This window comes from Lycium barbarum, chromosome 11 (genome assembly GCF_019175385.1).
Source record: "Lycium barbarum isolate Lr01 chromosome 11, ASM1917538v2, whole genome shotgun sequence".
In the NCBI taxonomy this organism is placed as follows: domain Eukaryota; kingdom Viridiplantae; phylum Streptophyta; class Magnoliopsida; order Solanales; family Solanaceae; genus Lycium; species Lycium barbarum.
The window spans coordinates 101,073,275-101,145,363 of record NC_083347.1 but is presented as its reverse complement, the minus strand read 5'-3'; the positions used below and the strand labels follow the sequence as shown (position 1 = coordinate 101,145,363).

The following is a 72,089-nucleotide window of genomic DNA, read 5'->3' as shown; positions in this document are numbered from 1 at the left end:
GCATGATCATATTGATACCAAACTTACACAAATGACATCCATAATGTCCCCATTCCTAGAATTACTAGAATCTTATAGTTCTTGATGTTCTTATGACATTATTGATATTTGTCTCATGATTATTGATCTTGATTTATGGGTATTGATCTTATTTATCGATGTTGATCTCATCTTATGGTTATTGTTCCTTCAAGGAGAGATATGTTCATGATGATAGTTCCATAACGATAATCAGAGGTTTACCGACTTACGTCACTCCGATAGAGTCATAGCTTTTCTTTGGGCTCTCATGCGTGTTTTATATATATATGTATGTATTTTCTCACATCGAGCCACGCTATAGTCAGCCGGGCAGACACGTAAATGTGCACACCACTGCAGTGGGTAGGTTATGATATTACCCTGGACGCGGGATGCCCTGGACGCGGGATGATGATGATAACACCGAGCCTATACGGATGGATACGGTACTATATATGTATATATGAAAATGATTTTTTTTTAAAAGCTAGGCATGCATGATATCCACTGTCACGACCCAACTCCGTAGGCCGCGACTAGTGTCCGTGCTGGACACCCAGACGTACCCGATAACCCAAATTAGCAAAATGACAGAATATTTCAAATATAAAAGTCACTTGACGTTAGTAATTAGCATAAAAGAACCGACACAGTACATGGAGGCCGATGAGGCTGTCACAGATCGTATCATACCCGAACATATACAGAATCCACACAAGTATGTCTACAGACCTCTACAGATCATAACATAATCATAAGACGGGACAGGGCCCCGTCATACCCCTGAATAGCATACATATATATAATAGCGGCAAACTGTACCAATATACAGGCTCTGAACAAAAGAGCGCTCCCAATATAGCAGAATAGATGTCCTAGGCAGGCGGTCAGCAAATCTGTCTTCTGTACCTGCGCGGCATGAAAACGCAGCCCCCGAAGAAAGGGGGTCAGTACGAAATATGTACTGAGTATGTAAAGTACAGAACGTAGTAAACAAAGTCATAATCAGAACAGAAGGTACAGAAAATGGACAGAATATCCAGATTAGCAAAATATTGATCATAAAGCATAAATAGTATTTGTTGAAAACATATGTCGTACCTGGTCCCAATACGGAACAAGATCATAACCGAAACAGGACTTACAGAGAAGTGAGTGTGACATCTGAAGTATCAAATGCATATTTTCAAAACATGAGGAGTGTGTTCAGAAACATACAGCATATCATATCCGGCCCCTGTCAAGGGCTCGACAAACAGAACGTGGCCACCCCCCGACGCTGGTGCCACCATACATACGGAACAGAGTAGGGGATAACCCCGTAACATAACATATCATATCAGATGGCCATATCAGATCATAGCATATCAGAATGTGTGTACATGGCACAGCATACTCCAAAACCCATGTACATATATACCTGCCCCCTCACATCGAGGCACGGCGAACAATGCAGTGGAATACGCTTGACAACATATCCTGGCCCGGGCTCAGTGTGGGAAACATTGAGGCATCCACGAATGGAGTAGTGAGAAACTAAATGCAATAAAAATATCATAGATTTCCAGAGACTCAATGAGGCATATCGAATAACAAATCAAATCGATGAAGTCGGACGGAATCATAGCAAGTGTATGTCATATGTCATAATGAGTTACGGAAGAATAATCCTCCTGAAATCTTTTTCATATTCCAAAATAGCTTACCAAACTCGAGGGAGTCAGCAAACGATTTTCCTTAGTAGTTGAAAGGATAGTTAAAACATTTTATTTTATATTATTCGAAAATAAGGCAATAGTACAATAAGAGGGCAAAGCGGGAATAGTGGAGCTAAACGTAATACAAAATATTGTACCTTTACAGAGACTCGATATAGTATCCAGAATAAGTATCATTAGTAGTCGGAAAAGTAGTTAAGACGTTTCCTTAAAAATTGCTTGAAATCAAGTTACAAAGGACCATAAGGGTAAAATCGGAAATAGTGGGCCCGCCTCGGGACAAACAAGGCGGCGGGCTCAAATTACGTATATTAAGCTTATGGGGTCACCTACAGAGGTCTTAGGGGTATTCCATAACTTTCTAGGCAGTTTGGAGAAGTTTGCATAATTTTTCAGTAAGCCTGCTTAGAGGGTTCAATTCTATTGAACGAAAAAGGAGCATTTTCAATTGCGGATTCCAATGGGCAGAATGTCTTCCGAAGTTCAAATCCAATCCTAGTACACCTAGGACATGCCAAGAGAAGAATCGGGATAGCTTTACATACCTTTTACGCACTTTACGCCTTTCCAAGTTCACTTCCCGTTTCGTCCAAAATCTGCAAATGGTCACATTTACCAAATGTTAACCATAAGGCTTTAGGCTTAAATCTCAAGTCAACACTTTTCTACAAAAAATTGGGCAGCATCTCCCCTATACACATAGCATCCCCGAGAATTTAACTCGGCCAAAACAATTAACAACAACCCAACAACAACATCAACAACAACAACAATCACTATAACCACAATATAACTTAACTAGCTATCTTTTCAACATAATGTCATAACCTTCATTTCAACTTCAATTTCCAAACTAATCTCAATGGTTTCACATTCATCATTAATCTAGTCATCACAATATAATTTGGAAATATTTCATATCATTTCTACGAAATATTCACAAGATATACAAAATATACAAACTTTCCACCAAAACATAATTCACCCAAAACTTCAAATCTTCAACCTACATATTCATAACATATTTCCATCTTCCAATTTCATCAACCATAATCATAATTTACATCTTAAAAACTTCATTTCCATAATATCACAAAATTATTCTAAGGTGACATAATCTTCTACATTCCAACTTCAACCAAAATTCATTCAACTTTCATTCCCAATATAATTTCCATCATAACCACAACTAGAATACAACATAAAATTCAACTCATATCATATATACAACAATATACACACACGGCTACATACACTATATTTCATACCCACTTTGAAATCTTCCATTTTTCCATACAATCAACTCATTCCCACATACTACAACACAAACAAGACTTCATAACACAAATAAAAGGGATGAATTCTTACCGTTTTTCCTAATCTTCTTCACTTGAATATATGATCAAATTGAGGAACCAAGTGCTCCTTCTTCCAAAACAACTACACCAAGTTGTAGAGGGACCTTGAATTAGTAGGAATTCAACAAGAAAATAATTTTAGAGGCAAGATTTTGGGGGTTGATTTTTCTATGGCCAAACCCGAAATTGGCTTGAGTTGTTGTTCTTGTCTTCTCCTTATGTTGTTTTCTTGAACCCTCTATAGGATAATGACTACTATATATTATTAGCACATGGAAAATTTAATTAGGACCATGGGTTTGGGCCATTGTTGGCCGGCCACCCCTTTGAGTTGGGCCCAAATTTTTCTTTTCATTTTTTTGGGCCAACTCGGTTGGTCCCGAGTTGGGCCTAGCCCACTGACCTTTCGACCTTAAAACGTTCATATCTCCTTGTATCGACGTTACCTTGGAACCCACGACCTATGGACGGAAATCTAATTCAATTATCTACAACTTCTATTTCTTGGTATTTTCCAAATTCGAAACTTATAATACCGTTGTTTCCCCCCAAAGTTAGGTCACCCGAAAACGTTTTCTTAAAAATATTCGTTTGGAGGACTTCCACTTTGATTTGGCCCAAGGGTCCTTCATGAGTTGTGTTTAACTTCACATATGTGATTCATATAATTTGTCACATGTCCCAAAAAAAAATCTTGACGTGTGGGCCCCACCTCAACTTACAATTAATCCGACGTTCAAAAATACGGGATGTAACATCCACCTTAAGAGGCAATCAGATGTACATGTTAATTCTCTTATATGATATTACCTTTATACCTTTATATGTTGTTTTCCATGCCTTACATACTCGGTACATTATTCGTACTGACGTCCTTTTATTTGTGGACGTTGTGTTCATGCCCGCAGGTAGACAGGGAGACCGTACGGATCCTTAGGCAGTCATCTCAGCGTTGGTACAGAAGCACTCCATTTGTTCCAGAGTTGCAAATCATTTTGGTATGATTCTTTTGTATACATATAAGTATGGCGGGGTCCTGTCCCGTCCTTATTATGTTATGCAATCTATGTAAAGGCTCGTAGACAGATGTGTACAGTTAGTTGTCCTATGACCTTCGTTACGGTTCGCATTTCGCGGGCGGGGTTAGCACTTGGAAAGCTACTTCGAACTTGTTGAAGCTCTTTAGGACTTTGTTTTAAAAGAGTCGTCATCTAATTTTTAGGAAATTAGGAAAACCAGTTTCGAAGGATTTATTCATATACAGTGAAAAAGCCTTCGTAATCTAAAGTTCTAGGTAAGGGTTCTGGTGATCTCCTAGGGAAGGTGTTAAGCACCCTAGTATTAAGGATTCGTACTATACAGTTGACCTTCGAATTCCAATGTATGAGTATGTGCATGAACTGTTTATTCCCGCATTATAAAGTCTGTCATTTTTGCATATCATTTTTTGAAATAAATTGAATATATCCCCTTCACATATAGGGTATTTAGGTTCAAATTTATTATATCCGGGTAAGAATAGGCTCCTTTTATGTACAAGGATAATATATCTTGTTTATGAAATGATAAAAATGCTTTTGGTTATATATATATATATATATATATATGTATATATAAGTATATAAGTCCCCTTTTTCAATTCATGCTTAATCCCATACCTTGTCTCGGGTCAACTTATATAATGAGTTCAAACGCCTTAGCTCAAACTTTGTTTTCACAAATGTTTCATCTATTTAAAATAGTCCGGTTTATAGAAAAATTAGTTTAGACTTGTGGGCTTATATTGATGAAACTGATTTTTTTTTTGTTTAAAATTGGACCCAAAACATGTTTTTACCTGAAGTGGTATTTTTATGGGCTTGGCCCAAATTCTTTGTTACGTTTCCTAAAAAAAAAAGGTGGACGGGATCAGGCCCACAAATCTTCTTTGTTGGGCTTGGCCCAAAATTTACTCGTTTATTCCAATCTGTCTCTTAAGCCTCGGGAAAACATCTTTCAGTCTAAAATCATTGTGATTTATGAAAAGAGTTTTTATTCCTTATTTACAGAAAACGAGTTTGCGTATTTTGAGAAATTTGTTAACACTTAGAAAAATACGGAATCATTTGACCTTTATTAAACTTGTATTATGAAAAAGATCTCTTATTGTCATCATAGTTTTAAATCGTTATATTTGATCTGGGTTTTGAAAATCATTTGGGGACATAAAGTCTACTAAACGACGTAAGCACCGTTGTCCTGAGGCAGCTAATTCCAAACACAAGAATTCCAATATAACATGTGAGTTTTGTACAAGTTTGTAAATAAAATTGCAACAAAATTAAAATAGAGAAGAGCATAAATACTTAAGTAAAGGAAGAGGGACACTAGGGGCGTACCAAGCCCCTAGTTAGCCATTTTCATCCATGGTTGGGCCTTCTACGCATATAATATATATATTAGCTTCCCTTTCTTAACTGGACTCGATCAAAAATGCAAAGAATTGCCTATTGGGCCTCGTCCCAAGAGGTTGGCTTTGTACTCAGCCCAAATGGCCACGCGGTGAAGAAGAGGGAAAAGACAAGGGACTCGGTAAGTTTATATTTACTGAACTCATCACATATATAACTATACAAATGTATATATATCAAACTCATTCACAAATCATGCAGTTAACATATGTATGTCTGTGCTACTGGCTCCACTGATGGGGATTTAGACAGTAAAAAAGGGAAAGTCGTCACCATCCGTACTCCCGATGCCGCACAAGATCCAAGGGGTTTTATGAACCCCAGGCATGGCAGGACATCGGGGGAAGGCTAAGACCAGGCCCCAAATTACCTCAGCTTCCCAAACCAGTATAGCCATAAGAGAAGGATGATAAAACAGGATCCTATAATCCTTTTTTTTTTTTTTTGGCAAAGCCACCAGAAAGGTGGAAATTTATTGATAAAGAAAATATGTACATATCAATCCAAAAGTGATTGATCAAATAACTAAAAACAGCAAAAGAAAGAAAATGACCAAGTGGAAATGGAAATACAGATTTTGGTTTTAAACCAGACTAAACAGCTATTAATCCAAGGGCCTTGACTTGATAACATCTATCACACCTTCAAAGTCTCACAGGTGGCATGTTTCAAATCAGTTGAATCATTCTTCAGACCACTTAAATGTAGCTGTGATCTTCTTGTTCAAACCAGAATCTGCATGGAGCCAGCACCACTCTCACCTTTGTACCATTGTCCAAGTGCATGAATCCTATCTTGGATATGTGTAGCAAATATATCTGGACATCTTAATATGTTTTCTGTATCTGAACATGCTAGTTCATACAGCATTTGAATCTTCTTTCAACTACTGTACTTTTCCTTTCAATGTTGCAGTTGTCCATAGCATAAACTTTTGCATGAAATCAGGTCTGTATGGTACATAAACCATAATTAATACATTCTGCTACTTATGTGTTGAGTATCACACCATTTATACCAAGGAATGAGCATGCCAAGCATACTAATACCACCCTAATACAACTGCTGCAAGTACTCACAAACAGTTGGCAGAATGTACTCAGTAATAGTTGCAGCATTGATGTCAATCTGGTGCTTTGTCTTGAAGGGTTCTTATTCTCAAGTTTAGAATTCCTCTCTTCTCCATATTCAGAATCCTCTTAGCTTGACTGGGTAATTCCTGAAAACTATGAAACTGAACTGAACCTGCAAAAACAAAAACCAAGTTAGCTAAAACATCTGCAAGCCCATTTCCTTCTCTATGTATATGCTCCACAGATACTATTTGATCCTCCATCATCCTCCTTATATCCTACACCAACATTGAAATGCTCCAAGGGACCTTCCATTCAGCATTTAAGATCATCTTCATGGTCATGAAATCAGTCTCTATGATCAATGCAAAAAGCTGTTTTTCTACACAGTGGCTCAGTCCCATTCTAATAGCTTCAGCCTCAGCCACAATATTTTTTCCATCTGTTAACATTTTAGAAGCTGCATACACCAAATCTCCCTCTTCATTTCTTACACAAAAGGCAGCAGAACTTGGACCTGGATTTCCTTTAGCAGCCCCATCAGTATTACACTTATAAACTCCATATGCAGGTCTCCTCCATGTAATAATTTTGCATATAATAGTAGGCTTATATCCTTCAAAGAACTGAACAATATGATGCCATATAGTTGGAATATTCAGCCCAGGAAACCGAAATTTACATAACATATGAATGTTCATATTTATGTCATATAGCACTCTATTCAGATTCATAATACCACCATGAAGCCTATTGTTTCTCCACTTCCATATTTTCCATACAATAAAAGCAGGCACTGCTTTGTATATTGTCTTCATTTTAAAATGGCATTTTGCTTCCCACCAACTTCTTATAGCATGTTTAACCTGAACACAATTTAAGCTCAATCCAGCCCCCATATTGAAGTATCTCCATACCTTTGCAGCCAAATCTCCACACAGAAATAGATGGTTTATTGTCTCTATCTGAGCATTATGACAGCAACAACACTTTGAAACTAATGGAATGCCAATACTTTCCACCACTTCATCAATTGGGACTTTAAACTTCCACAATCTCCACATGAAGAATGATATTTTAAAAGGTGCACCTTTGATCCACATATTCTGAAATGGCACTGTTATATTAGCTTTTTGTCTCAGCAAGTGCCATGCACTACTTACTGTAAACTTACCTGTGTTTGTCTTCATCTACCAAGGTCTATCCCATTCATTTGATGCACATTTAATGTCAATTTCCTGTAATATATGTTGCACAATATCTTCAGGAAACATCTGCATAAGTTTGTTGACATTCCATCTTCCATCTGTCATAAGTTCAGAAACATCTTCAGCATGCTCATTGATGTGCCAGGACTGGGGAACCACATAACTAAGAGCACCTAGCTTAGTCCAATTGTCAAACCAAATGTTTGAACTTCCAATCTTTGGCTCCCACCAGATTTCCTGTTCTATACTTTCCCTTGCTTCCAACATCATCTTCCAGACTTGTGACCCTCCCTTCCATTGAACCAGCTGAGGAATTTGTTTTTTGCAGTACTTATTCCACATGAAATTGGCCCATAGTGAACTAGTGGTTCTAAACTTCCACCATAGTTTCACATAAAGCTTTGGATGTGTCATGAATAGATCTGAATCCCAACCCACCTTCATGTTTAGGAATACACATGTTAAGCCAAGATGCCCAGTGTCTGCATCTATCTTCCTCCTTATTATTCCAAAAGAACCTGGCAAAGATCCTGTGTAGTTCCTTTATAACACATTTAGGAGGCCTTATAGCAGATAAAACATGAATTGGAATACTTTGAAGGACACTTGTAATCAACACAACTTTTCCTCCATAAGACAATAACTTGCCTTTCCAAGTTTGTAACCTGTCTTTGACTTTCTTCAATAATTCAGTATAATCCACTTTCCTTTTTCTGGCATGAGTAATTGGTACTCCAAGATATGTAAAAGGAAATTGTCCTCTCACAAATCCTGTAACAATTGCAACCTGCTAACTAACCTCATGTGATACTTTGCTGAACATATAAAAGGAACTTTTGCTCTTGTTTATCAGCTGTCCAGATACCTTCTCATATTCCTGTAGAGTATTCATGATCATCTGTAATGACTGGTTATCTGCTGAAGAAAAGATGATTGTATCATCTGCATATGCCAGGTGATTCAAATCAGCACTCCACTTTGGCATCCCATACCTAACAAAACCAGGCTGATCAAACAAAGAATTTAGTGCCCTTGAAAGACCCTCTGCAGCAATAATGAAAAGAGCAGGAGAAAGTGGATCCCCTTGCTTGACTCCCCTTGTAGAATGGAAGAAACCATGTGCCTGGCCATTTAGGAGAACAGAATACCAATTATTTGCCAACAGTCTCCATATAAGATCAATGAAAAAGGGAGAAAATCCCATCTTTCCCATCACTTTACAAAGGTACAACCATGAGACCCTATCATATGCTTTTTCCATATCTAACTTGATCACAACATTTGCTGGTTTTCCTCTCTTCCTTATATCAGTTACAATTTCTTGTGTCAACAACACATTTTCAATTATATTCCTTCCTTTCACAAAGCCAGACTGATTTGGAAAGATTACCTTTGTAAGTAGCTTGTCTAGCCTATCATGAACTACTCTTGATATGACCTTATTGATAAAGTTGCTAAGACTTATAGGTCTCTTATCAGAAAATGCCTCAACAATATTTTTCTTTGGTAACAAAACCAGATTAGTGTGAGTGATGGATTTGGGAAGAGTTTGTCCTTCAAAGAAAGCTTTAACAACACTATATACATCAGCCTTTATCACCTCCCAACACTTCTGATAAAATATACCAGAAAATCCATCAGGGCTACAAGCACTGTCCCCATTTAATTCAAATACATCCCTCTTTACTTCCTCCATAGTAGGTTGAGCAGCAAGTAGTATATTATCCTCCTCTTTGATCAGCTCTTGAATATGATGAAAAATTGGAGAATCTTCACTAACCCCCTCATGAGTAAATTGCTTATGGAAAAAGTTGATAGCTTGAGTAGCAACACTATCAACATCCTCAATCCAATTTCTAGCATCATCTTTAATCCTCTTAATCTGGATTCTTTTTCTTCTTTCTTTTACCAGACTATGGAAATATCTGGTATTCCTATCACCTTCTGAAAAACAATCCATCCTGGCTTTTTGCCTCCAGAATTCCTCCTCATAGTGAAGATACAATTTAAGTTCAGCTTGTGCCCTTTGCATGACCATTCTATTTTCTGCTGATGGAGTTTCTTCAAACAATTGCTCTTTAATCTTAACTATTTCCTCTCTAATAACAAGTTGTTTAAAAATGTCCCCAAAAGTATTCTTACTCCATGTGCTTAAAGCTATTTTCAGTTTCTTCATTTTGAGCTTAAATGACAGAAATACATCATCTGTTAAGGCTGTTTCCCATTGCTGTTTAACAAAATCAAGAAAAGTATCATGTTCCACCCAGAATTTGAGAAATCTGAATGGTTTGATAAACATTTCCCCTTGATCTCCACATGATACAAGTAATGGTGCATGGTCAGAACCAGTCCTTGACAGATGTTCCACTTCTAATTGTCCAAACCAATTCTGAAATGCATCATTATATACAATCCTGTCCAATCTCTTAAATATACAGTCATTAGCAGCCCTACCATTCCACCATGTGAAAGGAATCCCTTTGAAAGGCATCTCATGCAACTCACAGGAATTCAGACAAAAGGCAAAGTCTTCATATTCTTGTGGCAAAACTGGTAGACCTCCTATTTTCTCTTCTTCATTCAGTATAACATTGAAATCACCTCCAACCAGCCAAAGAGCTGTCATATTATTAGCCAAGAGGTATAAATTGTCCCACAACTGCATTCTCTCCACATCTGAACATTTAGCATACACCATTGTAACCACCATTTCTTTATTGAAATCTTGAAACTGCAGCTTTACAGTAATAGCCTGCTAAGTATCCAATAGAACCTCAACATCAACATTATCTTGCACAAAGAACCAGATTTTTCCATTACAGTTGGAATTAGCATAAGGCATTCCAAGTTTCCTTCTATATTTCTGAATTTGGTTTTGATGTTGAAAAGGCTCCATCAGAGCTACCAAAAAGAACTTATGATGCTTGTTTAACATTTGAACTCTATGAAATGCTTGTTGAGACTTTACTGATCTTATGTTCCAGAATAAAGTTTTAACAATCATTTAACATATTTCTTAAGGTTACTCCTTGTTGAATACCTCACAGTTTGAGGAACCTCTGAGCTTTGCTTTCTTATTTTCTTTGGACCTTTGCCTTGTGATTTTGGAGATACTCCTGCCTCTACACATATCTGCTGTAGTTTCATATCAATAGCATCACCCTTAGCATCTTCCTTCTTATTGGTGATCAAATTCACCTTATCATGTTCATCCTGTACCTTGTGAGAGATTACATCATGTAACACCTTGTTAGGTGATACCCTTACAGCAACATTCAGAGGCTGCATATCTCTAATATCAGGAATAATGTCCAAGGCTAAATTCCTTTGCTCAGCATCAATAACTTTCTCAGGATAATAACCAATCAGCTGCAAGTTACAGTTAGAGCTATGTACCTCCTCATCAGTAATATCCTTCAGAATTACTGCTTGAGCAGACTCCTTCTGATCCATGGAAACATCCATGTCTTGCATCTTTTCAACACAACCTTCATTCAAATATAGATCACCTGCTTGAGTACTTTCAGACATCTGATTTTCCAAAGAACTTTCATAGGCCACATATCCATCTTGATTCCTGTTACTATTAATTCTTTGTTGAGCATCTGCATCTGCATCCCTACTTCCAGTATTTTCAACTCCTTGTTGGTGATTATCTTCCTCATTTCTTTTCTGCCCCATTTCAGCCTTTTGATCATCTGCAGATAATTCAGTATTCTCATTGTCCTGACAGCTATTAGACTTCTTTGAACCACAAACCTCTTCAACCTCCATAGAATCTGCATTACCATCCAGCTGTGGACTATCAATAGCTATTACACTGTAATTAACAGCTTCACTTTTGTGCACCTTAGCAGTATCATTCTCATAGACTTCACCCTCTTCTATAGATTTGGTTCCATTTGTAGCCTGATGTTCATCCATACCCAATTTGCAACATCTACACCAGCACACTCCTTGCTACGATTCTCCTTGTCATCTATACAGTCAACTGCAACCCCTTGTTCTATATAATGCTCATCTTGACTGTTACTGATCCTACTAATATCAACATCCTCTACTCCTTGATTAAGTAACTCAAATTTGTTTGATACCATAACTTCTTTGTTTCCATCATTCCTCCCATTTGTATTCACTTTGTTCTTGACATGCCCTTTGTTTCCAGGATAAATTACCACAGTACCACTAGATAATACCTTTGGTAAGTATTGTTGCACTGGTTTTTTCCACCCCCTATTCCTTCTATATCCTCCTTATTGGATTTTCCCTTGCTTACTTGTTCCAGGCTCATTTACTACAACTGCAGCCTTTCCTTTGTTCTGAGTCCCTTCCCCAATATCTATCACCTCCTTTTCCAACAGTTCTGGATGTAGCACCCAACATTCCTCATTAGAGTGACTTTGTAAACAGCACTTTGTGCAATAATTTGGTAAGTAGTCATATTGAATATTAACTTTAATCGACCTGATATCCTTTGTAATATCATCTTCAATTTCCATCCACACAAACTTAGGCAAATCTGCAAGCAAATCAACCTGCACTTTCACTCTTGCACAGTTTGGTCTGGTCTTGTTGATTGTAGCAGCATCAAGCTGGATTGGCTTGCCCACAGCAGAAGACAATGTAAACAAGGATTCCTTGACAAAAAAAGTAGGGAGAAGGTTTGGAAACGAAATCCAAGCCATATCAATTGAAGTCTCCTTTTCCACACTGAATTTAGAATCATATATTAATGGCCTCATTTGATAAGAATGTCCATCTTTTGCCTTCAACCAAAAGAAGCTCTTTGAAGATATATTAACAAAATCTTCCTTCAGATCACATCTTATCAATACATGCCTATCTCTCAAAAAGCCTACACGAACGTTACCCTTTACGCCACACTGAAGAGGTATAATAGATCACAACTCTTCTAGTTCAGGCCATCCATACGAAAACTTACCAACAATGGCATATTGTAGATTTTCAATCCTTTCCATTCGTAGTACTTCAGACGATGACCATCTTACAACGTGTTTACCATCTATAATCTCAACCATCTTCATAGGAATGGATTCACACGTGTGCATGGGATCTTTACCAGTTTCATGCATTAAAGTTTGATGATAATTCTGTGTTGTGGACGTAGGGACTATTTGTAACTGCTGAGCAGTGCTGGACGAAGGAGGAAGAAGGGAGAGGGGAGGGAAATCTTGAGGAGAGAAAGCCTAACCAACCACCAGATGCGGCGGCTAGCCAGTGGTCGGAGTGGCCATAGTATTGTTAGGGTTTCAAGCTAGGGTTTGCATGGGAGGAGAGAGAAGAGAGCGTTGTTTTGTTTCTGGCCCCTATAGGCTTACAGGATCCTATAATCCTAGCATGGTGTAGGTGGATATATATGTACATGGTATAACTAGAAGCAATACTGGAATCAATAGGCATAGTGGGAATAGGAAAAAAACAAACCCAAGCATATGGACATGAAGTGATAAAAAAAAAAAAAAAGCAAACTGCAGTGTTTGGACATGAAGTAAATCAAGAGCAAAGCTAGACATATAGACATGAGATAATCAGAAGTAAACTGCATCACATGGGCATGGGAAAACAAGAGTAAAACCAAACATATAGACATGAGGTGATCAGATGCACACTACAACACAAGGGCATGGAAACCAAGAGCAAAACCAAACATGTAGACATGAGGTGATCAGATGCACACTGCAGTACATCGATATGAGGGGGAAAACAAGAGCAAAACCAAACATATAAACATGAGGTGATCAGGAGTAAACTGTAAATCTGAGGCTCATAAGAAGGATACAAAGTCACTCACACAAAGGCCACAACATAAAGGAAGAGTGTGCACAACTTGTGCACAGCCAAAGTAGGCACACACGCAGATTGAATCATGGCATAAAATGGGGCTATGCAGATACAATGACTGAGCTCTGGCTTCTACCCTATTAGCAGAAGTAGAGTACAATATGCAAGGGATGTGAAAGAAGAATGATTTATGCTTCTTAACAGTGCCTTTAGAGAAAAACATTTATATGATCTCACAGGGATGCAGCAGTTTAGTGTTCAGTCTTTATATTCCTTTAGACCTTCTCCCATGCTTCTGTGTCCAATTCAAACACATACCTACACCTAAACCTATCATTTTAACTAAACAAATCATTCACAAGGACATCTATGATTCCAGTTCTTATATTCTTGGATTCTCATGTTCACATAGGACTAAATGAACATGCCCCATAAACCATGGAAAATGCCATGGTGCCCTTTATGTGGAGGGAAGGTGTTATGAACCAAGCAATGCTTGGTTCTCCCTTAACCCTCTCTCCAGGGCACCTTTTAAAAGGCTCATTCCTAGTCATGTGACTTTGACTCACTCTAGGCCCTTTATGATCATGAGGATCCTGTTGCTTAACTTATTTTGTGTCTAGGTGCCCAAATAAATGCAAGTACAAGTATATATAGCCAAACAGGATCATTTAAACATAAATGGAGACCATTTTTTCATGTTTAAGGTCTGGTTAGATTCACACAGAAGCAGCAGAATGGACCAAAGTATCAGTACATGGTCTTTATGATCAGTTTTATCTCCATAAGATATTATAAACATGTATAAACATTCAATCAAGTCAAGTTATATCTAGACCCCCCCCCCCCCCCCCCCATCCCCCAACAAATGCACATACAGCTTAAATGGCCTAGCCATAGCTATCAGAAAGGTGAATAGGACAATAGGTCACTTTCAGAGACATGGGGTGCCTAACAATCAAGTCACTACATTAGGTCATATAGGTCAAACCTCAAAACTTAGCTGTAAAATCAAAACAATTTACGAATGACCAACTGCAGGTAGATTTTTACTAAAAACAATTTAAGAATGACCAACTGCAGGTAGATTTTTACTAATTCCATTTACTTTGGATGAGAACATAGTGCTTCACAATAAGTATTCAGATTATGGCTCCTTGTCTTAAGTTTTAAAACATGGAAACAACCCAACATTCTGAAAGAAACCAATGTAATTCAAGGAGGGGGAGAGACACACACAAAAAATGCAATCAAACATATCCAATTCTGGGTTCACTTTGCAATACTGACCCTTTAAATCTCACCATAGCATGATCAAATTCTCAGAGGCAGAGTACCAATATTAGACAAACCCACACAATGCAGTACATAGGCAGACACATAAAAGGAAAGCTGGATGTTCATGCTCATATTATAAGTCCAAGTCAAACATTCAGGTTTTGATCCAAATTTTAAAGGGGACTCAACTTTTTCAATCAACTAGTGCATACAAGATTCATACTTACCTAAATGGTTACCTTTTCTTCACTTTTCCCCTTTTCTAATCCCACTTCATTATCCAAACAGATTAACCCCACAAGAACATGCGCCTATCTGACTCATCTTTTATACTCAGTAACCTGCTCCTAATGTAAAGTAACCTGCTCCTAATGTACATTCTTTATTTCAATAGTTTTCATAATCAGCCTAGAACATTTCCAAACTCATTTCTTGTTACTATCAGGTCCTTAACTGATGCCTAATGTTATCCTTAAAGGTCAGTAAATCATTCAGATAAAGCCAAGTTCACTCATTATCCATTGGTTAGGTTTAGACTAATAAGTTTGAAACCACATCTTCAAGATTCAAAGCAAGGTACACCACTTAGGATACAGTAAAAACAACTAAATGCATCTCCATGTCATTACACTACTAAATTAAACTCATATTAAGCTATTCCAAGTATTTTCACACAATTATGACACTCATATCAACAGTCGGCAACCCAACAAAACAAGTTAATACTAAAATGAACATAAACCAAACAGAAACTAAATGAAGAGTTAAAAAATGATAAAGGATTACCTTTTGTTTGCACAACCGTGAACAAGAATGGATTTGGAGCCTTTGTGCTTCCAATTCTCGCACACAACCACACAACAAAACAAAGTAAATGAATATTTGGACTGGAAGACTCTACTTAGTAGTTAAGTCTTTAAATATTTTGACTAAAAAAAAAATTTCGAGTTATGTTTACTCAAATCTCAATCCATGGATCTTCAAAAACTTTTTTTCTTCTTTTTTTTTTGGTGAGGGTTGGGGTTCTATAAATAGAACCCCAAAGTCCATTCCAAGACTTCAATTTTTGATATGGTACAAATAGATTTTCATATGCATGTTGACACCTAATTTTCACCTCATAAGATGCGTATTTTAAATTTTAAATTTCTCAAGTCAAAGACGGAGTAAGGATACTTCCTTTCAATTTTAAAATTTCAAAAATCCTGAGAGAATTGCAAAAATTGACATTTTATTATTATTATTTCATAAAGATTGATAATTATAAGAAAATTATGAGCTATTTACTTTCACAAATATGATTTGAAAAGAAGATATGTATCCCGCTCCTTCTAATTCGGGAAAATTGTTGATTAAAACGACGCATGAATTACAACTCATTTTGACCGCATTTTTCACATTTTAAAATAATGCCCGGAACTATGTCAATATTAGGCTTGTTTTAAAGATAATATTTTAAATCTGCGAGTTTTAAATTTTAATTAGCCTAAATAATAATTTTATTTAGTGATATGCATATTTATAATATATAGTCTTTAATTGATTTAAATTGGGGGGGGGGGGGGTAACTTAAATGTTTTAAAAACTTAAGGGGTGGGGATTTTTCTTAAAAAAAAAAGGGGATGGAAGTATTAAAATAAAACTTCCACCCCCCACTTCATTTCCCTTCCCCCCGACTCCCTTCTCTCACTTTCAGGCGACTTTTAGGGCTAGGGTTTGACCGCCTCTGGTGGCGTCTCGCGGCGAGTTTTTCATCATTTTGACCCAAATTAAGAAGGCTTTTATGTCCTCTCATGTGTTCTTGTGATTACCGAGTTTTATTTCATTTAATTTTAGTTATTTACATCGTTTGAGCCGTGTTTTGTGGATGTTGCTAGGGTTTAGCCACGCATGATGGTTGCCATGGGCGGGACCTTGAGTCCCTATCCACCTTGTGCACCACATGAACTGATGTGGGAAACCCTAGGATAATTTTCACGAATTACCAACGGGTGGGTTCGAATTTGGGGATTTTATCGCATTGGTACAATTCTGGTACAATTGCACCATTGGAATTGTACCATGAAATGTTTTGTCACGACCCTAATTACTGATCGTGCGGGCACCTACCTTATTATCACTAGTAAGTGAACCCTTACCCGTTAACCCATTAATCATTAGACAATTTCAACTTCTTTGACCATTTATTAACAGTCAATAGATAAGTGAATGAATGAATAAATAAAACAAGTCATAATTAAAGGATAATCTAAGTGTGGAAGTCTAACTATTACACCCCTAAAATCTGAAAGTCATCGTACAAGGACTCTAACCAACGATGTCTAAAGAATGAAGTATATCTCAACTACAATAACAAATAATGTCTGGAATAAAAATAAACATTTGGAAAGAGAGATCTTCAGGTGGCATGGCATGGATAGAAACTCACCCTCGGATCTGATCGAGCAAACTAGCTTCAAGCTAGAGATGTAATCTGGATGAAATCTCTGGAACACAATCTGCACTCAAAAAGGGTGCAGCAAGGTAGTATCAGTACAAACACTATGTACTGGTAAGCATCTTAGGCCGACTAAGATTAGTTCACGCATATAAGTATAAAATCAACAAGATAAACAGATAGACACTTAATACTCAAATCCAAGTCACAGAATATCCCATAACAGAGTCACAACCTAAGATGAAGCTTCTAACCCACAAGTTTTTCAAGTTTCAATAATCTCACCTGATAATCACAAGCCCAAGTTCCTTCCCTAGGTACTAATCTACAATTTAACTCAGTCAATGATTATATCAATACCACAACAACCGTTTCAGCAAACACACCAAATCAGAACTAAACGAGCCATATAATAATGCAGAATAAAATGTAATGATGTGCAATGCAAAATGTGATGATGAGCAATGCAATGTAATGCAATGCCCCGGCCAAATACACATTGTACACACATACTACTGATGTCATAGCTCAGTAGTCATGACCTGCAGGGGACCCGTGGTGTCCATGTACCACTCGTTCCGGATCCACTCCTCGGACCCGAGCATAAACCTCCGCCGCGAATGCCCCGGCCAAATACACACTGTACACACATGCTACTGATGTCATAGCTCAGTAGTCATGACCTGCAGGGGACCCGTGGTGTCCATGTACCACTCGTTCCGGATCCACTCCTCGGACCCAAGCATAAACCTCCGCCGCGGGACATATCAATATATCCCTCATTTTCGAAACGAACCTCGGACCACGAGGCATAATCTAGGTCACATATGTGTCTTTCCATATATCTGTACGTAACAGTATTTCCTGCCTTCTAATTATCTATGCTCAAATCATCAAGTACCATGTATCAACTAGTATCACAAGTTCAACAAGAAGATTATATTAACTTCTTCAAAAATTTCACATCACAATGTATGTCTCAACGTATTCCAGTTCATCAGTATGTATGGACTATGAACAATTAGCAATATCAATGTCAAAACACAAGGCATCATGCCACAAGTCTTCCAAACCATTTCCATCATGCATGAGTGTATGAATGCATAAATGAATGCAAACATGGTAAATCAATGCAAACCAATAAAGGAACAGTGAAGCTCAACCATGAAATAAATCATACAAACCGTCTCAACCAACATAAGAGTCAATGCCCCTCTTTACTTCCTCATATAGCAAGTACGCCTCACAACTAAGTCATGTATCACCAAGAAGCTTCACTTTTCTATATATTATCATCAACAGTAAATCATACATCAAGTTTTCATCTACGTACTGTTATAAGTTTATATCACAATTCAAGCCTAAACTCATTATCCTTCCTTTCTCCGATAATATAGGTCACAATAAGAGAGAACTGAGTACAACACGATAATTTAAGCAATAAGTCTAATCACAATAACAGGGCAACAAGCCACCATCAACAACAATCAACCTAATAGAAATCCATCCCGAATCGCCACAGTATGAATACAACTACACCTCATATTTCAGTACATAAGGTAATGGTGACGAGCCCAAAAAATCAGAAGCCACACTAACCTAGCAAGTATCCAACCAAAACACCATGTCCGAAGACTTAATCATGCTTTCTCCAATCAATTGTACACAATACATACGTTTCGCTAGTCAAAGTCTAACTAAAGTAAGTCATAACCTACCTCGAATGCAGAACAGGAGCCACGAACTACTCCACACGAGTCTTCTATTTCTGAAGCGCCTCATAACGGTCAAAGTCTAACAATATGATGCTAAGTAAGCAACAAACCATGTATTTAAACAAGAACAACAATTTGGGGAAGAAGACCCACTTACTTCTACCCCTTTTTAATGGATGAAACCATCATTTAATGGTGAATTTATCATAAATTCTATCTCTACAATCATTAGCCTTCAATTCGCCAGTTTCTAATCAATTTTACCCTTTCCAATAGATTTTAGAACAAAGCTTCCATTTTTAATAGAACCTTAGTCTCAACATGTAATTTCAACCATAAGAAATCAAATTCCTTTCCTAGAAAGTGATAATCTATACTCCTAGATGATTAATCAACAACAAAATCAACAACCCACCAATTATTTAAGGGTTTACTAATTCTAGGGTTCTAGGGTTTTCACCCACTATTGATGGACCTTAAAATAATCATGGAACTTGAAGAAGAAAGGAAAAGGAACAAATAAAGATGGGAACTTACCCTCCAAGATGCTTCCACCAAAGAATGAAGTGAATTTTGCCTCTTTCTCTCCTGAAAACTGACTTTGGGGTCTTGGGGTTAATGGTTAGGAGTTGGGATATTAAAATAGGGATTTTATGCCCCGTCGGTCGCTGCGGCGGCCTCTAGACCGCTGCAGCGGTACCGCTACAGCGGCCCTTTGGTCGCTGCCAGCAGCTAGCTGGAACAGTCCGTACTAAAATGGTCATATCTCCCTCATACGGAGGCGAAACGCGATGATTCTTTTTCCTATAGCTTTGTGATTTCGATACGTATCTAATGGTTTAAACCTCACCCAAAAAAAGGTTGGATGATCAATCTGGAACCATTTCTATACATAGACCTCCGGCGAAAACACCGAATACGAGGGCGACAAAACCCAAACCCATCTAAAACTCTTTGGAACCTCACCAAAACTTGTGGACACGATCAAAATCATCATAATAACATGTTGGAACTTCCAAAATATTGACACGGGGTCATCCTGACCCGACGTTGACCGTGGTCAACTCTAACTCGCTAATTTAACTAGCTTCTCCCTCAATGACTCAATTTACACTCAAACCTTGCGGAAACCAACCCAATGACTTCATTAAGTCATAGATCATACTAACGGGACTTGGGGAAGGGTCAATGGGTCAAAAAACTATAACGACCAAACGGGTCGTTACATGTTTTGTGCTGGCAAGTGTACTATTCCTCGTATTTATCTGATTTTTGTGAATTTTATTGGATTTTAGGGTACAAGTTTGTTAGTTTTTCATTTTATCCTATCTGATTTTATTTTGACATCGGGATAGGGTACGAATCTTGGGGAATTTGGAGGGAAAAATTGGGGCCAGGTGTCCTTCTATTTCGTCCTAGGATTCCTATAGATTTGGTGCTATAAATAGCAAGTTTGTGAACAAAGTAGAGGGCCAGATTTTTACTCCCTAAAAAAAAACTATGTTTCATCTACTATACAGTTTATAGATATATACAAAAATACAATATATAGAGATATAGAAGAAAAATATAAAAGAAAGGTAATTTAAGGATTAGTGAAGGGTTTCATTGCTTGAAGTGTGATTCAATCTTCCTTTGATCTTTAGGTTGCCCCAACAAAAGGTACTATCATATTTCAATCCTAGTTTTTCATCTTCTATAATAGTTATCTATGTTTACTTATCCTATTTGTTAGTTAAAATGATCCTATTCTAAATCTGATACAATTTGCTTGCTTAAAATGGATGGATATGTATTTTACTTTTGATTCAAGGATGAAGATAAGTTAAGATTGAACAATGTTAAATGATGTTCAAAGTTAGTTGTTTTTAGTAAAAAATGAGAAAAGAAGGCAGTTTAGGATGGAAATTTGGGGTTTTAATTTAGTAATGCTGATGATTTTGGTTCAAGTTAGTTATTTATAATGGTTTTGATAAGAACATTTGACTTGTTTTCAAATATGCCTTAGTCTATAACTTCAGGCCTTCTTAGCTTTGATTTGATATTCTTAGAACTAGAATTTCTTTCTAAGTCTAGACATGCACTTCTAGAATCAGCTTTAATTCTGAATATTGAAAAGATGATTTCTTTCTTCCTTGATTGATTGAATATGGACCTGTTTTAGTAGTTAGAGTCATTATGGAATGATTTGTTTTTCTTAATATTTTTAAACTAGATTAAATAAACAAGATAAATCAGAAAAATAGACTATGGAATCCTGTGTTAAATTCAAATGAAGTTTGTGGAAAATAGAATGTTCTGTGTGGTTCTGAGTATAAAAAACAGAGCTTGCAATTCTTTTTAACTACTAAAACTGTAAAAATTTGATACTTGGTGAAGTTATAAGACCTTAAGCTTGATTGTAATTTGTAAAGTTTCTAGTTTTGTCAAAAAATGATTTTTAAAGAGGTACAAGTTTTTAGAATGTAGTTTAGAGATTTTGAGATTTCAAAACTGTATAGGTGTAAGTTAGAGTCTAAAATGAAAGTTAGATGCTTTGATGATTCTTAACTTTGCCTAGTAATTTAATAGGAGTATAAGTTTATCTTATGTGTGGGTTGTGGAATTTTTGAGATCCTGAAATTGACTAAGTCTAAAAATTGAAACCTGTTTTGCTAAACTATATTCCTATAAGTCTATGCAGTCTTATGTGTGTTCTAGTTTGGAAATTTTGAAAGCTTTAGTAACAAACTAGGCCAGAAATGCCCTCTGTTCAAAATATTTGTTTTGTTTGAAGTCATTTAAGTTATAAAAAGTGGAAAATATGAGTTGTTGTCTTCAAAAGATAAAAGTTGAGGTTCAAATTAGTGTCTAGGTTGAATGTAGTGCTTGATAGCTACATAAGTTGTTTTTCTTTCCTTTTGTGTTCCACAATTTGTGAAAAAACAGTTTGTTCTATAGCTTAACTTCTTCTAAAGTTATCTAGTTGATTACAGATTTTTCAAATACCCAAGTTTATTCTGGGAAATGGAATATATAGGTGCTTTCAAGTAGAAAAGGAAAGATTTGAACTGTGTGCTACTCCTACTGAATTTCAGTTTGCCTTTCTTGGTTTAAAAAATAGTTTCAAAGTGTGCATTGTCTATCTTGTCTTATGTAGTCTTGACTGTGCCCATCTCTGTGTACCTTCATGACCCTAGGCTAGTTACCCTGTACCCTTTTATAATTTCCTTCTTAGATTTCTGTGAACTAGTGCATTTCCTGGTAGAAATTATCCTAGCTGTGTGACCTTAATGAAAATCTTGCCTTAAAAATTGTTCCTAGATTAGACTATGCTTCATGTTAACTAATTAAGGTACTGTTTGGGATCATTTGTAATCCATCTGGTTTGGAACACCCCTGTGTATTGTAACTTACCCATGCTTGTAACCTGACACTGTCTTGAATTCATTTGGCAATTTAGGAAGAAATTGAAATTGTTGTTTGATAAATAAGGCTTTCAAGACTAAAATTTTAAGAAAAAGTGAACTTGTTTGACTTGAGAGTAGTGAATTATGATTGAAGGTTGTCTTATAGCTTGCATTTGTTCACTTTTTTTCTTCCAAAAATTGAAGAGTTAAGATCAAGAAAACTAACTTTCCAAAAATTGAAGAGTTAAGATCAAGAAAACTAACTCCTATGTCAAAAATGTTTATTTATGATTCTTGCTAAGTGTTGAAGTATAACGTGAACCTAGAATTAGTTATTTGAAGTTAAAACTGTGAATCTTTTTTTTTGTCTATCATTGATCATTAAGTTTACTTGGCTAATAGGCTATCAAAACCGTGAAAACTAGAATTTCAAAGCTCTTATGTGAGACTATGTGTTCTTGGGCACTTGATTGCTTGTTTTGACCCTACACCAAGATGGAATCCTTTTAAGAGTATTAAAGCTTAGTCTGTAAAACTGGTTCTTGACAGGAAGAGTTTTTGGCATAACATGTAGTGTTAAGGGGATTGTAGGATAGAAAGTGGAATTCTATGAAGGTTCAGCCTTTCCTATTTACTTGGATTCTCTTTACATAAAACCATGAGGCATTTTTGTTAGCTCAAGAATGTATTGCCTCCGGATTTGAAGACTTAAAACTGATTTGAAAGGAAGAAGAGGCTATGTGTGTGAACTGTATGGACCATTTGTGTGTTTATTTGCCTTGATTCTTCCTTATTGACTGTTTTGTGACATTTGGAGTCTGGAAACTTGTCTAAAAATGATTGAAAAAGTGCTAAGTATAAGACTAGAAACCTTTTCTTCTCCTGGAAAAGATTATAAGAGTTTGAAAAGGAAAGCTGTGAATATTTTAGAAAAAATGAAACTGCATTTGTTTGTTCGTTTAACTTGGCAGCTTCTCAGTTCTATTTAGTATGTGATCCCACCTTAAAACCTCTAGAGTACTGCCTAGAACCTTCCTTGAATCTTGTTTGGATTGATATACTAGACTCATTAGGAAAACTAATTGGAAACTGTATAATTCCGTCTTTTTCTCCTTGATGGAAATTGTTATGTTTTGAATATAACTCCTCCATGGTTATTTAGATATAGTCTACCATTTGGAATTACTGTCTTTCTTTTACTAGATCTACACTTGAAACTATTTGAAATCTGTGTGAATGCTTTTTACCTAAAACTAACTTCCAAGACTATGTGTAATTATCAATTGCTTTCACTAGTTTAATGAGATATTGAAAACAATTTGAGACTTGAAGCTTCATTTCAAAATCTGTGAAAACCTTACAAAACTGAACATTCTTGGTTTGTGTTAACTTACCTTAACCTGGCCTGGTTTCTGTTTCCTTTACCTCAATCTTGTACTGCTTCACTACCTTGCCTTTCCACTATCAACACTACTTGTTTTATTATCTAAAAGGCGTGCCATTCCCTCTTTGATTATGCTGTGTTTGGTTCTGAACTTTGACACTCAATGGTATGCTAAAATGGGAATCAAAACTACTTTTACAAGAACAAATGTAGTACTTGCTTACTTGTACCTACCTCTGTAGCTGACTTGTGAATTTCTATGGCCTATCTACATGATTTCCCATCTCTGCCAGCTTGCTTGTGACCATGACATGTTTAGTATGGTATTTTGAGCCTAGGACAGTATCATAAACCCATTATGGCCACAGTTGAGGACTCTTTGGATCTGTAATTGCTCTCATATGAGTCTCCTATCATTTGTGATTTGCTATGACTGCAATTTGAACTATGTTTGCATTTGTGTTAGCTTCACCCTCTTAAGGACTTGTTGGTCTTGTCTTGACTAATCCATTACACCCTAGTTAGATTCAGTTTGATCCTACATTCATGTTAAACCTGTCATGCTCTTCCTAACTGTTTGAGTCTCAAACACTTGTTGTGCCTTGCCTTGGTTATCCTTGCATTACCTAAAGCTGCATGTTTTCTTCACCTTGTATTTGATGCATTACTCTGTGGCATTTTTGTTTATATGATAATTAACCTTGCGTCTGTGCTTGATTGTTTAAACTTTGATCAGTAGCCAAAAACTCAAATTTATGGCCTATACATGACTTGAGTATGGTGTTTGGAGTTAAGGTTAATTGAATGTGTAGTTGTATATCAAGTGTATATGAAGGGTATACCCTTTAAAGGGTTTTGCTCTTCATATTTTAGTAGTATACTGGTAGTATATCATGTATACTAGAGTCTTGACACTTAGAAAGTTAAGAAGAAAACCAAGTAGTATATCAGTAGTATATCGCGTATATCATAATCAGATATTTAGAAAATTTTAAGGAGAATATAAGTTTGGGCCACAATTCTGGGCCTGTACTTAGTTTTGGCGATCTGATAATTGTTATATTTGGCCACTGATGGGCTTTTGCATAAATTACTCGCTATTTTTTAGTATAATAATTGTGGGCTTGGCTCAAAAGCATTGTATTTCATTTTTTGGGCTATGTAATAATTGTAGGTTTTAATTTGGTTATTCGAGTTTAATTTGCAGATGTATTCTAATGTTATGTGTACCCGTTTGTATCCTTGTCCACCCAAACCCGTTGGTGGGTCCCAATGAGGCCCACTAATGTATCTAGATCGAGTCAACCTTTCTCTTGGAGCATAGCATGGAGCATACGCAATTTTGGGCCTTAAGGATACCCTGCTGCATATTTATTTCTATTTGGGCTTGGTCGGCCCAATAGCCTTATCTCTTTATTTATACATTTAAATTCTATACTTGTATATTTATTTATAAATTGGAATCCTTAAGGTTATCCCACATTTAAAGTTTCCTAAACTTGATTTTAAAACTACACAAAACTGATTTTGGAAACTTTAATATAACTTGTGACTTCAAACGGATTGATTTAGTATAATTTGGACTAAAAATGATCAATTTCATAAATTATGGGGTTGATTTGAATATTTTTGAAACCTGTGGACTGATATGAACCTATGGACTATGCGGACTGCTTTAAAGACTTTATAATCTGTTTTGACTAATTTTTAGTAACTTGGACTATTTTGGACTAAAATTGGCTAAAAATCTAAAAAAAAAGGGCATAAAATGCGGTTAAAATATGGTTAATAACAGTATGCCAAAAAATGATTTTCTTAAAACTTAACTTAAACTAAAAAATCTTTTTAAAACTCGGGTAGACTTACGTAGTGTTCTACTTAGGTTAACGCCTTCGGGTTTTAACCTAGGTGTTCTAGTCCAAAACCCAAAATGCCCAATTTTGCCCAAAACTCTACCACTTTTGTTTCTTGAAAGTGTTGTATTTTGCATGAATGACTAACCTTTTATTACGGGAATCTAAAACAAAAGCAGTTTTTATAAAAAAATAATTTATATTCACAAGGCATACTATTAGAACCCGTAGGTCAACCGTATTTTACGGATCCTTAATACTGAGGTGCCTAACACCTTCCCCGAGGGATCACTAAAACCCTTACCAAACTTTAGTATAGATTGGTTTCTTTTAAAATTTAACCATTTTAAATGAACCATTTCGAACTGGTTTTCCTAACTTACCTATAAGTTAGGTGGTGACTCTAAAATAATGTCCATTTAGAGCACCATCCACGTAGAAGTTTATTTTTTCCTTTTTCCCGGTACGATTGACAACTGTACTTTCCCGGTTCATTTTCCTTTTTTTAATGAGTCAAGTGCAAATATGAATCGGAAAAAATACGACCCGCTACAATGCAAAAACGTGAGACTATGAATTTAACGATCAGATCCTACAACAAACGAGTGTATACGGTCAGATCTGCCTGATTTTGTGTTGATCCAAACCATACCCTTATGAACCAATAAGAAACGAGTTCGTACAGTGCAATTAAACAACAAAAGATGTAAAATCGTATGTTTGATTCAAGAAATAAAAGGAAAAGCAAAAGAAGGGATGATTACCATCGTGTTTGGATGGAATTCTAGTGAAAACAATATTGAGCATTGATTGTTTCATGCTTTTAGTCGTACCAGGATTGTTAGAGCTCTGCGAAATCTAACCCTTTGCCATTTTTGGGCAAGAAAGAGAAAATGAACCATAGGCGGCGCCTAGGGTTTGCGTGGAAGAGGAAATGAGTGGAGAGAGAAGGGTATATGAGTGTGTTTGGTGTAAAATGAGGAAATGAAAGGGGTATACCCTTATGTCTGATGGCTTCGTTGGGCCGGGTCGGTCCAATTTGTTAGGCTGGACTGGGTCCAAAATAAAAGGAAAGGGATGGGGCCTTAATTTGCATATAACATATGCATATATTTGCGTATATTATGTGTATATACGCATACGAATGGCAAGATGGGTAGACTAAAAATGCTAAAGTATTGATTATTGATCACATTATAGAAATTAGGAAATGATTAGCATTTTTAATTAATTTTAAAACACGACTAATTATGTAACTAGACAGAATTTGCAAATATAGCTTTGGTTAGTTTAAAAATCAAATGAGTGTTGCAATTATGACCCTTTGTTAACTAATTGTGGCCGTAATGTAAACAATTAGTAGTTAAAACCAATTTGTAATAATGACCCTCTAATTGATTATTCAATCTAATTAAGCCCTGAAACAATTTATTAATTTCAACCAATTATGCACACAAAATTAGAGATTAGGGGGTAAAATGGTAAATTCCTTTAATTACTCTAATTCCATGGATTAAAGGGAATAAATCATTTGTCAATTTGAATTTTTCCATAATTTAACAATTAAAGAAATAATTATTCAAAATTGTTTTGCTCTTAATTAATTTTAACAAATATTTCATAAATGTCATAAAATGCATCAATTAATTTCTAAATAATTTATAATGTCATGAAAATCTCTTTGTCAATTTAAAGAAGTAAAATATTAAAAAAAAAAAAAGACAGCCCGGTGCACTAAGCTCCCGCTATGCGCGGGGTCCAGGGAAGGGCCGGACCACAAGGGTCTATTGTACACAGCCTTACCTTGCATTTCTGCAAGAGGCTGTTTCCACGGCTCAAACCCGTGACCTCCTGGTCACATGGCAACAACTTTACCAGTTACGCCAAGGCTCCCCTTCAAAGAAGTAAAATATTGACCTCAATAATTTTATAAAAATTATTTAATTCTTTTAAGAGGCCTAGCTCGTTTTATTCATCATCCAAGGACCCTGAGTAATTAAAATAAATTACGGGAGGTCAAAAATTAGGTGTCAACAACCTTCTCGGTCCATATTTCGTTATATCTTTTGGATAGCCTTGTCGGCTTGTGTACATGGGCACAGTTGATGACAAATCTCTTGGCATGGGTTCCTTACCATTTATGACATCTATTAGTTAGCATTATGGCCCACTCAGGTATGATTATGAGGTGCATGTATGTCAGGTGGTGCTCGGTAGGTTAGCTTTGGGTGCTCGTCATGGCCCTCGGGTTGGGTCGTGACATCATCTATACTAAAGGAATCTCATGGGTGCACGAAAACACTGGTTCATTGCCTTAGAATAGCAAAAGTCGCATATTTTCAAACATGGTCTACAACTTTCATCTAACAGTATATTTTCTAACTCAGGATCATTACAACACATTTATTGGATCAATTCACAAAAATAATCACAACACAAGCTCATAACCCAAGCTCCACGAATAAACTAATTCGAATAATTAACATAGATTCTATATACTGTATACTATTGAGTGACTAAACTGGTTCCTGATATAAGTTGTTGAAGAACCTCACGTGAAGAAAAATAATCACATACAGGGCAGTTTATATCAGTAAACAATAAGTTCCAGGATAGGGCAATGAAAAAAATTATCTAATAAAATTCTAGTGAGAATGCTGAAGAATAAATCCTAATAAACACCCTTATTCACATAAACAAAACAGAAACACTTAGACGTGACATAAAATGAATAGGATTAATTGCATATTTATCGTTTTTACTTCTTTATATTTTGTAATAGGATAGTAAACTAAAAGAAGAGAATATACAAAAATCATGCAACTACTTAGTAGTTAGGATCAGCTGGCATACTTAAAGGTGTGGGAAACTCATTAAAATTTTGAACTGAATTTCTTTTAGAGCAATGTTTAGAAACAATAAGCTAGCAAATATGGTAACATATAGAAGAAGAAATCCCATCTTGTAAATCAAGTAAAGGGAACATAACAATCTACTCCCTGAGGTTCTCTGGAAGTGCAAAAAAAAAAAAAAAAAGTAGATTATAGCTCTAAGTTTAGTTACTTGACTTTTGAGGAATTATAATTGATTACAGTTAAGTTAGCAAGGTGAACTTCCTGCAAAAGAACAAGAACTTTTTATATAAGGTAAAGTTATATATATATATATATATATATATGTGTGTGTGTGTCAAAGCTGGAATAGACTGCAAAAGAATAAGGATTAGCTTAACTGGAATTGTTTTTCACAAATGGAAAAACCTAGGCTAGTGGTACCACCTAAAAGGCGAAAAAAAAATTGGCACATACCTGTTTGCAGTAAATAGTTAGCAAGTTTAGCAAATGCTTTGGCATATTCCTCCATTTTCTCCAGATGGACAACAACAACAACAACAACAACAACAACCCAGTGAAATCCCACAACGTGGGGTCTGGGGAGGGTAGAGTGTACGCAGACCTTACTCCTACCAAGGTAGGATGGCTGTTTCCGAGAGACCCTCGACTCAATAAAAGAAAAATACTTTGTAAACTATTTAGAAGAAAAATAGTCATTCATTATAAAATGTTAGGGTAAATTTGCACAATCATAAGCATAGTATATCATTAGAACTACTTCCTAAAGAAGAGCATGTCATGCCACTAATATAGATCCTTTGGAACATTGCATAAAAGTAAACTAACTTACTTCTCATATTTAGATAGACAGGTACATTTAAAAAATGTAACTTGATGTTCCCTACTAATTAAGAATATGGACATGGAATCTGTGAACTTACCTCAAGGGTATTTGAAGAGTGATATTAAAGAAGAGAAAAAAGGAGAGTCCTCCTAAGCCCCTGCCAAAGCAAGATATGGGTTAGGTTTAGAGAGAGAGATCAATGAGAGGAGATAAACTTTAACAAATTGACTTGAAATGAGAGCGTCACTTCGAATGTACATAACATCGATGTGAGGTTTACTATATTCTTATCATTTCAGTAAAATACTAGTAACAAGGCCAAGGATTACTATTAATTTATCATATTCTTGCCATTTCAACAAAAAAATGGCATGCATGTGAAAATGAGGCACAAGAACTTATATGCACTGACAGAATTACGCAACAAAAGAATCCAAAGGAAGGAACTGCTACAAATGAACATTAAACTAATTAACTACATGTTGAAAAAGGGAAATAAACAAAAATTGAAACCTCGACAAAGAAAAAATTCAGCAAAATTATGAAATCAACAACCAGAACAAAGAAATTTCAAATCCAATCTAAGAAGTAAGGGAGAAAGAGGAAGAGATAATACGGAAAGAGCAATTGAAGAGCAGAGCTCTCCAATCTATGCAATTGAAACTAAGGAGGAGAAAATAAAATATAATTAGTTGTTTTACCAATCACCACCAAAGTAACCTAGGAATTGTTACTAATTTACTGAGAAATTGAGAGGTTCATTCCTTACCTCTCAACTATGAGCCACCCAATGATCACCATCGAGTACTTTCCATTGTTGGAGTCGTCGTCTTTTTCTTCTTCTTCTTATTCTTCTTCTTCTTCTTCTTCTTCCTCCTCCTCCTCTTCCTCTTCCTCCTCTTCTTCTTCTTCTTCTTCTTCTTCTTCTTCTTCTTCGTCTTCTTCTTCCTCCTCCTCCTCCTCCTCCTCCTATTGAACTCAAAAAGAAAAACCCAATGTGCAATTGGATACCTTTTAATTATTTGGTCCATCTCTAAAAATTCTTATATTTCAATTTCAAAACCCAAGAGATAAAATCTAAAAGTCCTTAATGAAAACAGTAATTAAGAGAAATTACCAACATGCAACACTTGAGGAATCAAAAACTAACCAGAGACTAAGAACATTATAGAGACGCTGACATGGATATAAGAAACAACGAAGCATAGTTCAAACTAATACCGAGTTCAGAACAAAAATTTATCAGAACAAAATAAACTTAAAGATGGTGATCCAAAACTAGCAAACTCCTAGAGAGAACTGAAGCAAAAAGGGTGAGAGAGGGAGAGTGATGAAAGAGCAGAAGCAAAAGTGAAGAAGAAATTTCTAGAATGAACGAACGGACACTTGTTTACTCAGAATGAACGCGGTCAAGTTACCAATTTGCCCATATTAATAGTTTAAATTTACCGAAATACCCTTCGTCGTACCCAAACTCTCACTTATTAATAGTTTAAATATATATTAAACTAGTGTACTTGTCCGCGCTTCGCGCGGTCATAAAACATATCAATTGTTTAAATAGTTTTTCAATAAAACACTTCAACATAAAAGAGATAAAAGATCTCATGTTATATATAAAATATTAATTGATCCTACAAAAAGAAGAGGAGAAAGAAACAAAAATAAAATAAAGAACTTGACGAATAGTTGCTTAGAACTTTCTAAACTCACACGTAACTTGTTTATATGTATCCTTCACCTCTTAAAATTTGAATTATTTCTCTCTTTTTACCTCTCAGAGAATCTCTGTGTAAAAGAATTCAACACAACTAATTTTAGGGAGTTTATACTAATAGTTTTGATAGTACTACACCTCTTATTTAACCGATAATTCCTTTAGATAACTTTTAGGCTCTTTAAAATAAGATTGAAAAAAAATAGGGGAATAAAATAAAAGATGAGAAAAAGATAAATGCCTTTCCTAATACCATGACACACACATACACTTTCTATTACTGTGCCGCTCTTTTCTTTATTTATTTATTAAAAAAATACCATTTACAAAGTAAATTCTAATAGATTTCGCAAAAACACTCAATCTCAAAGCAATATAATAAACAATCATTTCCAATTGTGAAGCGCCATAAGACAAATCATATACTCCTAAGTTATTATGCCACACGATACAATATAAAATTTAAAAAGTTTAAAAAAGAATTAGCAGGCAATATTAAGAAGATAACTTCTCCAAGCACAAGAAATATTTTTCACGTGTATCAAAATAAAATCCTTGTGGTCTATTACTCTTCAGACTTGAATGCCTCTTTTCTTGATCGACCCAAACTTCTTGGACTCATCTTCAAGCAAAGCAACACTATATTTATAAGTAGAACTTTGATATATATATATATATGTAGATGGATTAGCCATCAGCTTTATATATATATATATATATATATATATATATATATATATATATATATATATTTACCGGATTGTTATGATGTTATTGAGTGCTCTTAATTTGAAATGAGAATAATGATTAGATTTACCATATTCGACTAAAATATGTATATTCTTAAAAGTAAAATAGATCAGTCTAAATTTTGTGCATTTGATTTATTTAAAATAAAAGTCATAATTATAAATAAATATATTGTCATCTAATTTTCTGTAAGTATATAAGTATCTACCTTTTAAAAAAAAAATCAAAGAAGTAATATCTTATTATCATTTAGAAAGAATAAAATTTAATAATATAAAAATGAGTAAGTTAAAATATTAAACAGAATCCTTAATTCCATAAGTAAAGGATTTGAATTGCATGAATTTGCATCACACTTTCTTCCTCCCGTTATACTCCTTCCGCTTTTTACTTTTTCATCGTTTTTTTTTTCCTTCTATTTTTATGTCTTTCCTCCTCCCCCTTTTCCCCAATAATGTGCTTTTTTGCAATAACTCGTACTCACTAACTAAATACATGCTGTTAAACACTCCATTGGTAATGTTCTATCTACCATATTCATTTAAACATATATGGAGGGATGAGGGATCTAGAGATCAATACTACTAATTAAAATACAACTTAGTTACATTTTCTATAACATATGGCTTACAACAATGAAAGTTATACATCGCCCGATTCTAATATATATATTTTGAGCAGTGCCCTCTATTCATTTCTCTGTTTTCTTTTTTCCCTCCGTTCCTTCTTTGTCACAACACCATACGCTTTATACATAAGAGGATAGTTGTATGTAAATCTCTTTCTAATGATCTATTTGTTACTGTATATAATGATAAGATTTTACTTACTGAAAAATTATTATTGTTCCTTTGGCGACATGGCCGATTGGTGGTGGCAATCCAGATCTTTAATAATGGTTTCTCTTGATGGGTCATATCGAAAAGCCGACCATTTGGTTGAATTGAGGTAAGATGCATATGAGTTGACACTCTTTCAGTTTTGTGTTGCCGCCAACATCACCATTGTGATTTATGATAGTCATCAGGATCTAAATAGATATTTGGGGCAAGTTCATATTTTTTGTAGAGGATTTTCCAGAGTAAGCCAATCTTCACTTACACTAAAAGGATATATATTATAGTTGATGGCTTTTCATTTTCTTATGCAATAAAATTGTGAGTCATTTGCATTTGAAGTAAATATCACATTTATTACAAAATTGAATTCAATCTAATGAATACCATATTGAATGGACACCATAATCATCCACGTCCATTACTATACACTGAATTGGAAGAGAACTAATTTTCAGAACAACCATGAGTAAGTTGGCTGATGACTTTTTAGCTTTCTAATAGAATTCAGATGGGTTGTTCTTAATTTTTCATTTAATAGAGAATTTCAGGAATTTTAAGGTTTGTCTTAAAGATAATGCTACGTGGGTTTTAACTCTGCATTTATGTTGAGGCTTTTGTTAAGCCATTTAGGTTGCTACGTGGGCTTTGGCAGTATATATTATTATGTATAAAAATGGAGAAAAAAGGCAAAAAAAAGAGAAAAAACATAAATAGAAATGGAGGCCATAGAGAGGTGCCACATCACCTTTTCTATGCCTAACTTTATATTATATATAGATTAGAAAAGAATAAGAGTTATATTTTTTAAAAAACAAACTAAAAAAGCAAATAAGAGAAACAAATGAAAAAAGATGAGATTTACTAGTAATATATACTCTCTTTTCTACCACGTGCAGATATTTTCTCTTTTTTCTCATTCTATGACGTCAAAGAACCATTGTTGGAGTCGTCTTCTTCTTCTTCTTCTTCTTCGTCTTCTTCTTCCTCCTCCTCCTCCTCCTCCTCCTCCTATTGAACTCAAAAAGAAAAACCCAATGTGCAATTGGATACCTTTTAATTATTTGGTCCATCTCTAAAAATTCTTATATTTCAATTTCAAAACCCAAGAGATAAAATCTAAAAGTCCTTAATGAAAACAGTAATTAAGAGAAATTACCAACATGCAACACTTGAGGAATCAAAAACTAACCAGAGACTAAGAACATTATAGAGACGCTGACATGGATATAAGAAACAATGAAGCATAGTTCAAACTAATGCCGAGTTCAGAACAAAAATTTATCAGAACAAAATAAACTTAAAGATGGTGATCCAAAACTAGCAAACTCCTAGAGAGAACTGAAGCAAAAAGGGTGAGAGAGGAAGAGTGATGAAAGAGTAGAAGCAAAAGTGAAGAAGAAATTTCTAGAATGAACGAACGGACACTTGTTTACTCAGAATGAACGCGGTCAAGTTACCAATTTGCCCATATTAATAGTTTAAATTTACCGAAATACCCTTCGTCGTACCCAAACTCTCACTTATTAATAGTTTAAATATATATTAAATTAGAAAAGAATAAGAGTTATATATTTTTTTTAAAACAAACTAAAAAAGCAAATAAGAGAAACAAATGAAAAAAGATGAGATTTACTAGTAATATATACTCTCTTTTCTACCACGTGCAGATATTTTCTCTTTTTTCTCATTCTATGACGTCAAAGAACCAAGTTGTCCAGCTGATGATATCTTCGTTATCCTAAAAGGAACCACCCAATTTCCTGTTATCCATACCAAAACCATTCATTGATTCAAAATGCACAACTTGTCAAAACAAGTCCTTGAGAATATACTCCTCCAAGTTTGTGGGAACCACCCCACTTATATTTTGCCAGCTCACTAAACTACCCTTCAAAAAGCACCCAAAATTTCTTCTTTTAAGTATCCATATAGCAAGAAAAAAGAAAAGAATATCAATCTTTTCTTAAGCAACAATGGATTCTTCATGGGAAGCTAGTGTTACCGATTCCATAAATGCCATTTATCTTTTATTCTCAGCTTACTTAGTATTTATAATGCAATTAGGTTTTGCCATGCTATGTGCAGGCTCAGTCAGGGCGAAAAACGCCCTGAATATTATGCTTACCAACGTCGTTGACGCGGTTGTTGGTAGCCTTTCTTATTACCTTTTCGGTTTTGCTTTTGCTTTTGGCGAGTCGTCGAATCCATTTATAGGCACTAGTTATTTTGCACTTAAAGACATTCCTTCTAGTTCTTATGACTATAGTTTCTTTCTTTATCAATGGGCTTTTGCTATTGCTGTAGCTGGTATTACTAGTGGATCAATAGCTGAACGTACACAATTTACAGCTTATCTTTTTTTCTCATTTTTTCTTACTGGTTTTGTTTATCCTGTTGTTGCACATTGGCTTTGGTCTTCTAATGGTTGGTTAAGTCCTAATTCAAGTTCTTTATTATTTGGTTCTGGTGCTATTGATTTTGCTGGCAGTGGTGTGGTTCATTTGGTTGGTGGGATTGCTGGTTTTTGGGGTGCAATTATTGAAGGACCAAGAGTTGGAAGATTTGATGCATTTGGTAAACCTGTGAAAATGAGAGGCCATAATGCAACTCTAGTTGTGCTTGGAACATTTTTGTTGTGGTTTGGATGGTTCGGGTTTAACCCGGGCTCGTTCAACAAGATTCTTGTCCCGTACCCACATATGGTTGACCAAGGTAATGTTAGAGTTTGTCTTGATTTTCTTAACTTATTTGGATTTTACATGATTTTCTTATTTTATTTGGATTTTACTTGATTTTCTACCTTTTATTCAAATTTTATCTTTTTCTGAAGGAAGGACAAAAAGTTTACCGATCATTATTTTTTCCAAAAAGAAATTATAAATTTTTCATATTTGGATAGCCCCTATCTTTTCAGAGGAAAGACTTTGGATTTCTACAAAGTGAGTATTATTCCTTCCCACCATAACATCCACAATGTCGTTGTTAAAAGAGTTTTGTTTAGGCGAATATTATTCTCTCAATAGTTTATATATTTTCTGTTATATTAATATTAGTTTTCTCTAACGTAGGTCAATTAACAACAAACCCAGTGTAATCCCACAAGTGGACAAGTGTGGTCAAGGGAGGGTAGGACGTAGACACACCTTACCCCTACCTTTGTGTGTGTAGATAAACTGTTTCTGATAGACCCTCAAAAGAAGTGTAATCAAACACGATAGAAAGGAAAATAACAACCACAAAATAGCACGATAAAAAATTGACCAAACCATATGAAGTATTATGCACTCTTTTAGTATACTTCTCTTTATTTCTTATTTTTATTTATCGTTGTTAAATGTATGCAATTGTTAACTTCCGCATGACACATTATTATTTCGATCCCAACAGGTAACTGGACCTCCGTGGGCCGGACCGCGGTCACAACGACGCTGGCAGGCTCCACGGCGGGGATCGCCACCTTGTTCGGTCGTAGGATACTGGTGGGACACTGGGATGCAATGGATGTATGCAATGGAGTCCTTGGTGGGTTCGTCGCGATCACTTCAGGTTGCTCAGTGGTTGAACCATGGGCTGCAATTGTGTGTGGGTTTTGTGCAGCTTGGGTTCTAATTGGACTCAACATTTTAGCGCTTAAATTCAAATTCGACGATCCGTTAGAAGCAGCACAATTGCATGGAGGGTGTGGAGCTTGGGGTTTGATTTTTACAGGGTTGTTTGCTAAAGAAGAATTTGTATTACAAGCTTATAATGCTGGTAAAACACAAACTATACGACCTTCCGGGCTAATTTTAGGAGGTGGATGGGGTTTATTCGGGGCACAAATAGTTGAACTTTTGAGCGTTGTTGTTTGGGTAAGTTTGACAATGGGGCCTCTATTCTATCTACTTCAGAAACTTGGAATTCTGAGGATATCGTCAGACGAGGAGGTTGCTGGTCTTGATATCTCGAGTCATGGAGGTTATGCCTACGATGCTAGTCAAGAAGAAAGCGGTCATCGCTTCTATGGCGAGTATTTAAGGATGCAGCACCAATGATAAGATTAAGCAGCACCGCAAAATTGTTAATGTTTTTTAAAGCCAACTTGTGCACACCTCAGCTAAAAGATTGCTTTTATCCAATGTATTTATGCAACTTTGTAATTTTCCCACAACTTTGCTGTATTTGGGGGCTTCAAGGGCGGCTGAAGGGTAAGAGGCTGCTCAAGCCATGGCTTTAGGCCCCAAATTCTGAAAGTTCCAAAATACTACTCCATACTATATTGTTTTATAATTTATGTAATTATATTAATAAGAGATTCCAAATTTTAACATTTTTTGTATTTGGTTGAGGTTGTATATAGATCAGTGAATGAATAAGGGTAATTTTTTCTCTCATTTTTTGTATATTTACCTTCCTCTTCAATTCAAATTTTTCCTCCATGTACATTCCTTTCTTTTTTTACAATTTTGATATTTCACTTTCTAACTTCAACATAGTTTCTCTGATTTAGCTACTTCTTCTTTAATTTATCTATAAACAAAATAGCAACTTCATTTTTATTTCATCATTGTTGTATGATTTTATGAAAAAGTTTAATACACCTTTTAATAGAGTTTTGCTTTAGGCCACCACCATCGTCGAGCCACCCCAAGTAAGTTTAACGACTTTTGAGTATGATTCAATGAACATGAATATTTTGGTACTGAGAAAACTTGTTGCATATATCAGAGAACCCTCCATTAATTATTGACGTTTATTGCTGCAGCCACATGCTGTTTCATAGGATATAATGCTTCAAAATCTCAACCATCATAAGGAATGTGAAAATGAAGTAAAATCTTAATTTTTTTACTGTTTGGACCAATTTTGTTTCCCTATTTCCATTGCACAACTAAATAGTAACACAGTCCTTGATCTGTACAAGTATGGCATCAGTTTGAGGTTTTCCACCTGCTGAAGGAATTATAACACCAGAAACCATATAAGTAACCAGACTAACTTGCTTATTAGTATTGATCAACTGGAATGACAGATCTTGAGCATCAAAAATTAGAAAAGGTGCATGTGATGGTACAGCTACGTCTAAAGCTTGTCATACACATCCGTGCAACATTGACCTGAAATGAACATAATAGAGCAATAGCCGCTTGGTGTTCTGCTGAGCAAGAACACATAGTAAGTATTGCAGACATGGAACCTGGCTTTTGGTTATTTAATGTCTTTAACTAAATGGCTAAGTTTTGACTAGTGTGTTAACAATGTATAGTATCATAACAGACAAGTCTGACAAAGAAAACTTCAGTGACACTGCTCCCAAACGTAAAACAGAATTAAATATTATTTAAAGTTTATCCCTCGATTGAACATTTGATACCAGGAACAATATGAAGATTTCATATGCTCCAACATGACTGAGAAGGGTGAAGGATGAATAACAAAAAAAAAAAAAAGATTTGGCAACTATAAAAGTTCTACAAGTCACAATAATTAACCATCCAAAAGTCATATGACAAAATTATGCTAAAAGAAAAGCTCGTTTGATTCTCGAAATCCCAAGTGTATCAGACAAGTTGGGCAGGAGAGCGTATATCAGTAGTACAATATGATGTCTTAGTCACCAAAAATGTGTATATCGGGAAAATCGTATCCTATGCTACCAAATCACAACTTTAGTTGTAAGTCAATGATCAGCTCTCCTTCCTGTTGTTGCTGGGCTTGGGCCTCTTGCTGTTGCTGGGCTTGGGTTTCTTACTGTTGTTGGGCCTGGGCCTGTGCCTGAAAATAGAATGATTCAACCAAATTATAAAGCTTTAAATCCTTCAGTTAATTGGGATCTTTACACCAATAACCGGCTGAATTCACAGTTAACTTTTTCTAGCCGGTATATATAGATTATACATTAAATATACTTAGTTATACACATATTATACGTATGTTATATATCCGTCGAATGCTTTTAGTTTAAGAGGTTGAATGAATGCTAGATATTTAGCTTAATTTTTAAATTATAAAATTCTTCTACTTTCAAGAATTTTCGTAGTAGTAATTTCCATGAAAGGTACTAATTCCTAGACAAAATAACTTCAAAAGTATTGCAAGCAAGTCTACGAATTCTGTACGATCATAATTAAGTACTATTTCTTTAGGTAGAGTGGTAATTAGTAAGCAATATCAGACCAATCTAAAGTTAATCTGACAGCCCAATAATAAAAAAAATTAGAACTTCGAAGTAAAATCCATTTTAGCACATTAAATTACGTAATTCTTTTTACTGAGACGAGTAACTTGAAAAGTAGAACAAGGCAATCTAAGAACCTGGTACTACTCCATCCTTAACCAAGAGATCTCAAGTTCGAGCCCCCTTGGGTACAGAGTCACTATTGTTAGGAAGTGCTTTGCCCCCCAATGTGGGACTACCCGGTACAAATCCGGATTTAGTCGAGCCCCAATGTGGGTACCGGACACGGGATGGGAAACCAAAAAAAAAAAGGCAATCTAAGAAAGAAAGAGAATAGTTGAACCAAATTTAAGTTCTTTAATAAATTCTTACTACTTTCAAGAATTGATCTATTTCCCATGGAAGGTACAACCTATCTTGAAGAGTACTCCCTAAGTTTCAATGAATTTTTTCGCTTTTCGAGAGTCAATTTGACTAATATGTGAAGTTAAATTAGATTAGATTAATTCAATATCTACACAAGATATACTATAAGTTGCAGTTCTTTTCATGTCAATATGATGAAATAAAATGTATTTCAAAATATTGGTCAACCTTTGCATAAGCGAAAAAGGTTCACGTAAACTGGAACATAAGGTATAGAAGTTAATCCAAAAAAGTGTATAATTGAACCAAATTGTAAAAATCAAAAAGCTTTAAATTCGTACCTCAGGATTGTTGGTTGGAATTCTCCTTACTCGGCAGATGACTTCATTTTTTAAATCTTCTTGAACTCCTGGTATATTTGAATTTAATGAATACTCCATCATTATCCACCTGCTATTATCCATCTGAAGCTTCATGCGCTTCTTGAAACCTCTTTTTTCACCCGTGGCTTCATTAATAATGCCTATAGGTTGGCTGTCTTCTTTCCAGAAACTTTTCGAGAACCTTGATGCTGATATTTCCTTCGTAGTAGTCACGAAGTATTTGACTGTTGGATTTGAAGGGTCTCCGACAGCACGAGCAAAGAAGACCGATGGGTTTATATCGCCATACACATCTGCAAAGTTGATTGTAGCTTGAGGCGGGCTGGCTCGTCCCGTTGCATAATCTTCCAGAATATCAAGCATTTCAGTATCGCTGGGGTCAAACATCCATCCTCTAGTAGGTATCCAATTATCCGCCATTAATGTTGTCACCAAGGGCGTAGCTAGCAAACTTAGTAACTAAGACAATCTATAAGTTCAATGGCAAGTTCAGAACCCAAAATCCTGGCTTCGCCTCTATTTTGTCACAGAAGCCCTCAACCGTGCAGCAGTTTCAAGTTCCACAGCAAGTTTCACTGGGTAATCTGCAAGATATTAGCCATTTTCAATAACTAATAAGTAATAACGAAAATTACAGAATAAAAACATGACAACATCCAAAAAGAACAATTTTCGAAAGTTGATCACTGCCCAGGTGACAAGACTAATCAGATTTACTCCCGAAACCAGTAAACTGATACAAAAAAGGACAGACATTAACAGAAATCTGTATATTTTCTGCATAATTTTGAAATAAATACGTCCACTACTCAATGAATTAAAAAGATACTAAGATCAGGTTAACAAAGCTACAGTAAAGAAACAAGACCAAGGTAATTCATTCTTCAACAAAAAAAAAAAAAAAAAACCAGCATGTTTGTTATCCCAGATCAATTTAAGCAGGCTCATGTCATGCTTCAACTCTTTAGACCTTAAGAGTTTTAAAATCTCATTTATATGTTAGCTCAAACAAACAGATCAGCTATATGGAATTAAAATTCATTAAAATAAATTATATTCATTAAAAGGTGCCTATTTTGAATTTTTATTTACACCAAGTTTCAACAACTTATTGATTGAGGATCAATATCTGTTGTTTTTATTGCACATAGTTAGATAGGAAAAAGGAACCTAACTGAACAGTAGATTTAACACTATACATTAACCTCATATGACCATCATACTGTTTGTGCAAGAGCAAGCTACTGTCTTTTTTGCCTCACATACATAGCTTGAAGTTTTAGTTCTTACTGATCTCGACAATCCACTTACAAATTTCAGCTGTTCAAGATTGTAATAAAAGGGCAAAGGGCAGCCCGGTGGGCAGTAAGCTCCCGCTATGCATGGGGTCTGGGGAAGGGCTAGACCACAAGGGTCTATTGTACGCACTCTTACCCTGCAACTGCAAGAGGCTGTTTCCACGGCTCGAACCCGTGACCTCCTGGTCACATGGCAGCAAGGCTCCCCTTCAGGATTGCAATATCACTACAATTTCCAATACAATCATCTACCGAAAGCCTAGTGTCAACCCTTTGGAAAGAAACACTGGCAGGATACTAATTGAACTATTATGCAGATTGGCAATTGTTCATAGCATCTTTCCAATATTAATACTAAATACAGTCAAGTGCAACATGATATAATAATGTGAAATAACATAACATTAAGTCTATTCCTTGTGCTTGAACAGTTGATTGACCAAACTATTCTACAGTTGTTTCTAACTTGGTTAGATAGTTTGTTGGAAAAAAAGAGTAGTGGTATACTAATACACCACTAAGAACTGGATGTGCAAATGTTACAAACTAAGAACTGGATCTTAACAATCCACTTACTGATTTCAGCTGATCAAGATTGCTATACCACTACAATTTCCAATACAATCATCTACCAAAAGCCTAGTGTCAACCCTTTGGAAAGAAACATTGGCGGCATACTAGTTGAACTATTATGCAGATTGACAATTGTCCATAGCATCTTTCCAACATTAATATGAAATACAGTCAAGGGCAACCTGAGAGCTGACATAACATCTGGACATAACTGCCAATACAACCATCATAAGTCTACAAAGTCTCTACGAGTGTTTTACAACAGTACTACTGCTGGGACAGTAAACTCGAATAAATAAAAAATACGATAGGATGACATTGAGTATAAAACTAGTTAATTACTCCGAACGTTTAATTGACTTATGATGCCTGCATGTTTCCTTGGGTCTATCTATTACGACTATCATCACTTTCATAATTGCTTACTTGTTTCATCATTTTCTTCTTATATTATCAGTACATTTTTATTTTCAAACCCCCTCTCCTGCCTTTGGCTTTGGCTTCTCGTTAATCTTTCTCCATGATTCTGTATAATAATGACAATGATTAAATCTTTCTCTAAGTAGCTTAGAATTACTTCTCATTCAAGTTTCTATTTCTTAGAACATCAATAAGTTATTTGGCCAAATGAAATAACTATCCCGAATTCCACAGCAAAGTTACAAAGTATTGCCACTTCCATACATTTCTAGAGAGCTGAAAACTGAGCTTTTAATTTATTCGACAACAACAACAACATACCCAGTGAAATCACACAAAGTGTGGTCTAGGAAGGGTAGAGTGTACGTGGACCTGACCCCTACCTTAGGAGGTAGAGGGACTATTTCCCGTAGACCCTCCCTGCACAAGGACAGACAATTTAAAGTAGCACGAAAAAAGAAATAACGAGAGCGAATAATAGTCTTAAAAAAAGGAGCCGTAACTACCAAAAAATAATGTGATAATCGAAGTACAAGAAACAACCGATAAGAACAGAAATCGAAGGACAAGAAACTACAAGAGTAATACTAGGACTAATAGTATGCAAGAATACACATGACGACGCTCAACCACCCACAAATTAATATGATAAGTGAAGTACAAGAAACAACCAATAATAACAGAAATTGAAGGACAAGAAAATATAAGAGTAATACTAGGACTTCTAGTAAGCAAGAATACGCATGACGACGCTCAGCCACCCACAAATTAATATGATAAGTGAAGTACAAGAAACAACCGATAATAGCAGAAATTGAAGGACAAGAAAATACAAGAGTAATACGAGGACTAATAGTATGCAAGAATACACATGACGACGCTCAACCACCCACAAATTAACATGATAAGTGAAGTACAAGAAACACCAGATAATAGCAGAAATTGAAGGACAAGAAAATACAAGAGTAATACGAGGACTAATAGTATGCAAGAATACACATGACGACGCTCAACCACCCACAAATTAATATGATAAGTGAAGTACAAGAAACAACCGATAATAACAGAAATTGAAGGACAAGAAAATATAAGAGTAATACTAGGACTAATAGTATGCAAGAATACACATGACGACGCTCAACCACCCACAAATTAATATGATAAGTGAAGTACAAGAAACAACCGATAATAGATGAAATTGAAGGACAAGAAAATACAAGAGTAATACGAGGACTACTAGTATGCAAGAATACGCAAACGATGCTTAACCACCCACAAATTAACATGATAAGTGAAGTACAAGAAACAACCAATAATAGTAGAAATTGAAGGACAAGAAAATACAAGAGTAATACGAGGACTAATAGTATGCAAGAATACACATGACGACGCTCAACCATCCACAAATTAATATGATAAGTGAAGTACAAGAAACAACCGATAATAACAGAAATTGAAAGATAAGAAAATATAAGAGTAATACTAGGACTACTAGTATGCAAGAATACGCATGACGACGCTCAACCACCCACAAATTAACATGATAAGTGAAGTACAAGAAACAACCGATAATAGCAGAAATTGAAGGACAAGAAAATACAAGAGTAATACGAGGACTAATAGTATGCAAGAATACACATGACGGCGCTCAACCACCCACAAATTAATATGATAAGTGAAGTACAAGAAACAACCGATAATAACAGAAATTGAAGGACAAGAAAATATAATAGTAATACTAGGACTACTAGTATGCAAGAATACGCATGACAACGCTCAACTTCTATATTTATTAACTCTATTCAGGTCCATTTCACTGCAATATTTAGCAGTGTGCCTTTACCATGAAAGGCTAAATATGGGATTACTCATACCCACAGTCCAACAATCCACTCCAAACTACCAGATTCTAGCAATACACAATACTCATAAACAATATACCAATTGAAATCCCAAAATTGGAAGCGAATAAGCCATGGCAAAATACTATAAAAAGCATGATAAAGTCTGAAAAAAGAGCAGTAACTAGCACAAATTACAGGAAACTAGCACAAATTACAGGAAACTAGCACAAATTACACGATAATAGAAATATACAAGAAACCGAGGGCCAAGTAAAATAGTATGCAAGAATATGCGTTACAACCTCAACTACCCACTGCAGATTAACCCCAAATAAATCAGGTTGAATAATCCTCTATATTTGTTACAGCTCCATTTCACTCTAATATTATTAAACACTGTGTGTAAGGCTAAATATGGGATTACTCAAGTGATGGTTTTATGTATTAAAACTGCTCCCATTTCATTCAAAGCTTCAAAAGAAGTGATGTAAAACTTACCGAAAATTACTCAAATTTTGTGCTCGAGGAACATGTGTGGAGAATAGACAAGAGAGGAAAAAGGGGAAAAGCGTCCAGATCTTCTAATATAATATTACGACCTACACTAGTCGGAAGATTACAAAAAATTATTTAATTAATGCTTCCCTACTATAGCTATTGGGATAATTAGTAGGCGTTTGGCCGTACCATGATTTCATATTTTGTAGCCGTTTGGTCATAAAAATTATTCATTTTTTTTCAAAAAATTTTTTCACATTTTTTACTTTTAGGAGTTTGGCCATAAATATTCGAAATACAATTTTGGAGTTGTATTCCGGAATACCAAAAATAAGAAAAATTAATTTTTCAAATTTTTTTCACTTTTTACACTACGTAACCGTTTGGCCATAAAAATTATTCACTTTTTTCCGGAATTTTTTTCACTTTTTTTACTTTTAGGCGTTTGGCCATAAATTTTCGAAATATAACTCCGGAGTTGTATTCTGGAATATCAAATACAAGAAAAACTTATTTTTCAAAAAAATTTTACCTTTTTACACTACAGTTCATCAAAAACTACAATTTGAAAAATTATGGCCAAACACAACTCCAACTTCAAAAATTTCAAAAAAAGTGAATTTGTTTTTGGTATTTATGGCCAAACGGCACCATTTTCCTTTTTAAATCTCAAACTCTCCAGCATGATATGTGATTTTAAATGTAAAACTTGACCCCTAAATTTATATTTTGTAAAAAAAAAAAAAATCAATAGGTTGTTAGATATGTTCTTTAAATGTAAAACTTGACTCAAAGTAATAATATTGGTTCGTCTTCTCAGTCATCTAATCGAAAATACATGTTCGACGTGAAGAGATTGACTGCACCATGTGATAGGATTATATTGAATAGTAGCAGTTACACTACAACTCATGTTCAATTTTATATTTTTATTGAACTAAAATTCGATTAATAGATGTAGTATTTCTTAGAAATGCCTTCTATCAGCATATTAATTTTGTTATGAACTATTATTTGCTAATTTGGTAAGATTGTATAAGAATTGAGAAAGTTTTGATAGTTTTCACAACTTGTGGGATTTCCATATTTATGAGAAAAATACAACTTAACAAAATTAAATTGCAAGTCCAAACATAACTTCAACTTCAAATCAAGTCGATTTCATAATTATTGATTTCAAATCATGTTCAAACAGGGCCTTAATATAATTTAAAATATTATTTAAAATCATCCAGAGTACAACTGTTGGCATATTAATAACTCTTTTAGTTAATTATTTTTAAAAAATATTACGACTACAGTAGTAGATAATTATCGTATTTTTAATTAATATTTTAAAAATATTCCGACTTTGGATTTTTGGTCAAAATTATGTTGTCTATTTTCATATGACTTGCCCAACTACTGTAGTTTGAATATTTCAGGAATTTTCCGTCAAACTTTATGCATTATCTAAAAAACTAAAAATAAAAAGTTAGATTTTCTAATCGGAAAAAGGGATTTTCTAGTAGTAGTGAAATGATAACCAAAGAAGAGGTTATTGCAAGTGAATATGAGATAAATCTTTAGAAGAATCCCTTCTCTTCAAAGAGACTATTTTCCTTCTTTTATAGTACCTTCAGTTGTCCAAATAGAAATAGAAAAAAAAAAAAAAAAAACTACATATTACTAAGATGCAGTAAACCCTGATGCAGCAAAAGATAACAGACATTATAATTATGCACGTCAAAGAAGAAAGGACAAAAGAGACCAGCCATTGAAGGTGATACATCTATTAATCTTCCATTTGAGATCATATTTTCCATATTTACTAGGCTTCCAGTTAAAACTTTGTTATGTTTTCAATCTGTTTCTAAATCAGGGTATGCTATATTATCTGAACCAAAATTCAAGAAAGCTCAGCATGATCAATCCAAAGCATTGGGTCGCGAAATGCTCCTGCTACAAAGTTGCTGGTCATTTTGAGTTTAGAGACTTGGAAGGTTTTCAATGTGTTGAAATGTTGTGCTCATGTGATGGCTTAGTACTTTTAAAAGACCATGACGAGTATGTTTTGTGGAATCCATCTACAAGAGAATATCAACAACATACCCAGTGAAATCCTACAATGTGGAGTCTGGGGAGGGTAAAGTGTACGCAGACCTTACCCCTACAAGAGAATATCGAATTCTTGAAATATGTCCTTATTTGAATGATGGATGCCCGAAAACTTGTGGGTTGTGCTATGATTCGAATCTTGATGACCACAAGGTTATACTGATATGTAGCTCGTTTTACATTGTTAACTCTTCGAAAAAGAGTTGTTGGACAAAGAAAACAAGTTTCCCTTGTCCACTATGACTATTTAATGATCATTGCTCTCACGGGATTAGCACGGGAGATCGTGTATTTTGGTCTCTGAATTGGAGTTTGATCAGCGAATATGTAGATCGGAGTACTTCTGCAATCATATACCTTGACGTGAAGTTAGATGAAGTGAAAAAGCTTTCAATACTAGAATTTTTAGGTGCCGATGGTTTCTTTGTTTTGAGTACTTTGAAAGGTCGCCTTAGTTTATATAGCGGAAAATACCACTAAGAATTGGACATAGGGATTATGGAACAAGACGGCTGGAAATGGTTAATGAACGTGTGTAACTTGCCCAATATTTGCATGAAGTTTGTACAAGATAGAAAGCTTTTGTGGTGCGGTGAAATTGGTGAAATTCTCCTTCACGAGCAGTGGAATCAACAACTGTTCATCTATTATCCTAAAAGGAAACAATTTGTTACAGTACATTCTGTAGCTGATATATCCAAAGATTCCAAGAATGCCACGCCGTTAATGTGTTTGGATAGTTCATATTTCTTGGGACTCAATGTCAAGGAGGAAGTAATAGTCCCTCTATCTGCATGATGGTCGAGTCTCGGAGGCGGGGCCAGGATTTTCTAACATTTACATTCTTCTTTCTCAGCATTAATTTAAAAATAAAAATAAAAAAGATCTGTAATGTGAGCAGTTTGAAATCCAATCTGTGAATTTTCTTCCCTTTTTCCTTTGTTCTTCTCTATGTAATTAGGCAGTAATTCAGTTTTCGCTCCATATATTTATGTTGGATTTCATGGTCACAGATATATGAGATTGAGCTTTCTGTGTTCCTACAGATACTAGATTGATATTCTAATTGTCAGTGCTGCACTTTTGTCTCATTTGGTACATGGTTCTGTTCTTTTATACCCCTATTGTGCCATTTTGTATTGCACCCTTTCTTCTTTAATCTGTTCCAAAAAGAGTGACACCTTTCTATTTTTGGAAACTGGTAACTGTAGACTTCCCTTTTTAGCCTTAACAACCTGATTATGTCGGGACAGAAATATCATGGCATGTTTAAGACCACAAGTTCTGGTAAGTCTTCATTTTTTTCTTAAACTCCGTGCCAAGTCAAATAGTGCCACATAAAAGTAAAACAGAGGGAGTATGTCTCCATGTTTTCTTCAAGTCTTCATATAATTTTATGTCTTTCGCCTTTTGGATGATAATTTTGGGGAGGTTTATGCAATATTACTTTATGTTACAGAAAGGCCAACTTGGTTTCTGGGATATTGGGGAAGTACATGAAAAGACAGTAAATGGATTACCTAGAGACCGGGATTTCATTGTTACTGATGAACCTTAATCCAAATGGATTGGAGGTGATTTTTATGAAAAAAGCAGTTCTGGTTAAATTAATTATCCGTTGTTTCAGATATTGTAGTTGGTCAATGCCTACGGGATATTTGTTTCCATTATATTTGAATATGGCGTGGTGGTGGACACTCGTTTTCTGATATAACTGCGGTTTACTCCAATCAGTCATACTAGTGTGTTTGAAAAGGATTTTCTTGGTAGCACCATACTGCTTATGGCTGTTTTTCAGTTCATAGCTTTCAGGTTTGTTACCAAGAATCCAATATGATGAAAATGTTTTCTTTTGGATTTTATATTACCTTTGCGATGCCAAGAAGTCAGTCGTCATGGAAAAGAAAACATATCTGCATTCATGGACCCAGAAAGGGGTTTACATGTAATCCAGTGGCAGAGACATCCTTTATAAAAAAAGTGAACGAATAGATCCAACCATCCGGGTTGCTGACACACTTACAAGCTGAATTGTGATAATAGACTAATACTGGTGATCTATACTGAATAGATCCAACCATCAGGGGCACCGAATAAGAGATGAATTTTAAGAGTACAAAGTACAGGTATAAGTAACAGTGAGTTTCCAATTTAGTACTCTTCAATTTGTTTGTCTTAGTTTGACTGACGGAGTTTAAGAAAGCAAAGAAAATTTTTGCATCTTGTAGTTTTAAACTAAAAATATACATATTGTACCAAAATGCCCGTTAATCTTGTGATCTTAAACATGTCATGTGGGATGTTGAAATTAAAGAGTTGCCAAACTAGGAAAGAGACATTCTTCTTTAAATAGACTAAAAGGAAAATAACACAAACAAATTGAAACAGAAGGAGTATATGATTCAACTATATACATATACTAGCAGCTGATTGAACCATATTTACATCTGGCCATGGTGACCCTAACAAAGTTTTCTGCTATGCTACCAATACACACCCTCTTTCTCTCCTACATAAACAGAGTGGGAGAAAGAAAGCTTATGCTCCTGTGGAATTCCATTGAAATAGAAAGCTTTTTGGCCAGTTCGGCATCAGTATTGGATTAAAGTTGGACAAAAGAACTATCGGAGAACTACACACATAATGCAATACCTAGCTACTTGAATATGATGTCCGTTTCCTTATGCTTGTGCTGCGGTTCTGCAAGGGATGATCAATGGACTCTTTTTGATCTCTCAGCTTCATTTCCTCTATTTCATCAACCGGTTTTGAACTGGAAGCAAACCAAGATGGAGTACTAGGCTGAAATTCTTCCTGATAAATCTCATTATCACTACAACTAAATATTTCAGTAGGTGACTTTCCATTGTCTGTTTCCTCAGAGTCCCTATTACTCCAGCTAGTTTCAGAAGAAGTATCGCTGACTGTATGAAACAAAGTAACACTCTCTTTTTTCGCGCCTTGAAATGAGAAACTCCTTGTTTTCCTATCGGACAATGGAAGGAGGGAATTTGAACGAGAACCAACTTCATCCCTTCCCAAACTGTATGATGTTGAGAGCTTCCTCTGTATGCCTTCTCTTTCTTTAACTAGATCGCCTAACTTTTCCAACACCTCATTTGCTATTGCTTCCTCAGCTGCCTTTTGTTGAAGCTCTGTGATTGATCTGTCAAAAGCTTTCTTCTGAAGTCGAAGTGATCGCTGAAACATGGACCAAAAATAAAAAAGATGAGTTCAGGTTCCAGTGGTTTGGTAGAACATGGAGTGACTGAATAAAAGAAAAAGGTGAATATACTATCTGTATATTCATATAATATACATACAAATACATATAATAGAGATATCAGTATCTAGGTTTATATACTTTGGCTACAGCCCGTAATTAATTTTGGCCGACAGGAAAAAATCCCCTAAAAGAAAGAGAAAAGGGTCAGAAATACCTTTCTACTATACGAAATATCTTAATTTTATGCTATTATATGTTGGGGTCATTCATACCCTTGGGTTAGCAAATCATCTTGTATTTTCCTTGACCCTAATGGAGCTCCAACATGAAGTATAATGGAGGTAACTTTAGACTGGAGCTGAGCTCCATTAAAGTCAAGGTCAAATACGAGACAATTTGTTGACAGCAAGGGTGCATTCTGTATGGAGGAAAACATTTTCCAGAAAATGTTCTTCCAATTGTCCCATGTTCGGTTGGTCATATTTTTGGAAAACATTTTTTCTATGAAAACAAGTTCCGTACAAATGAGAAAAATGACTTTCCTAGTGGAAGTAGGGAAAACAAGTTCCACAAGTTGCATTCCATACTGATTGTGTTGCCACCCCACCCTCCAACACCCCTCATCTTCACCCTCATACCCCCACCACCCTTACCCCCACCTCCACCTCCACCTCCACTTCGCATAATATTTGTCTAGATTATATACAAACTCTTTAAGGATAATATGTTTTGCTTACACACCAAACACAAGAAAATAAGCAAGAAACCCACTTATTTTTCTAGAAAACATTTTCCTTAACACTGAACACAGCCCAAGAGTATGAATGACTCCAAAGTATAACAGAGGGTAAAATTAAGATATTTCGTACAGTAAATAAGGAACTTGTGGGAAAGCATATTGAAAGAAGCTAAATTCATAAAATGCGAATTCCGGTTTAAATATCATATTTCATACAGGAGAAGACAAATAGTTGAAAAGAGAGTGGGAATGTATCTCAGCTTACTCTTTTCTCTAAAAAATTCTCAAGATCTTGATTTTGAAGCTTCTTTTTCTTCCAAAACATGCAGCAAAATCTAACCAGTACTACTAGTACTAGCAATACGATAGATTCAAAGATCAGAAACAGCAAAATTGTCTTCTTATTACCTGAAGAAAAAAGAAGAGAATTATTCTGGAATGTTAAGTTGGTTTATTATCAATATCACTACACATATGTAGGATGTTACCTGTGTAGATGCTGAAATTCTTAGGTGTAATCTGTGAGCAGCTTAATGCATATTTCTGACCTGATTCAAAAGAATGATGAAACAATTGACGCAAGAGGATGCTCGGGGGCGAAACTAGAAAACTTTTAGATTCACGTGAACCCTTTAACTTTTGTTTAAACTCTGCATTTGTATTAAGAAATCCACTAATAATATATAATAGATTCACCGTGAACCTAGTTATTATTGTATATTAACATGAGATCGCTATAGGAACTTATAAACTTCAAATTCTGGATCCGCCTCTGAGAATGCTAGGAACTTACAGTAATATATGATGTTGCCTGGCTGCAATACAAGAGAAAATAATTAAAGGTATAGGATATTTACGTGAGCCTCGGCAAGGCAGTGGGTTCCCGATACCTGCACGAGTGATCCATCTATATTAGATACTCATTAAGCACCAACAAATTGCTGAGGGAATATCTCTTTGGATTTCCACACATAACTCCAGAACTGAGAATTTTATAAACTGCATAGAAATGCATGTTAAATCAAGAAAGAAAATTCATATTGCTTCCTTAAACAAAAGGTTCATTGTGCTTCCTTAAACTAACATTGAAGCACTGCTCAAATCCTTGATGACTACATCGCTCTCTTAGAATGAAAAGAAAAGGAAATTTGTTTTACTCAATAATAATATGAAATTTTTGAGTCCTGTTGAGACATCATGTGTACAATGTAAACATAGAACATCCTGTAATTGTGAAGAAACTCACTTGAAGCTGCAAAAAAAGCAAGGAGGACACTTTCATCCAGAAGAAAATATTGCAGGTCACTTCTCAAAAATTCCGAGGAGACTTGGCCTGATGCAATGTTAAATAATTGACATAAGGATGCTGCAAGAATACTGGATTTATCGATTGATGTTGTTAATAAGGCCAAAGAGATTTCGGGCGGGTTAGTTACCGGGATATTGTTCAGACCAAAATATAGTTCCAGTAGCTGGATTTATCAGTGTGAAGATAACGCCCTTTGGTTTCATCGCGGAGATATAAGAGTAATCTCCAATTATCCGAGTAATCTTTCCTTCAATCTCTGTCTGAGAAACATAGATTGCATACCCTGAGCAATCAAGAACAGGACTAACTTGAATTACAGAATCCATGTTGAGCACTTTCGGGAACTTTTTGACAACTCCTTTTGGTGAAAACGAATAGAGGTATCCATCCAATGAACCAATAGATATCCAACCTGAAATTGAATTTGAAATAAAAATCAATACTTTTGAAGGCCTGATACAATTAGAAGTTCATGCCAGATACACTTAGTTAAAAGCTGTGATATATGATAAGGACTAATACAGTCAGATCTCTCTATAACAGTCATCCTCTATAACAAACATTTCACTACAACAACCATACTCTATAACCACATTTGACTGTAACACCATGTTTTTTGTGGAACCCATCTTTCATATTATATTATATTATATGTTCTTTATAATATCATTTCGCTATAGCAATCAAAAAAATATCAAAACCAACGACGCTATTATAGAGAGATCTGACTGTATTACCATTAGAATCAACAGCTGGGGCATAATCTGCAGTACTTAACGATCCAAAGCTTTTCTGCCACAAAATGTTTCCCCTGGAAACATCAACCGCTAGCACCAGAGCTTTAGCTGCTACAGTAACATACAACAGGCCATTATTCCCGGCTGTCATGGTAAGTGTATTTCCGAATGAACTGAAATCTTGTATCCATTTGAAATGTGGACTACGAGTTGACAGAGCATAGATTTCTCCTTGATTAGTAGATATCTGCAGTCGGAAAAACAAAAATGGTTGAAGCAGGATATATCAAGTAGGGATAATTACATTTTTGGACCTCTCTAAAACATAATAGCTGGTAAATGTATGTATATTTATAAACATACATATAATATACATAAATATATAAATAATATACATAAGACAGGCGATTTAAATAACCAAAAATCCAATATTTAATAACTGTATCGAGAATGACTGGAAAGGTTGGAAATTGAGACCAGATATAATTTGATCATTATGACTCAGTGTATAGGTTTTGTATATTTTGGCTAGCGCCCGTAATTAATTTTGACTGACGAGCCGAAAATGGGAAAAGCCTAGCCTTGTGCAAAGGACAAGTTTAAAGAGGATGGAACACAAAAAAGCTTACGTATATGCTAGCTTCACAATGATCGAACACTGGCACCGAGGAAAAATAACAGCCCGTGATGTTTTTCCTACAGCCTTGACGATATCCATGCTGATAAATCGCCGGGCCAGCACTCCAGTGCAGCTTGCCTTGCAACCGGTAAGCAAAGAGACCCCGATATTTGACATTGATAAATACATAGGAACTGGATATACTTGCTGCAAGGCCAATAATTTCACCTGGTCTTTCAGATTCCGTACCAAAGAACAATTCTACAGCTTTTTCAAAACTTCCTACATTCAAACGGTTGATCTTCAGCACTCTGTCTTCTGCAACCACATATATCTACCAAAAAATAGCTTGCATTATTAATAACCATACAGAAATACTAAAAGAAATAATACCAATTAATTGAAGAAACAAGATGTTATATCAAACTTGGTAAGGCTGCCCGCTGCCCAAATTTTTTGGTTCAAAATTTGCAGGATTTAGGACTCTACTCTATCGCTACATGAACGAGAAAGTTTGGCACATAATGACCAATTTGGACAAGGAAAAAACATCCACATATTGAAGAGAAGCATTAGAAGAGTAACGAACATATAAGTCAGTTTTAAAAGTAAATCCCATCTAGCATTTGAGGTATGCTTCAACAATTAATTGAAGCGATTAAGTCTGAAGCCTTGCCTTTCTTGATTCCCCTAAAACTGGAGCTATACTTGGGCTACATTTGTAATTTAGAGATAGCGTCCATACGACAGAACCATTACTTTCAAAGGCAAAAAAGTTCTTTTCTGAACACACATAAACCTTCCCATCATCACTGATCAGTGGCTTGCTGAGCCTATATGCAGCTTTCTTGAAAGATTCTTGACCTGAAGAAAAAAAAAATGTAAAAATTCATGATATTTTATAAGGTTGAACCATTCGGTCAAGCATTTTTTGCAAACTAAGTTAAGATTACATAGTGGAAAATGAGGCCAAAATTCAACAGCAAGATCAAATGACAAAGACGGAGGAAAACAATGTAAAAATCCCAATCAAAGCTTAACTGTCTAGAAACAAGATAAGCAGATTCAATAAATCCTGTAAGAAGGTGTGTGAAAGAACCAATTTTATTTACATAAGTTGGTAGGTGAAGTTGTATTCATGAACAAATTACATAAAACTATAGGGAAAAAAACACATCAATGGTATACCACTGGAGCATGAAGTTAGGCCAGTATTTATCTAAAAATTAGTACTCCTATTTCAAATTCTTTTGTCAAAAAGAACCAAGAGGCATTGGCTCTTTACTGTTCGTCAAGGTTACAGGCTAAAGTTCACGATACATATAAAGGGTTCAACTTCTTCAATAAGCAGATTTACTTCTGAAAGATGTCTACTTGATAATCTTCCAAAGTGTTATGCAATGAGGTTAACTAAAATCCCCACCATTGCCCCTTGTAAGTTCCGCCCTAAAGACAACATCTTTAATTTCATGTTTTCTTCAAAGGACGCAAAACTGAAGCCTAGAGAAGTAAAGAACCACCATTCAAGCTACTCGTAGCAGTATGAAAAGCAAAGCATGTTAAGGCAAAGATACAAGAGATTGACAACAGAGAGCCAAATTCATTCCAGTCTGACAGCTTTACAGTTTTTTTCTTGTTTTTTGCACCATCAGGTTAAAATGATCAATAACATGTATGTTAAAATGATGCATAACAACATGTAACTGTTTGTCACACCCATAGGCGAATCTAGGATTTCTGGAGCATGGGTTCACCACTCAATTTTCAACCAAGTGCACCATTTAGTCTTTTGTAGTATGTGTTCCCCTAGGTAGTATTATACTAATTTTAGAAAATATATACATAAAATACCTAGTTTTACGGCGAGACCATGTGTTCACGTGCTCCAAAAATACCTCCTAAATTCGCCACTGGTCACACCTCTAATTTGGTGACCCAACAATACAGTAATAACATGTTATAACCAGTTAAAATATACTACTCCCTCCATTTCAATTTATGTGAAACTTTTCAGAGTACGAGAGTCAAACTTTATAACCTTGACCGTAAATTTTGACATAGATTTTTCAAGTTTGTAAAAATAGAATTTATATATTTAGAAACTACATAAAAAGTACTATAAGTCATGATAATTTATAATTCAAACAATTTAGAAAAAATATAAGAAAAGCATGATAAAAAAAACCACCTCGTAGACTCCCAAATAGTAATAGGTTCACATAATTTGAAATAGAGGGAGTACTAAATAGCATAAAAATCATTTACATAAGTCAAATCCAATTCATAGTATGATATGCGAGAACCAAGAGAAAAACAATAAAATATCGTAGTTGAAAAAATCACTTTCTTTTGTTCAACATCTTCCTTTGGTAATTCTAGTTTGGTAACATAAATGCAGTAAACAACTTGTTATAACCGTTAATACACTGATAGTGCAAAAATTCTTCAAAATGTTACTGTATATAAATACTGGCTTTCCTTTATTCCACATTGTTATTCTAACAAGCCTCTCTTACGTAAAATAAAGATACCTGAAAGTGTTTGGGGATATGCAAGAAATGGTGATGGTAAAAGCTGGGACAACATCAAAGCAACATGAATTTGCAGAGACATGAGTGTCAAACGCACAAGTGAAACATGCATGCAGGGCTACAAAATCCAAGTTGACCAACGAAATTTCTATTGGATATTTGAAACCTAACACTTCACTTCTCAAACATTGCAGAGCGGTTGTTGAAAATAACAAACATTGCAAAAGCGGTTAATTAACCGCCATAGTTAATGGGGAAAGAAGGTGCAAATATAGTATGAACAAATTTTTCCTAGTCAACTTGGTGTCCACGGAAACATGACCGAAAAGAAATACTATCACTAAGATGTACTGGAGTAGTATAAGATTTACTTGCACTTGATGGGAATCAATTACAATAAATTGGATCTTTTTTTCCCGCTTAAAAATAATAATAATAATAATAATAATAATAATAATAATATTTATTGTAATCGATTAGTTAACATGTTGGTTAACCATAGTCTGAAACACACAAATAATTATTGGCTTATCAAATTACCTATTGAGCCGTAAAAAAAGATTCAACAAAAGACAAAAACGAATCCACTATTACGTCTTCCTCTAAAAACAAAGATTATTATATTGCTTTATGTTGATGCAGGTATGGTTCAAAATACTCGAAAAACGAGTATTGCAATGGTAGCCTTGGTGGATAGTAAATGTGCTTCATGCCTATGGTAGTCCAATTCATTTTGTTGGAAAAACCGTGATAGTTGAAGCATTGGCAATTTAAAAAGCAATTCATACTACGGTGGGGCAAGGATAGAAGAATATAACCATATTATCAGATAAGTCAATTATGACACAAAGGCTTAATAGGAAAATAGCCCACTTCTTGAGATGTAATTACTGTGTGAAGATATATATTTGGTCTTTCAGGCGCTATCCTGCTTTTATATATATATATATATAAAGTAAACACGCTAATACGTGTAGCCATAGATTAGCTAAGTTAGCTTCATCACTATTTCATGAAGTCTCTTGGTTTGGGAACCTTCACGTGTTAGGTTGTCAATGAGGCTTCTTACTGCTTTGTTCAACTGACTTTGTTTTGATTAATGCATATCAATTTTGTGAAGAAAAAAATTATAAATGTCCTAATTTGTTATTTGCTAATTTTCATTTATAACTATTATCTGTTGATTTGAGGCGAATACTAGGTACAATATTTTCAACGGATAACCGTTTCACAAACTGTTTTTCACATTTCAAAAAACCGTCATCTTTTCCATTTGTGTCACGTTGCTTAGGTTTGTTTGAATGAATAAATTCACAAACTTTTTAAAACTGATTGATACTTACTACCCTTCGGTGTCTTTGGGTTTAAAGGATGTCTTCCTTTTGTTTCGGATGCAATTCGTGATGAACCAATAAGTAATTCGATGTATTGTCATTTAATAGAAAATTTTGAATTTCTCCAATATGTTAGATAGTGATCGTTTTGCCATTTAAAAAGGCACCTTACGGTAAAAAATGATTTATTGATCATATCAATTATTTTTGTGTTTTGTTAATACTTAATAATATCGAAGATCCTTACTGCCATGTTAATTTCAACAGGATAAATTGTTGAAATTAATCGTAGTATAGAATCCGAAATATATTTTATTCAACGTTCAATTAATTGTTTTGTTTTAGGTAAACGTAGTACCAGGATTACTTGGTACCCGAATTCATTATGAAATTTTAAAACGAGATTATCAACCCTTGGATATCCTCGATTACCTCTTTCCTTTTTCTTATTTACTTAAATAGCAAACAAAACCCTATCCAGCTTAACCGAATACATGTTTTTCATTATGCACTAAAACCATCTCCAATGCTACGAACCAAACATTCGCTAAGTATATGCACATAATCTAGGAATTACTAATCCCAGTATTACAAAACATGCATTATAATCCCAGCATAACTTTATATACGAATCAAAGGATTAACATTCATGGAACAATATAGGAATAGGTGTTAAAAATCTAAACATGCAAAAGGAATAGAAATGATTAGTTGATATTAAAACTACAGTTCTTGCACAATTTAAACACATTTTGGGTAGTGATGTTTACAAAACAAAACAGTTAAACAGGAGGAAAAGTCAATCCCTGGGCAAAAATGGGAAAACTTGGAAATAACCCCAAAGGCAATTATTAGGAATCGTCAACTAGACAATTCTAGTTTATATTTTTATCCTTCAGGACAAAGTAAAATCCCAAAGAAGTATTTCCTGCCCTACAACTCTTGTATATCTTTCGGCAAGTCTTCTACCTGAACCACCATCTCTGAATAGTAGCAACAGGAGTATTCATGAACGGGGCATATCGTTGAAGAAGAGGATTTACAAGCATCCCGATCTTAGCCCACACACTCTGATGATAACCAGCAGTAGCAGGAGCATGATACATAAGCTTCAATATCTGCAAAGAGTTGCATTAATAGTCATTATAACTAACTAATATGTCGTACTCTCAATCAATGGGAATATTCGGGTATCAAAGCTGCCTAAGGTAACATGTACCGGACCAAGAAAAAAGGGAAAAAAACGCTGACTTCTTCCAAGGTTTAAAAAACTATAACTTCTATTATTTCAACAACAACAGCATAAAAAGTGAGATCCCACAAGTGGGGTCTGAGCAAGGTAGAGAGTACCCAAACCTTATCCCTACCTTGTGGGAGGTAGATCGGTTGTTTCTGATAGACCCTCCGCTCAAGAAAAGCGGTTTCAAAAAAGAATTGAAAAATAATACAAGAGTGAAAGAACTCGGATGAAAATAATAAGAAAAGAAAAATATCGACAGCAAAAATAGTAAGATAACCACATCTTCTATTATTTCATCAAGTTTACATTCTGAATCATGATGCTGTCAAAGTATGCGGGGTGGCAAATGGGTTGCGTTCGTTGGATTGGGTGGGTAACAAGTAGGTGCATACCCAACCCTGATGAGGTAAATGCTGGATTCAATTTCCTCCATTCCAACAAGAAATGTTTCCACTAAATGACACGGAAACAGTGACAGACAGAAGAAAGAAGCAACAGAATCACAATTTTAGTCATTTGCTTCAATCGAAGAAATAAATCATTTGAAGGAAAAAAGATGCTAATGATACAAGAACGGAAATGAAAGAACAAGACAAACCTGCCAATACATGAATGTTTGTATAATATTACGCTGCCACCTGAAATTTCATGAATAGGAACAGTTATACGCAAATAAAAATCAAAATAAGAATTGTCACACAAGATAACAAGCACCCGTAAGTGCCAAAAATAAGTTCAGACTTACGATAATAGAGAGACAACTAGAAGAAATCCCAGTCCAATCTCAGCCTGTGAAGACAGTATGTTAAGAGTAGTTACGTTTGACTCGACCCATACACAAGCCTCTTCCAAGTACTTCCTGTAGGTTGTCAACAAGTACAGATACATGAAAAAACTCGAAAATACCCAACCTACCATCATTAAAATTTGTTCGGGGGAGGGGGTATCAAATAATAGCATTCACTGAAGGCATTTAGACAAAATCACAAACGTACAGAGCTTTCAATGTTTTGACAGGTACGGGAAAAGGTGATATACAACTAGAAGGTTCACATAGATGACAACTTCAAGAAGAGATGATATACAATTTCTTTCTGTGCAATCACAATTGCAGGTTAGCTACGACTTAGTTTAATCCATAATATATAAGATAGCTTTCACTAATCAATATTAGCAGTGGGAATGAACTGTTACAAAAACCTACCTCACAGATCCGGTTGGAACATCAAATATTCCTGAGTACAATTATTCGATTATTTAATAGGATTGCTACAATGCTTTTCTCCTAATCAGGAATGTGTTTTGATTTCAAACGATTTTTTCATCTGTCTAACAGTTTCAAGAGAAACGGCTTTTAATTTCTTCGGTAACTCAACAAACAACTTTTTACCTGTACAAAGAAGATCTGCTGAAGTTACGTCGGAGAAATTTCGCAACATGTTCTAGTGCTCGGCATAAAACAGGAATCAGAGCAACTGCAAATCATTAGTCATGAACAAATTATATAACGTTACACAACTACTATACATTTTTTTTTATGACAAGGGAACCCGCAACCACTACCCTTTGGGTGCGCACAAGGTAAACCCCGCTCCTATGCAGCTACCATACATTAAGAAGAATATAGCATCAAAAGAAAAAAAAGGAAAACTTGAGTGTAGCTCACATTTCAGGAATAGATGGGAAGTGACAAAAGTAAGGCAGTAAATGAAGTAGATGAAATCCTTTGTCACAATCACGGACTGTAACCAAACTTGCACTGCTTGTAAATTCCAAGCCCTCGGTTTCTATGAAAAGTTACCAGATTAGAAATAGCCGCATAGCCCAAAGGACAAAAAACTGATCTCAAGTATGAAGTTCAACAAAATAATTTTTTCTTAAAAATATTACCCCATATAATGAGTGTAATGAATATAGCGAAGAACATGCAGTTCCCAAGAAGGACAGTCGATATGCTCTTTTCGACAGATTTGCAGGTGTAAGCGGAAATATACAGAGAACTGCCACAACAAAAACCTGCAGGAAGTGTACCAAAAAGCAGTTTAAGAAGTACCTAACTATTTAGTAGTAATACCAAAGTAAGAGTATCAAACCCAATCATTGAAATCTTGCTCATTGAGTCGCAAACTGAAGTTCATAGGCACAAGAGAGTATACCAGGTAACAAGAAGAAATGATTAAGTCAACCTTAGAGAAGCAAAATAGTGAGAGGAGCTTCACTAAATCTTGACCCACAAGTTTCCGAGAGGTCACAAACGACATCTTTTTTCTTTGGAGGGTGGTTGGGTGGGAGGAGGATTTGGGGTTTTTTTTTTGGGGGGGGGGGGGGGGGGGGGTTCAGAACGAATTATGCACCATGACATCTAGAATAACCAAGGAATTAGGCTATAACTAAACCATTACTTTATTCTTGATATACAGGTCACAAGAAGTGAAAGGCTATGACAAAGTTGTTTCTAATTGATAATAAAATCACCTCTTCCCCACAATCTTTCTGCTTTTCTTTTTCAAATTTACACCCCTGCCAGCAGATGTCAAAAAATAAATCAATTGAAAACAAGGCTATAGTAGAGCCTTGGGGAAGAAATAATTCTATACTTAAATTTTCCATAGACACACCCATACTCCTAAAGAAGGCATCGCAACTACAAAAAGTTGGCATACGTAGGTATCAAGAGTCAGTATTAGTCTAAAGGAATGAAGGTCCTATCCTTGTTGTATATAATCCACCTTTCCCTTATTGCTAATAATGAGTTAACCATTTGATCTTCTATGATATAGAAGAAGCTTCGATATTCTGGACTCAAACATGATTGTGTTTAAGTTGTAAAGAGATTTTCAACATGTTTCCCATCACTAGCGTGAATATACAGTACCCAAGCATTCACTGAAAATTGTATAGTTTGTCGGTCCCATCGAAGTGATGTCGGATTTGAAGCAGGGGTTGTTGACGTGCCCGAAGTTCTACTAGCTTGTCCTACAAAAGAAAACATATAAATTGCATTGAAATGAAACAAATATTTACACTTGAAGTGAAGAATTTCTCCAGAAGGAAGAACCTTTTTACTTAATCAAAATTCAACAAGAAGCTCATACCAGTGTTACGTTGTCTTGGCTGGTTATTAGAAGTTGTGGACGATGATGTTGATGATGATGAGGGTTGTGCAGCTGATGGTCTTGCTGGTTGGGACGAACTGCTGGTAGCCATTGGCTCAACCACTAGACCAGGGTCCTGAAATATGGATATACTATCAAAAAAACCAAAGCACCAAAGCAATCTCCCAAGATCAACACAAAAATGTAAAGATGTGTCCCACATCAGATAACTGAAATGGTATTTTAGGTGCAATAAAGCTCAAGGATCCGTCAAAAATGCAGAAGTGCTACTTCAAGAACTTGAACCGACTCCCCACTCTTACCATTATTGTGTATTAAAATCCTCACTATGGTATCAGCCTACGTTGCTAAGAGCCTAGGAGTATTCACACACTATTATATGACGGGATGTCAGGACACTCCCTTCTGATTTTCATCTGTTCTCCCAAAGAAAACGGAGGACGAGGTAATTAATCAAGTGAAATAAGGTATACTACCAACAATAAGCTCAATGAATAGACAACTAAAAAGCTAAGCCATTCAATTATCCAAAAGAGAAGACAGTCCTATACCTCAGGAATATGTAACGAAAACAGTTAAAGGTACAGAGAAATAACAAAAAAGGGCAGCCCAGTGCACTAAGCTCCCGCTATGCGCGGGGTCCGGGGAAGGGCCGGACCACAAGGGTCTATTGTACGCAGCCTTACCTTGCATTTCTGCTGGGAAAAAGAAAAGTAGAAGCTGGAGAGGAGGGAAAAAGCAGAATTGAGATTCTCCTTTTAAAAAGCCCCAATTTCTGGAAGTCCATGTACTTAAGGATACATAAAAGTAGGAAATAAGATGAGAATAAGCTTGGACAATAGGAAAAAATAAGGACAATGAGGATGACAACAAAGTGCAGTACACATATTCAACAATTAAAAACAAGAAGCCAGTAATATTTAAACGAAAGTACATTATTCAGAAAAAGATCCCATGAGATCAGAAAAGCCTGCGTGAATTTCATGTCGCACCCTAAGTTACACGGACTCGGGTGCGGGTATCCGATACGGGTACGGATTCGAGTGTCGGATTCGGCAAAATCTAAATTTTAAGATTCGGGGGTGCATATCCAGTTATGGATACGGGTGCGGGGATTCGGCTGTAAATATGAAAAAATATAAAAGGCATATGAAAAAATACATTCCAAGAATAATCCGTTGTACAAATGGGTCAATTTTATTATGTTCAACTAGCAAATATGTCGGTGCTTTTGTGCGATTAAAAATATAAATTAATTATCAAAAAACTGACATGCTAATAATTAATTTTAAAATTATCCCTATATTGTATAAGAAAGAAACATTTATAAATAGCATAATTAGGTGTCTTTCAATTTTGTGTCACAAGTAGCATATAATGGAAAATCAAGGGGATAAAAATAGCACATATGAAGAATAAAGGGGTCATTTTTGTACATTAACACAATTAAGACTTTTAAGAGTCCTAATTCAGCTTGTACACGACTACACGTCTCCTCCAGTTGTAAGCAGTCGTCTTCTTCATATTCCCCAAATTTCCTTTTCAAGCTTTTACAGAGCAAAGTTTTCAAGCCTCTAGGTCGTCTCTTTCACAGTCTTTCATTCTTTCCTAAAGATAGAAAGAGAAAGCCACTCAAGGCCGAAAACAAACCCTCCATCTATATCACTGCTTCTCTCTGCCATCCGAACTCAACACAACCTTGTATTCTTGGTTTATCTAAACCATGAAGCAGCAAACATGAGATAAAAGTACTATAATATTGAAGGTATGTCATTTTCCTTATATTAAATCAGTTCTATTTTTAATTTTGAGAAATCAAAATCTCAAAATTTTCCCCCAAATTTGTTGACGGACTCCGGTCAAAGTATCCGTATGTGATTGACCGTATCCAGAACGTTTGCCGTTCCCGCACCCGCGCCCGTCCGTATCCAGGACGGGAACGGCACCCAAAATGGCGAGTCCGCGCACCACATCAATAAGTGCAAGGAAAAAGAAAGCAGCACAACAACTTACAGTTAAATGGAGTTCGGCAAAACCTAAACGACTCTTTTCTTTGAAACCAAAAAAAAAAAAAAAAATCATGTTCATTTTGAAGAATCACATGCTTAAACAGTCTACTCCACAAAGCAAAAAAGTGCAATTTTTTTGAGATTTTCTACAGACATTTTCAGTGCAGAGAGTAAAAGGCCCTGAGCAACTTTTTTTTCCTGAGCAGTTCAAAGTTACAGGCTAATATCCATAAAACTCATCCATAGTGCACTTTTAACAATTAATCAATCAACTTCATCTCAACTTGAAATGGACTATAAGCCACTGAATACCTAATCAATTTACCCAAAAACCCAAAACCTAATTTTATTTTTTGAACACCCCATGGTTACGTTGAATCAAGATAATTTACAACTACGAGCCGTATAACACTTAAGGCTTCAAAATATAAAAACTCGACTCCCAACAAAGTGCAAAAAACAACATTAATTAAGGCTTCCAAATTAAGTGATAGACGTTAGATAACATATACAGGAGTAAACAAAGTTCCCACTAAACCACATCTGAAGTCCAACGATTTTGAGCATACGAATCAATTATCAACTTGGACCAAATCCCAAATTAGTTGAGGTGGGTTATACAAGTACTTTTCATACATTGGGTTCTACTCTAAACCCATTTTTAAATTATCAATTGAACTACAAAACAGGCTCATATATATATGAAGTGCACATGTAAAATTAGGAGAGTGAATAACACAACCAACAAAGTGTAAACACCACAAATCGAGATTAACACATTAATTAAGACTTGTAAATTAACTAATACACATCACTAAACCCCATCTGAAGTCAAAATAATCATCAGTTTTAACACTTGAACCAAACCAAAATTAAACTAGAAAACAGGTATGTAGATATATAAGGAAGTGCAGAGAGGGGGGAATTAGTAATACGTACGATGTAGCGTTGATAGAACTTGCGCTTAAAATGGTCAACGACGTCGTTACGAGAAGCCATATGAGGAGGAATAAGTATATTTGACCAATAATCAGCCCATCTTGGATCATTCTCATAGTCATATACTGATGCTGCTATACTCTTCAGTTTCTGTGAATCCTCTTCTCCTCCCATTTTTCCCTCTTACAACTCCCCTACTTTCTTTTCAAAGGCGATAGGCGTAAGAGAACAAGGGTTCACGATGAAAGAGAGGAATATCACGTTTTTGACTTTTCCCTAAGGAATGAATTTATTTCACTGGTTTTGCAAGAAAATGATTTTCTACTTTTACAATTTGAACGGAAAAAATAAAATAAAAAACCATACATAAATATATTTTATTTGTAATTTTAAAAAATAATATTTATAATGGATTATATTCATCCAAATATAACTCAATATATTTGATTATAGATTACTAATTACTATAAATATAAATATTCAGAATGGTTGTATGAGGCATAATGCTAGCCAGTAAGAAACGCCTCGGGGTGTTAATGGCTTTTTTAAAAACTGACATAACTGGTCGAATCAAACCGTACCGAATTGAAAGTTTGATTTTTTTTAATAAAACAATAGATTTATAAATAAATTTAAAATCGTACCGAGTAATTTAGCAGTTTTTAAATTTTATAAAAATAAATCGAAAAAATACCGAATGAGGATTCAGATGAAAGGAATATGGCGTTTTGACTTTTCACTAAGGAACCCATCAAACACACATAAGGTGTTTTGGTACGGAGGAAAATGTTCTCAATGAAAAGCGTTTTCCTCGAAAATATCTTTTTGGAAATAAGTGGGTTTTTTATTTGTCTTCTAGTGTTTGTCAAGCAAGTAAAAAAAAATTATTAAATAAAAAGCATTTATACGCAATCTAGCAAAAACTACGAGGTTGGACTGGGGTGGGAGAGGCTTTTAGGGATTGGGAACATTGGGTTGATGTGGAGGAAAAAATAAATTTGAATGTCAGTTATGAAACTTATTCTTTTAATTTTCATTAGGGAAGTCATTTTCTCATTTTTTTTTTTAATGAAACTTATTTTTCTTATTTTCATTAGAGAAGTCATTTCCTATTTTTTTTTTTTTTATGGAGCTTATTTTTCGAGTCCGCAACTTAAATGACCCAAAAAGCAGTGAGAGGTACAAAAATAACCCATTAAAAAAAAGTTACATAACTAACATGTGCGCACTAATTTAGTACGCAGTAGAACCAAACTGTAAATTCTCATTGCGCACTAAATTAGTGCGCAATAGATCTTTAATAAAACGGCCTACCATCTTCCACACCCTAACGGTCCCCCCACCATTTTATTAAAAAAAAAAAGGATCATCAACCAAAAAACAGTGGTCCCCACCTTTAAAAAACATCGTTTCGTGTTATTTTTTAATCTGAAAGTCAATATACTTGGTATATTCAAGGCAAGGAACAAGTTTCAAAGCTTAGATTTCGGAATAAAGCGGCGTAGAACTCGCTTTCAGAAACTCAAAAAGCAACCTTCAATCTAGGTATTTTACTATGAATTTTCTATTACATTGTTAAATATATTATCATCCTAAGCATGATTAATGTGGGTTTCAAAAAAAAAGAATTACTCCAAAAAAATAACGCAATAGGGGTTGTCCAGTGCTCGATCAGCCCCTTTTTCATTTTTTTTTTAATTTTTTTTTGGTTAATTGTTTGATTATTATCCTAAGCATGATTAATGTGGGTTTCGAAAAAAAAAGACTCCCCCCCCCCCTCTCCCCCCCCCCCCCCCTTTTTAAATTTTATTTATTAATTGTTTCATTAGCTAATTATTAATTATTTGTTAATGATATGTTAATCTTTAATTATTTGATTAGCTACTTGTTAATTATTTGATAATGATATGTTAATCTTTAATTTTTTGTTAATGATTTGTTTATTGTTTGATTATAGAAAAATATACTAATTTATTACGAAAATAAGAAAAATAAGCTCCATAAAAAAAAATAGAGAAAATGACTTCCCTAATGAAAACTAAAAAAATAAGTTTCATAAGTGACATTCCAATTTATTTTCTCCTCCCCATAAACCCAATGCTCCCAATCCCGAAAACCCTCTCCCACCCCATCCCAACCTCGTAGTTTTTGCTAGATTGCGTATAAATGCTCTTTATTTAATAATATTTTTACTTACTGGACAAACACTAGAAGATAAATAAAAAACCACTTCTTTCCAAAAGATATTTTCGAGGAATATCACACAAAAATATTTTATTTTTAAAATAATAATATTTATAATGGATTATATTCGTCCAAATATAACTCAGTATAACTATTAATTTAATTATATGACATGTATTTTTGTAAAAAAAGAACAGTAAAAATAACACACAAGAATCTTGTTAAGATATTTTTTCTGTTCAAATTAAGTGGGACGGAAAATTATTTCCTCTAAAAATGTTGGCTTAAATAGGTGATCAAGTCATAATTATGAGAAGTCTCACCTTATGGACGGGAAAATGCACAAAAACACCGTCAAACTTATCTCGGATATGCAGTATAACACACTTATTATTTGTGGGAGTCCTATTACCCTTAAAACATTTTAAAGCGAATTAAACATCACCCTAAATGTTGATGTGGCACCAGCAATGTAAGCACATCCCTCAAGCACGTGCGTGCAAAGACAAATAGCAGCTCAAAGTAGGACCTTTTTACACCATGTGTCCGAAATATTCACAGAAACAACATATTTTTTAAGGGAAAAGGGTCAAATATACCCCTCTACTTTATCTTATTAGCCAACTTTACCCTCTGTTAGTAATTGTGAACAAAAATATCCATACCGTCTACAAAGTATACACTTGTACTCTTAATTGGATGGAAACCCCAACTCCCACAAAATTACCCGATTTCATTAAATATACCCAATACCTTACGTGACCCGCCCCACCCACATTTTTACATAGCCCCCATCCAAATATACACCTCTTCGCGTTCTAAAAACTTTTCTTTTCAGCTCAATTGTGTGCTAGAATCAGAACATTAACTTTGGAAGATAATTGTAGAAATTTAGCAATATAAAAGAAGATGTTAATTAAAACTTGGATAAATTTCGCATGGTGGAAGAAGATGAAATCAGGACACGGTCGGGGAGGGGCGGGGCGGGAAGGAATTGGGTAAATTTTTAAAATTGGGTAATTTAATTTGATTTGGGATTTTCCATCTAAATAGGAGTACATGTGTAAACTTTATTAACTGCAGGGGTATATTCGTCCACAATCAATAAGGGAGGATAAAATTAGCTAATAAAACAAAGTAGAGAGATATATTTGACCCTTTTCCCCCTTTTTCTAAGATGTGCTACCTTCCCTCCGCCCATGCCCTCCTTATATCCATTCCATGTACACCATAACTTGCTTAAACAGTGTTACCACCATCCCTCTCCAAACCTTTCCCTCCTCCACCAGTGATTAAAATTCACTATAAGGGGTCATTTGGTTTGAAGACAAGTTATGTTGGGATTAATTATCATGGTATTATTTCTTATTGATTGTTTGGTTTGTTGTATTAAACGTAACATGCATTGCAAAATATCTAACCCCCTGTTTGGATGGTTGTTTCCCGTGGTTCATTAATGTATGGTTTTCTATGAAACCATGTTTGTATCTGTTGTTCTTAAATTATGTGGTATGGTGTTGTAAATCCGTTGTAATTCCGTGGTTACATAACCATGAAAAAGTTCAATTTTTGTAACCACGGATTTGGTGGTTTTTGCGTGGTTACGTATTTCATTTCTCCATTGTACCCCCACCCTACCACCCACCACCCCAACCGCCACCCACTACCCCCACCCCACAACCACTCATCCCCACCCTACCACCCACTACCCCCACCCTCATCCCACAACCACCCACCTCACACCACACCACCCACCTGTCCACCACCCCCACCCACTACCTCTCACCACCACCCAACCCCACCCCACAACCACTTACCCCTACCCTCATCCCACAACTACCCACCTCACACCACCCGCCACCTACTTATTTTTTAAAGTTTCTATTTTATCCTTTACCTGAGTTTTATTGATATATATAAACTAAATTCTAATTAAGAGTTAAGGTTATTTTAGTAAACTTACAAGTTATTATACAGTACTATACAGTCAAATCAAACAATACAAATGTTATTAAATCACAACAAACGATACAGTCTATCCAAACATTGTGGTCATTAATACAGTACAATACAATACAATACCATTCAGTACCATACCACACTATACATTAATGAACCATGGGAAACAACCATCCAAACAGAGGGTAAGAAAAAATTGTTTGTTTACAAAAATACCCTCCACCTTACTTAGTAGAAGAAGGTTTAAGGACCTCAAGGCTACTTTTGTCATTTTTAATATTTTATCTTGGGATAACTAATTCTAGGATTGTTATTGCACCCTATGTTACATCCCGTGTTTTCATGCGTTGGGAAAGCGTGGGAGTTAAATGACACTAGTAACGGAAACGAGGTTATCCCCCAAGCAGGGAGTGAGTGAGTACAGATGTATCATAAGGATTATAAGTTAAACAAATCAAAGAAAATAAGTTTCGTCAAGGTTCGAAATTTATTTGAATGAAATACGGTCCAAGCTATAACATCCTGTATTTCTGGACTAGGAAATTGAAACGTCCAACATGAGCAAATTTACCCGAGCTAGAGAATTTGGTCATATTCAAACATGCAAATCAAGAGCTCGATGTATAAAGGACGAAGTCCCGAAATTATTTAAGACTTGGAAGTGAGATGACGGTGATTGGAATAATATTTGGTGTATGTATAAAGAGGTTATGGACTAGTGTTATATCTCATTATCATGATAACGAGTATATGAGGTGTGTTAAAAAAAAAAATTACTTAAGTGAATTGAGATCAAGGAATTAATTATGTGGATAATTGGTTAAATGTTGGAATAAAGTGGGAGAGTAACGGATTAATTATGGTATTAATTGAATAAAATAGATAAGTTTCATTTATATGAATCCACGTGGGAACATGGGGATAAGGGAGGCTTATGACTATGCAACTATAAGAGGTTTAGGTGGCAGCAATATAGGTATGTCTTGAAGTGGTGAAAGTTAGGTAGGGGATTCGCGTTTTCAAGTAGAGGAAATGGTGATTATATTAGTTCATTTGGAGAAAATTTAGAAAGTCTCTAATAGAATAGTTGCTGCAATATTACTTGTTATGTGAGCAGCAACATGTCTATTATTGACAAGAGGAACAACATTTATTAAGAGCAGCAACGCTATGGAATTTTGTTATGGATTTCGCTTATCGCTTCAATCTCGTTGTTCTGTTTTATCGTGTTGCTGATTCTGGGCTTTCTTCAAAGTGAAGTAAGGTGGAAGAAGAGTATTTCTTTGCACATAAGGTAAGAAATCCTCTCTCCTAGATGTATTTGATTTATCCAAGTCGTATCTATATTGCTAGATGAAAGAAATACGAAATTTTTATCGGAAACCGGATAAATTGGTGTTGTAGTTCGGTGGACTGTTTTGGGAGGTTGTTCTTATGAAATTATGTGAATGGAAATTAATTGAATAACCTGGAGGTGTTGTTGTTGTTGTTGTTGTTAATATTGTCGAGAAATTTCGGAATGAAGACGGGGTTTAAAACTATTGTTTAATTGACAAGCCGAGCTTGTCGTTCATCGCATTATTGTTTGAATTATTGAAACTATTTTTTTATTATTGAGGGGCTGGATCGATGGGATTAATTGTTTATGTTTTTAATATGGTTGTTGGTATTGTTATTGATGATTTGGCCGAGTTGAATTCTCGGGGTTTGTTGAATTTATAAAGGAAATGCTGTTCGAATTTCTATAAATGAAGTGCTAGCTTAGGGTTGGATTCCTAAGTACCTATAGCTAATGTTTGGTATCTACTGACGTTGTTGTAGATTTTGGGAAGCCCGAGACTTAAGTTTGGATTAGCTTAAGAAGCGGATAAGGTATGTTAAGGCTCGTTCCTTTCTTTCAAAGGCATGATTCCTATGGTATGATTTCATAAATGTTTCCGTAACCTTCTTGTTTTCAAAAAGCTAAAATCCATGGTTCTTAAAGCTTCTCATGATGTCTAGGATAAGAATGATTTTATGATGGTGACAACGATAATGATGATTTTGTGTTTTAAGAACTCAAGTTATGATTTTAAAGCGAATATGAGAATGTCGAGCTACTTCTAGATTTTTTCTCAATTTTATTCATTAATGGCGACTCTACTTCTAAAGGCTCCAAGGTTTGTGTAAAGTTGTCCCTTCGTTCCTTTTGGCATGAATTACATAAAACGAGCGAACGATGAGCATACATGACTCCAATGAACTCTAGTTCTCTGTGGTACTTGACATGACAGTTATCTTTGATTCTCAAGTATTGGTTCATTCTAATTATTCTATCGAGTCTCAGAGGATGATTCAGTTTGTACATGATTGCTAATATTCTATTCGTGCATACTAGTAATGTATCACTTCACCGAGTCCCGGGCCGGGTACATATTCGTGCACAGTTTCATTGTATTGTTCACCGAGTCCCTCATTAGAGGGTCGGGTACGGTATATATTTACATTTCACCGAGTCCCTTACTAAAGGGCCGGGTACGGTATATATTTACATTTCACCGAGTCCCTTACTAAAGGGCTGGGTACGGTATATATTTACATTTCACCGAGTCTCTTACTAAAGGGTCGGGTACGGTATAATATATTTACATTTCTAGTCATTGCCTTCGGGGCTATTTACATTATTGTTCTCTGTCTTTAGGGCTATTCACCGTACTGGTTGTTTCTAGTACTTTCATTATGATTTATGATTCATTCCTTATGATTACTGCTGCCTTACATACTCGGTACATTGTTCGTACTGACGTCCCTTTGCCTGGGGGCGCTGTGTTCATGCCACACAGTCCCATATTGTTTTGCAGGTAAAAGTATTCAGATAGGATGGTTGGCTATCAGCTGGGATTGGCAAACTCCATTTTCTTCCTGGAGCAGTGCCGAGTCATTATGGTTATCATATGTGTGTATGGGTATGTCGGGGCCCTGTCCCGACTTATATGATTCAGGTGTTTACTCTTAGAGACTTTGCAGACAGTGTCCTGTGGTTAGTATGTTAAGATGTCATGTGTTGAGTAAAACGACTATGTAGGCCGATATGTCAATTTGACTTACTCGTTTTTTGATTAATTGAGTATCGTTCGCAAATTTCTATGGTTTGACTGAAAGTACTTCATTATATTTTTGAATTTTTTTTATATGTCCAGTTTCATTATGTGAATGCCAGAGGGTTCGCTCAGCTCTAAGTAAGAGCTGGGTGCCCATCATGCCTTGATGGGATTGGGGTGTGACACCCTATGTCAGGGATAACTTATCCTGTTACTATTTTTAATCCTGGAATAAGTTATCCCATAATTAGTAACCAAACAAGATATAAGGCGGTACTAAATTTTTATCCCGCGACTATTTTTCCTTATTCATCGTACAAAACGATCCCTTATTGTTTAGGAAAGAAATCCAGCAACTTCTTATCAAATAAGAAAACCAGCAACCTTAGATCTGTATATACACAGTTGCATCATAGATTTCGTGTCCAGAAAAGAAAACCTAACAACCAATTTGCTAAACTAACATCGAAGAATTAGCTTGTGGTGACCTTTTAGTTGTGAAATTGCCACGGGTAACTTGTGGGGACCACCTGAAATCAAAACCCAATTAAATTTGGGATTAAGAAGATTGGAGTCCAAAATGTATTTTTTTCAAACTTCTTAATCTTTTACAAAATACAAAAAGACCCCAACTTAATCCAAAAAACCCACCAGCCCCCTCTCCTCCTCCTCCCACCCATCCCCCTTAATTTTTTTTTAAAGTTTTATTTTTTAATTTGCTTTTTCACCAACCCCGCCTCCTCCTCCTCTCCCCCCCCCCC

The 72,089-nt window shown here is 35.3% G+C and overlaps 4 protein-coding genes and 3 long non-coding RNA genes across 10 annotated transcripts; 2 read left to right on the top strand and 5 right to left on the bottom strand.

The window, feature by feature from the left end:
• Positions 1-17,121: 17,121 nt before the first annotated feature.
• On the bottom strand, positions 17,122-29,069 carry LOC132617778 (uncharacterized). The gene is made up of 2 exons (XR_009573830.1): positions 28,995-29,069; positions 17,122-17,406 (listed from the first exon to the last, which is right to left on the bottom strand). It is a non-coding gene; the product is annotated as an uncharacterized LOC132617778 (long non-coding RNA).
• A 151-nt stretch (positions 29,070-29,220) lies between these two features.
• Positions 29,221-30,742, bottom strand: LOC132617777 (uncharacterized). The gene is made up of 3 exons (XR_009573829.1): positions 30,515-30,742; positions 30,134-30,333; positions 29,221-29,521 (listed from the first exon to the last, which is right to left on the bottom strand). It is a non-coding gene; the product is annotated as an uncharacterized LOC132617777 (long non-coding RNA).
• Positions 30,743-34,415: 3,673 nt separating this feature from the next.
• Positions 34,416-36,979, top strand: LOC132617776 (ammonium transporter 1 member 3). Its single transcript, XM_060332851.1, has 2 exons — positions 34,416-35,382; positions 36,058-36,979. Exons 1-2 carry the CDS (start codon positions 34,644-34,646, stop codon positions 36,702-36,704), a joined length of 1,386 nt encoding a protein of 461 aa, XP_060188834.1. The 5' UTR covers positions 34,416-34,643; the 3' UTR covers positions 36,705-36,979.
• A 1,137-nt stretch (positions 36,980-38,116) lies between these two features.
• LOC132618298 (uncharacterized) lies at positions 38,117-44,365 on the bottom strand. Of its 4 annotated transcripts, XM_060333367.1 has the most exons (4): positions 44,210-44,321; positions 42,189-42,287; positions 39,535-40,160; positions 38,117-38,424 (listed from the first exon to the last, which is right to left on the bottom strand). In XM_060333367.1, the coding sequence occupies exons 3-4, from the start codon at positions 39,994-39,996 to the stop codon at positions 38,398-38,400; spliced, it is 489 nt and encodes a 162-aa protein (XP_060189350.1). In that variant the 5' UTR covers positions 39,997-40,160; positions 42,189-42,287; positions 44,210-44,321; the 3' UTR covers positions 38,117-38,397. The 4 variants fall into 4 exon arrangements, with proteins under 4 accessions (XP_060189350.1, XP_060189349.1, XP_060189352.1 ...); XM_060333366.1 differs by lacking the exon at positions 42,189-42,287 and having other exon boundaries at positions 44,210-44,365; XM_060333369.1 differs by lacking the exons at positions 42,189-42,287; positions 44,210-44,321 and adding an exon at positions 44,014-44,168.
• A 4,320-nt stretch (positions 44,366-48,685) lies between these two features.
• On the bottom strand, positions 48,686-55,549 carry LOC132620021 (protein GAMETE EXPRESSED 3). Its single transcript, XM_060334758.1, has 10 exons — positions 55,468-55,549; positions 53,613-53,800; positions 52,947-53,270; positions 52,318-52,564; positions 51,708-51,992; positions 51,518-51,604; positions 51,129-51,161; positions 50,760-50,819; positions 50,537-50,679; positions 48,686-49,507 (listed from the first exon to the last, which is right to left on the bottom strand). The coding sequence occupies exons 1-10, from the start codon at positions 55,547-55,549 to the stop codon at positions 48,959-48,961; spliced, it is 1,998 nt and encodes a 665-aa protein (XP_060190741.1). The 3' UTR covers positions 48,686-48,958.
• A 1,947-nt stretch (positions 55,550-57,496) lies between these two features.
• On the bottom strand, positions 57,497-64,393 carry LOC132616903 (uncharacterized). Its single transcript, XM_060331659.1, has 9 exons — positions 64,106-64,393; positions 61,137-61,272; positions 60,917-61,017; positions 59,932-60,057; positions 59,708-59,828; positions 59,432-59,516; positions 58,787-58,900; positions 58,640-58,679; positions 57,497-57,919 (listed from the first exon to the last, which is right to left on the bottom strand). The coding sequence occupies exons 1-9, from the start codon at positions 64,277-64,279 to the stop codon at positions 57,767-57,769; spliced, it is 1,050 nt and encodes a 349-aa protein (XP_060187642.1). The 5' UTR covers positions 64,280-64,393; the 3' UTR covers positions 57,497-57,766.
• A 4,852-nt stretch (positions 64,394-69,245) lies between these two features.
• Positions 69,246-71,361, top strand: LOC132618211 (uncharacterized). The gene is made up of 3 exons (XR_009574026.1): positions 69,246-69,542; positions 70,070-70,120; positions 71,071-71,361. It is a non-coding gene; the product is annotated as an uncharacterized LOC132618211 (long non-coding RNA).
• Positions 71,362-72,089: the final 728 nt, after the last annotated feature.

Bases quoted from the DNA above. Each gene is read 5' to 3' on its own strand.
- LOC132616903 (XM_060331659.1), bottom strand. From the start codon at position 64,279: ATGGGAGGAGAAGAGGATTCACAGAAACTGAAGAGTATAGCAGCATCA. The intron at 58,901-59,431 runs GTAAAAAGTTGT...GACAACCTACAG, and splicing joins AGCAGATCTTCTTTGTACAG to GAAGTACTTGGAAGAGGCTT. The intron at 58,680-58,786 runs GTAAGTCTGAAC...ATGAAATTTCAG, and splicing joins CTAGTTGTCTCTCTATTATC to GTGGCAGCGTAATATTATAC.
- LOC132618298 (XM_060333366.1), bottom strand. From the start codon at position 39,996: ATGGCGGATAATTGGATACCTACTAGAGGATGGATGTTTGACCCCAGC. The intron at 38,425-39,534 runs GTACGAATTTAA...TTCTATTTTCAG, and splicing joins TTCCAACCAACAATCCTGAG to GCACAGGCCCAGGCCCAACA.
- LOC132620021 (XM_060334758.1), bottom strand. From the start codon at position 55,549: ATGTCTCTGCAAATTCATGTTGCTTTGATGTTGTCCCAGCTTTTACCA. The intron at 51,993-52,317 runs GTAATACAGTCA...ATTCAATTTCAG, and splicing joins CCCAGCTGTTGATTCTAATG to GTTGGATATCTATTGGTTCA. The intron at 51,162-51,517 runs GTGAGTTTCTTC...TCACTCGTGCAG, and splicing joins TGCTTTTTTTGCAGCTTCAA to GTATCGGGAACCCACTGCCT.
- LOC132617776 (XM_060332851.1), top strand. From the start codon at position 34,644: ATGGATTCTTCATGGGAAGCTAGTGTTACCGATTCCATAAATGCCATT. The intron at 35,383-36,057 runs GTAATGTTAGAG...CGATCCCAACAG, and splicing joins CCCACATATGGTTGACCAAG to GTAACTGGACCTCCGTGGGC.